Source organism: Sciurus carolinensis, chromosome 4, assembly GCF_902686445.1.
Source record: "Sciurus carolinensis chromosome 4, mSciCar1.2, whole genome shotgun sequence".
In the NCBI taxonomy this organism is placed as follows: domain Eukaryota; kingdom Metazoa; phylum Chordata; class Mammalia; order Rodentia; family Sciuridae; genus Sciurus; species Sciurus carolinensis.
The window spans coordinates 166,498,076-166,565,917 of record NC_062216.1 but is presented as its reverse complement, the minus strand read 5'-3'; the positions used below and the strand labels follow the sequence as shown (position 1 = coordinate 166,565,917).

The following is a 67,842-nucleotide window of genomic DNA, read 5'->3' as shown; positions in this document are numbered from 1 at the left end:
GGGAAAAGCCCCTTGCTACCAGTGTGTCCAGCAGGAGGGGAAGAGCCCCGGGGAGGGAACCCTGCCAGGGAGCCAGCCAGGAGAGACGGCTCTGCTCTCAGCGGGGGACGCGCTGCCCTCCAGACTCAGCCAATGTCCTCTGAGCTTTTAGAGAAACGGCGAGTGACCTCCCAAGTTCAGTCTGTCACCGAGGGTGTGGGCGCCCCCCACGTCCTGCACTCCACCCGGCAACCTGGCCCCCAGGGACGTGGGTCAGGTCAGGGGACGTGTGGTTGTCATGAAGGTAGTGGGGACGACCAGCATCTCCCAGGGTCCCTGGAGGGGCCCAAAGAGGTCCCTACAGAGGGGCCTCAACTCGAAGCCATCCTGTGCACAGGCAGGGGCACGTCTAAGGGCAGCAAAGTGACCCTCGTGCAGAGACTGGGCAACCCTGGGCCCGGTCACATGCTCTGGCTGTCTAACTCAGGAAGCCAGCTGGACGCAACCTGTCCCGTTTCCAGAGGATTCCAATGACTCAGGGTCTCCCGTGGTCCCCTGTAATGGGTCCTCCCCTGTCGCAGTGAGAAGGGCAGGGGAGAGCCCAGGAACACAGGACGCAGGGACGAAGACTCAGCCTGAACAGCAGCAGCGCCCAGGCGCAGCCGGAAGTGCGGGGGACACGCCCCCAGGACAGGTGCGGCGCCCGGTTAACCGCGCCATTGGGAAGCCCCGGGGCCAGCAGCTGGGGAAGGTCGCGTCCAGGGTCCGGCGGCCGGATGCAGACCGTCCCCTCAGCGCCTGCTGGCAGTGGGTACCGTTTGACGTCGCTGTGTTTCTGAAACTCAGCACAGAGGCAGCTGATGTGTCCACAGAGCCCAGCGGCGGGTTTACCGCAAGGTCAGCACGGCCAGGACCGGCTTCCGATGAGGACGCGGCCGTCCTAGGGCCCCCGGTCCCCCCTCGGCCTCTCCCAGGACAGCGGCTTCCAGGGATCAGTCGCGCCCTGGCTGGTGCCTGGGTCTTTCCCTCAGCCACGCACTGCGAGGTCGCTCGGCGCTGGCTTCTGTCTCCACGCTGTGAAACGCACCTCGAGGGACTCTCGGCCCCGTGTGGGTGGACGCTCGGGGTCCCCAGCGTGGCCCTGTGGTGAGGGAGCCGCAGCCCGTCTCCCCAGGCCTTCTGGTGGCCACATGCGCTCTTGCCCATGGGGACAAGTCTGGGGACCGACGTCCTGGGGCACGCAGTCCGCCAGCCACCTAGAAAGTTCCTGCGCGTCCAGGCTGCCTCCGCCACACAGGCCCCTCGGTGGGCGTGTCACTGCGACCGCCGGACGTGTCCGCTTTCCCAGGTGAGGAAAGCGGCCCTGGCAGCCTGTGGGGCGCGGGGTCCCCTGCTCGTCCACTTTCCTCTCGGGTCTCCCTTCCCACCCTGTGGCCTGCCTTTTCCTCCCACGAAGCTCTGTGCTTTGGTGGCCACACCCAGGCCCAGGTGACGGAAGGGGGCTCTTGTGGAGCCACTCAAGCCTGAGAAGGGAGCAGCCTCGCGTCGTGAACTGCGGTGCGGGGTGAATCCCGCAGTGCGGCCTCCAGGGCCTCCTCCTCGTGCCTCTCCTTCTGAGGACGAGCCACCCCCACCCCAGCCAAATTGGATGGAGCAGAGAAGGACTGGCAACCAGGCTAAGAGTGGCCGAAAGGCGCCACTTGGTGGAGAGAAGGAATCAGACGGATCCCAGTACGGAGTTGGGGGTGGGACTCCAGAGAGAAATGGAGAAGATCCCGAAGGTGCTTCCTGTCCTCATGGACAGAATGGTGGGGCACATCCCACGCCATGCGCTCTGTTAGCCGGAACCAGGCTCTGCATCTCCAGCTGCCCCCCGCCACTGCCCAGCCATCAGGGCTCCCTGTTCCTCCAACTAGGCGTTCTGGCCCCAGGACCTTTGCACACGCCCACCCTCTGTGTAGAAAGATGTGTGCCAAGCCATCCCATGCTGGTTTCTTGTCATTTGGGCCCCCTCTCAGTGTCACCTCCCCTGAGGCGTCTTTGCCCCTGAGCCCTCTCACTTGGCTTTGCCCCAGGCAACTCCTGGTTTTGGTATTTCCTTCCTAACACTGGCCACTCTGGAAGGATCTGTTTTTGTTTACTTGTTTGCAGAACGTGAGACAAGAGGCCTGCCCATGTGGGTCCCCCGCTGTGTCCCCAGAGTCCAGCGTGTACCTGACACACAGTGGGTACTGGGTATCACTGCTGGAGGGCCCTCTGGGATCCCGCGGGGCTCCGGCAGCTGTGCAGTGTGCTGGGGGGACATCCAGATGCCGCCTGTCGCTGCCAGTCGCCTGTTGATGCGTCACCGTCATGAAAGTGATGATCACGAGGAGAACTACGGACAGGGGGAGTGGTCAGTGCCCTGGCTGGCTGAGCACCTCCAGGTTCTGAGGCCCTCGAGGCTGGGTTTGGTGGGTCAGGTAGGAGCAGGTGGGGTGGGCGGGGCAGCTGCCGCCTCTGCTCTCCCAGCCGGAGGCACCCTCGGCGGCCTGGGATGAGGCCCAGCCAGCTGGCCGCAGGACTTGGGTTGCCTGAGTCCTGCTGGCCCCAGGTGGTCTCCAGCCCACAGTGAGGCAGCCCAAGGGGACACTTGGGGACAGAATGCTCTGTCTCTGGGCCGGGCAGGGGCCAGGTGAGTGATGTGGCCCTGCACCGGGGGTGAGAGGCTTGATTGCTGAGTGGCCTGGCCTGGCCAGTCGCAGTCAAACAAGCACAGAGCAGGGCCGGCCACCAGAGCAGGTCTGAAGTGACCTGCTGTGTCACCTGAAAGGCCTAGGGGTGACCAGCCACGCCTGAGCTGAGATGGGCACACTGAGGCCCAGAGAGGGTCCTGGTCGGGGCCCAGGGCTCTGGACTCCAGACCAGTGCTCCCTCCTCTGAGCCTTGAACTCTGCTGACACCAGAGCTCCTGGGAGGGTGCGAGGGGCACCTGGTGAGGGGGGCTGGCTGGGGGGGAGGAGACTGCGGCCTGGTGGGAGGGGCCGAAGAAGCATGGCTCCTCCCCCAGAGAGGGAGGGGTGAGGGTGGAGGCTGCAGTCATTAGCATTCCAGGCAGCTCCCATTCCCGATTTTCCAGCCGGGTGCCCCAGCCGGCTCTCCAGGCTCCCGCTGGAGCCTGTCTAATTGACAGGGAGCGCGGGGCTGCGGGGGTGGGGCAGCGTGGGGGGGAGGGGGCGGGGAGGGGAGGCCAGAGGCGGAGGCCGAGCCAGGCGGAGGGCCTGGGGGCAGGGGGAGGGCGGGGAGGTAGGGCGGAAGGTGGGCGCTGGAGGCGCCCGGGGAGAGTGGCTGGAGGACACAGCGGAGGGATTCGGGGAGTCCACGGCCCCCTTGGCTGAAAGAGGAGGCAGTCCCAGAGACCAGCGGGGACGTCCCTGGGGTCACACAGCCCGCCCAGGCAGGAGCGCCTGGAAGAGCCGGCTTTGCTGACTCCCCAGCTGGAGCGAGGGAGATGGGGTGGGGTCCCCCAGGGGCTCCCGGGCGCTGGAGGGTGAGGAGCGCGTGTGGAGGCCCCGGAACCACTCCTGTCTGCCTCCACCGGCCCGTGCGCCTGTCAGAGGGGCCCGAGCAGGAGAAGAGGCGTCCGAGGCCTGAGGGTCCTGCCCTGTGCCCTGTCATGGCAGCCCCCAGCCCTGGGGGCAGTACCAGGGGTGGAGGGGACCCTCGCCCAGGAGGGACCAGCGAGGGAGGGGCTGGGTCGGCCTCGGATCCTCCCACCGCGTTGAGACAGCCTTGGCAGGAGTGTCCACGCTTCCTTGGTCTCTGGAGCCCACTGAGGCCACCATGTCCCCTGCAGCTAGAGCCCACAGGTGGCAGCAGGGGACGTCAAGCCCAGGTGGCAGGTGCGATGACTCCTTTAGTTCACAGGCGTGAACAGCCTCTGGGTACCCACTGGTCCTTGCTGTCACTTGGCCCCTGGGCCTGGTGGGGACCTCACTGTCACCTCGGCTCCTCTTTGGCCTCTCTCTTCTGAGCTGGGGTCCGTGCCTTCCCCTGCAAGGGCCCTGTGGTTGCCGTGGTCCCTGAACCACCTGGTGTCACGCTGCCCTCGGATGCTGGGGCCCCCAGGTGGCCCCCCACCTGTGCCGTCCCTGGGAAGAGCGGCCCCCTGGTGTGTCCTGCGCCCACCCACTGGACTTGGCTGACTCCGCTGCGGGTTCAAATTCACGTTTCAAAAGCCCAGAGCGGAGCCTTAGCCTGGGTGAGCACAGCTGTGCCCAGGAGGGTCTGGGTCAGAGAGTGCCAGTCCTGGTGGTCAGGGTGGGGCACAGAGTGGGCGGGCAGCAGGCTCCACAGGCCCCTGGACGAGCCACGATGCCCAGTCAGGCAGCCCCTGCCAGAGCCCCGTGTGGGTCTGGGCTGGAATGGAGGCTGCAGGTGGGGTGGAGGCCCCCAGGCCTCTGGGAACCTCCAGGCATCCTTGAGAACTAGGCCGGCTGTGGGGGCCCCGCTGCAGCCGCCCCAAACTGGGGCAGGAGCAGAATCTGGGCCAGGCCTGGCTGGTCCCTGGGGCAGCGCCGGCCCATCCCCGCCCACCCCGAGGGAGGAGCCCCGGGCAGGCCGTGGGTCCACTCTGCCCCTGCCCGGCTGGCACGCAGCCCTTGCTGGCTCTGCTCTGGTCTCCAGCTGGGAGGCAGCTAAGTGGAGAGGCTGGATCTGTAGCCTCCCTGCCGCTAGGGCTTGGCCTTTCCCTGTGCAGGCGTGTCTGGCTGATGCCGGGAGCCGGGTCCCAGCGCTGCCCCGGCCACCAGCCCAGCGTAGGCATCTGGGGCTGCCTGGCTGGGCACGGAGCCCGCCCCGCCTCGGGCAGACCCCCTGGTGCTCCTCGGGCACCTGTGATCTCCTCCCCATGCCAGGGTCTGCTGCCCACCCCTGGGGCCGCCTCTGCTCCACCTGGGCACAGACTCGGCTGCCCCGGGCAGGCCCTGACTGACCTCGGGGTCAGCTCCCTTCCGGGGCATCTCTGGAGCGAGGGGCTGCTTCTTCCTCAGGCAGAGCACAGACTGGTGGCCTTTGGAGCAGAGGGCAGAGGGATGCGAGGCCGGGACCCTGGAGCGTCCCCTGGGAGGCTCGTCCTGGAGAAGAGTGGCCCAGGCCTCGGGAAGGTGTGGGCGGGAGCCGGAGCCCTGCTGGGCGGGGCCTCCTCCCCGGCCTTGACAGCCCAGAGCCTCTGCAGGAGCCTGGGGCCCCGCCTCCCCTCCCCGGCTCACGGCTGGCCTCGGAAGCCCGCCACCCCTCCCAGCCTGCAGTGCGGGGCTCTTTGTCCCCCAGCCACTGGCCGCGCCCAGCTGGCGAGCTTGGAGGCCCGTTGGTGCAGTCAGGACGCTCCTGTGCAGGAGACCGCCTTCTGCAGTGCCCCGGGTCCCAGGGCTGCCCAGCAGGGAAGCCCCTGCCCTCCTGCCCAGCTGGAAGGCCACCGCCGTCCTCCTGTGGACACCACCTGTGAGCTTCCGGGCCCAGCGCAGCCCAGAAGCCTGTCCTTGGCCGAGAGGCCTGACATGGAGGGCACCCCGACGGGACCTCCGAGGCAGAGAGTGGCCGGAGCGGGGGTCAGAGCCCCAGGGCCAAGGACCAAGGAACCAAGGGGCCAGAGGGCAGGACTCCCGCTGTCAGGGGAGACCAGAGAAGCAGGTGGGGCTCCCTCCCTGGAGGGGCTGGTCAGCGGAGCAGCGGCAGACGGGCATTGCTGGCTCAGGTGCCCGAGGGCTGGACCCGGAGAGACTCAGGGCCACTCTGGCTCCCAGTGAAGGAGTTTCCAAGGGACTTGGGCTCCCTGCCTTCGCGTGAGAGACGCGCCTTTCCCGGATGACTCTCCATCTTTTCTGTGAAACCTGGAAATCTTCAGATGCAGAAGAATGGGCGGATATTGGCAGTCGAGGCCACCGCTGTGGGCACGCACACGGGCACCGGGCCTGCTGCCTGCCAGCCTCGGCCTCGGGAGCCCCCACCCCTCAGCTCCATTACTCATCTGCCGCCTGGGGGTCCATCAGCTGCTGCGGCGGCAGAAGGGACATCAGTCGCAGGTGTGCTGCCCGCTCGGGGCCACGGTCTTGGACATGAGCCTTGTCCCGCCGGGCAGTGGGAGCCCGTGAAAGGTCCTGGGCGAGGGCTCGCGTCAGTGTTGGGTCAGGGAAGGGCTTTTGGAACAGGAGTAGAAGTCAGCCCCTTCCAGAAGTAAAGAAGGTGGCGTTGTCCCAAAGCTAGACGCACCGGGAATGGAAGGCAGAGCGGAGGGCTGGGGCAGCGGCAGCCCTGGGCCGCCGAGGCTGCTGGAGCTAGGAGCACAGGCGCTCCGCCCAGTGAGGCTGCGTGTGTGGGCGTGTTGTGTACGTGTGAATCTGCGCGTGCCGGTGTGTGGCTGTGCGTGGACACACGTGTACCCGTGTCGCGCGGCTGTGCCTCCCCTGAGCACCGTTTTCTGCTGTCACGGCAGGAGAACAGGCACCGGCCTTGAGTCTCTGCCCAGGCGCAGAGGGAGTCCTCGTTCCAGGGCCTCCCTGGTGGCTGGGTCTCCACACTTGTCCTTAACCGTCATTTCTTCACAATGAAAATCCAAATTGCATCTCCAGGCAGCTCGGAGATCGATTCCTTTCAAAATGGACTTTGGTGGGCGATTCCACCCAGACGCAGGGGCCGGAAGGAGCAGGGGCCCCGGCCGTGCCGAGGGGCAGGCGGCGCTGGTCCGGCCTGGCCTGCACTGGGGCCTCCGCTGCGGCTGCTCCGGAGGGTCTCCCTGCGGCCTCACCTGGCTCCAGCTCCCGGCCCTCGCCCCAGCCTGCTCTGGCGGCGGGACTGGGGACTGGGGAACGTGCCCACCTGTGCCCGTCCTGAGGCCACACGGGCAGGAGAGAGGCCAGATCAGCGTGGGCCCGACGCTGTGCTCCTCCACCTGGGGTCCCCTGGCAGAGCCCCTGGGGGGCTTCCTGGAGGGGGCGGCTTCCGCAGGTGGTGGGGGGAGGAGGGTGGCGGGGGCTGCCGAGGAGGAGCTGAGGGAGAGGGCAGGCCCGGGCGGCTCCTGGCAGGCTGGTGGCGTGGGACCTCAGGGTCTGAGTGCCAGCCGGGGCTGCACCTCCCAGGACCTAACTCGTCCCAGAATCCACAGGAGATGCCGAGGCGTCCCATTTTAGGGACGCAGCAAGGGTGTGGAGCGGGAGCCAGGAGCGGGCAGGAGAGAGTGGAGAGGCCCGGGCACAGGAGAGGAGGCTGTCCGCGAGGCCAGCCTCTGCGGCCCTGGGAGGCCATGCTGAGGAGCCCGGGCCTCCCTGGAGGCTGAGGCACGGGAGGTCTTCTGGAGGGGGTGAGTGGCCATGTGATCACACTGGGCCTCGGTGGGTCACCGTGGGGACAGGGCCTCCCACGAGGACCTTGGCTCCTGGGCTCGCAGGCCGCGGTCCTGGGCACCCTGCCCGGGGCCCGGCCTCCTCCCCGTCTGCCCTCGGCACCGACTTGGCCCCGAGAGCAGCCAGGGCTCCGGGTGGGTGAGGACATGCGTGTGCCAGTGTACGGCGGGCGTGAGGAGCTGGGGTGTGGGGCATGGCGGGCGGCTGAGCGGGCAGGAGGCGCGTGCCCCTCGGTGTCAGGAGGGGCAGTGGAGGGCAGTGCCGTCCCATCAGCCGTGGCAGGACGTGGCCGTGGGCAGGACGTGGCCGTGGGCAGGACGGCAGTGCCCCAAGCCCGTCGCCTGCTGCTGGGCCCCAGCCTCTGTCGATGGGCCCGGGAAGACGGGGAGAACTGGGGAGCAGGGGAGTCGGAGGGGCTGGGGGCACTCGGGGGGCTGGGGCTGGGTTGGGCCAGGGAGGTAAAGAAGGTGGGTGCTGGGTCCTTGGTGCTGGGTGCTGGGTGCTGGGTGCTGGGACCGGGCCAGCTGTGGAGGTCCTGGGCCAGCAGGACAGTGCTGGCAGCTCCCTGGTTCTGCTCACGTCCGGGGAGCCCTGGGGAGGAGCGGGTCACAGCCCCCAGGGACGCTGGCCGAGGTGGACAGAGGAGGCAGGGGCACAGTGGAGCCCGACTGGGAGAGGCGGGCACCTCCTCCCGCCAGCCATGCCCACAGCACACCGAGGAGTGGGTGGCATGGTGCCCGCTTGGTGGCAACAGGCTGAGGGACGGCGGGTGTCACGGAGGCCCTGGTCAGAGTGGGTCAAGAGCCCCGAGGGGCGGGCGGGTGGCAGGAAGACGGCCCGGCCAGCTCCTGGGAGCCGGACCCCACTGCCTGGCTCGGGGCTCCTGGACAGAGGAAGGCGGGCCTGGGGCAGGGCCTCTCCTGTGGCCGTGGCCTCCCCTGGCCTCAGCACCCTGCTGTGGAATGGAGGAGGCTGGCCGGCTGCCGGACTCCCTGGGACTTGAACCCAGCGACCACCTGCGGGCAGTAGGTGCCAGCGTGCAGTCGGGTCCGTGGGGCACCCAGGTGCTCCCTGCTCAGTGCCCGCCTTCCATGGCCCGCTGGGCAGCCAGGTGGCCGTCTTTTCCTCCCCCTCTCTGGTCCCACGCCTTGTCCCCGGCCCTGAAGGCCTGGCGGGGCCACAGGCTGGCCCTGAGGAAGGTCCACTTTCCCTTCCTTGCGCAGGTGACAAATTCGGCTGCCAGTGATCCCCTTGGTGGCTCTGAGGGCCATGGAGGAGCCAGGAGGGGAGGGAGCGGGTGCCAGGAAGGGGCGGCCATGCCCAGCAGAGAGCAGGACAGGGGGCACCTTCCCGGGAGGAGGGGCCTTGGCCAGGCCGCCCTCGGACGCGAGGAGACGGCGCCCCAGGCAGGGGTGCTGCTGGTGAGGGCGAAGGCGAGGGGCCTGGGGTCCCTGAGCAGGGCTGGCCTGCGGAGAGCTCGGCCCCTCCCGGTGTCTGTGCCCCTGGGGTCCTGGTCCCCGTAGCGGGGGAGGCGCTGCCTCAGGGACTCATTCTGCAGATGAGGAAACCCAGGTTCAGAATGGTCAAGATTTGGAGGTTGCCAAGGAAACCAGTTTTTCTGGCTTCTGAACCAGTGCTGGGCACACAGGAGGTGTTGGATGAAGGGACGGGAGTGGGATCCGAGACCCTGGACTCCAGAATCAGGGCTTTCTCTGGGCTGGGGCGATTCTCTGACAAAAACCCCAGAAGTCGAGTCTTCCATCTTGTCCAGAAAGGGAAAGTAATCCGTTCAAGGTCACACAGCACTCAGAGCAGAGTGGCCCTAGTCGAGCTGGGTAGAAGGACAAGCCCTGCCCAGCTGTACGGGGGCCTCTCTGGCCTAGAAGGGCGGGGAGGGAGAGCAGTGTCACGGCGCCCTGTGGCAAAGGGGGTCGTGGGGCTGGAGGGACGAGAGCCCTTGAGCTCCGGACCAGCCCACTTGCCAGCCCACTCGCTGGCGGCAGCCTGGCCCTCCCCGGCTCCCTGCAGCCTCCTGGGCTGCCTCCTCCCACCCCGTCCCACACCCTCAAGGCGGCCCTGCCGCGGGTGTGGACAGTGGGTCTCTCCGCTCCTCCTCAGCATGGCTGTGGCTGTGGCCACCTGCTGCCATCTTGCCTGGGCCGCCTCCTCCTCATGAGTGCCATGGGGTCTGTCCCCAGGGTCCGGTCCTCACAGTCCACCCTGCCCGCAGAGCCCCTGAGCCCCGGCAGGTGCTCCCTGGGCGGCAGGCCTGGGGTGGCAGGGTCGCTGGGCTCTGCCGTCCCGCCCACGCGCCACCTGGCCGCCTTCCAGCTCCCGGCCCCTGCTGCTCCCGAGCTTCCCGGGGCTCAGCGGCCAGTCTCACCAGGGTATCTGGCGTTTCTTGGAGTCGCCTCCGTGGTTCATTCCAGGGCCGATGGAGAGGCCGGCCCAGCATCCGGCCACAAGGGCCCTCAGATGGCTCAGGCCAGGCTGTCCTTCCGGAACAGCACCAGGAGCGGCCGGTCGCTGGACGAGGCACATCTGCCTGCCGGGGCCTTGGGCTCCCTCCCGGGCAGGCGAGAGCTCTGCAGGCCGGTGCCGGTGCAGAGGAGGCCGGGAGGAGGCCGGAGGAGGCCGGAGGAGGCCGGAGGAGGCCGGGGATGACGGCGAGCGGGGCTCCCACCAGGGCCCCAGGCCCCGCCTGCCCTCCGCCTGCCCGAGCTGTCCCGGCTCCAGGCCCCAGAAGGAGGCAGAGGTCCAGGCTGCCCTCTGGCCTTGAGTAGGGAAGTTCACCGCCTCAGCCCCGCCAGCCGCTGGCTTCAGACGCTCTGCAGTGTCCCTTGGCCATCGGGATCCACTTCCCGAGCGAGTTCCCGTCCCAACCCACACCCTGGAGACCCCTCGAGCCTGCCTGGGGGCCAGCACAACCGGACCTTGAGCCAACGGAGGCAGGGCTCTGGGGCTCCTCCCACCGCCATGGCCTTTGTCCCTTCTGTTGTCCACATCCCTGTGAGGGTCACCGTGTGTCCCGCGTCTCTCTGAGGAAGGGGGAGAGACCAGGAGGTCCCCAGCCCGGGCTGAGACCTCGCACACCCATGAGCCCTGGGCTCTGGCCGAGCCTGGGCTGGGAGTCCTGTCGGATGTGGAGGCCTTAGGAGGCCAGCCTCTTCCCAGGTCTCTGCTCCTTTCCGAGGCTGACCCTGCGACCAGGCCCTGAGGGTTGCCTCAGGCTGTGCTGACATCACCCCTCTTGGTAAAGGAGGGGACAGGCTGGCAGCTGGTGACACAGCCCCAGGGGCCGCCCCGGGCGAAGGAGAGCCTGATTGGGGCTGTGGCCTCCGGGTGACCCACACCGCCTGACAGCGGGAGGACCTGCAGCTGAGAAGCTTTTAGGAGCGGGAAGCTCCTTTACGGTGCTGTCAGCGAGAGCTTGGGGACACAGGCAAGCCAGGCGTCTGAGAGGAGAGGGGAGGGGAAGGGAGTGGTTTTCCACCCTCCTTAGGCTAATGCTTACGGCCTTCAGTGATATGGCCCTGAACATGTGTCCTTCTGCATGCAAATCCCGCCTTCACTCAGAGGTCCTTCCAGGCTCACCCAGGAGGCACTGTTGAGTGCTGAGGGCAGCGAGCCAGGACCAGCGTCAGACTCGCCACCAGGGCTGGGCACATGGGTAAATTAGAGGTGGACAGTGAAATGGGCTTGTGTCGCACTAGACACTTCTTCACACGAAGGAAGCAAGCAGGAACGGGAGGAGAGCCCACGCTGGGAGAGGTCTCTGCCGCCCGCATCCAAGAGCATTAGCCCCAGAAACTTACACCAAAAACAAATAACCCAGTCCACAAACAGGCAAGGGAAGGGACTTCACAGAAGAAGAAAATGATCAGTCAACAAACCTATGAAAAAACATTCACATCTGAGCAAATTAAAGCCACGCTGAGATTCCACCTCGCTCCAGTCAGAGTGGCGATTCTCAAAATACAAGGGTCGGGCGGGCAACCCACGCCTGTAGTCCCAGCAGCTTGGGAGGTCGAGGCAGGAGGATCGTGAGTTCAAAGCCGGCCTCAGCAACTTAGCGAGGCCCTCAGCAACTCAGCAAGACCCTGTCCCTACATTTAAAAAGAAAGAGGGGGGTGCTGGGGATGTGACTCAGTGGTGAAGCACCCTGGGTTCTATTCCCAATACCCCCACCAAATAGTACAAGAACCAGTACGTGTTACTTTCCATTGCTGGTGGGACTGCAGATGGGTGCAGCCACTCTGGAAAGCAGTGTGGAGACTCCTCAGAAAACTTGGAGTGGACCCACCATTTGACCCAGCTATTCCACTCCTCAGTTTATACCCAAAGGACTTAAAATCAGCATACTACTGTGACACAGCCACATCGATGTTTATAGCAGCTCAACTCACAATAGCTAAACTATAGGACCAAACTAGACGCCCTTCAACAGAAAAATGGATAAAGAAAATGTGGTACATAAACACAGTGGAATATTACTCAGTCATAAAGAAGAATGAAATTATGGCATTTGCAGGCAAATGAATGAATCACGCCAGGCCTAAAAAACCAAAGGGCAAATGTTCTCTCTGATACGCGGATACTGACTCACAACCGGGGCAGGAAGGACAGACATTCACTGGGTTAGACAGGGAATGGAGGGAGCGTGGGATGAAGCTGACCTCACTTTCCTGAGTTCCCGTGAACACGCCACCAGTGAGACTCCGCACCATGGTCCACAGCGAGCACGGGGCCCAGACGGGAAGGGTGGCACTCCGCGTGTACCAGGTGGCCCATTGTGTTGTGGGCGTGTCTGACAAGAGCAAGGGGTGGGGGAGCCTGGCAGCGCCCGCAGGGAAGGGCCGCTTCCCAAGGCGGGGATCCACGGCAGGTGGCTTCATGGGACCCGCTGGGCAGTCCTGGCGGGAACTGAAGCAGAGCCCCACGCGGCAGAGGGGGAGAAGTCCCTGCCCCTCCCTCCCTAGCCCAGGCGCCCACCAGGGGCCCCGCTGCCGGTCCAGCAGGAGCTGACGGTCGGCGACCCCGAGCCTGGGCTTCCTCATCCGTGAAGGGCGCACGCTGGCCCCGTGGGGTGTGCTGGCCCTCCTCAGCCAAGGTCTGGCCTGCGGCACTTGTTGGTCACTCCTGTGCCCCTCAGTGGTCACGCAGGCCCTGGGCACTGGAGGTGTCCTCGACTGCGGGGGGTGGGGGGCGGGGACTCGGAGCCCCAGCCCCTCCAAGCAGGGGAGCAGGAAGGAGCAGGGGTGTGGGGACAGGACCACACCCCTGTGAGGCGCCGGCAGGCCTAGCGCGAGTCCCAGCCTCTGCCAGGCGTCCTGCTGCCGGGGAGAAGGTGCCCGGCAGGCACTGAGGGTGGCGAGGTGCTGCCTGGCTCCGCAGGAAGCAGGAATGGGGGGCAGGAAGGCGGGAGGGCTGGAGGCCCAGCTGGGGGCCGCGCCCTGGGTCTCACCTTGGGTCGCGCTCAGTGCCCCCGACGCCCCAGGTACTGCATTGGGGTTGAAGTTTGGTTTGGTAAACGTGTCCGTTTTGTTTGCTCCCTGGAATCACTAATGCTTGCACACTTCCATATTGAGAAGGCAAGTGTGTGCGCCTGGAGCCGGCCTCCTCCCGCTCCCGAGGCCTTCCAAGGTCCTTCCCTTCCAAGGTGTCTGCCCGGCAGGCAAGCACGTGCACAGGGAAGCAAATCTGTGGCCATACAGTTCCTCCTTCTTAACCCACTGTAGACAGGCTTCCTCCCCCCAGGTCTTCTGATTTTTTTCCCCTTACATGAATTTATTTTAGACAGGACATTGTTAAAGTTCAGAGAGGCGAAGACACTAGTCAAAAGTCACGCAGCCGGTAAAGAGGTGCCCAGCGACAAGTACAGGAATGTGAGATGCGGGGCGGGGAAGGTGGGGGCAGGATCAGTGTCGGGATAGAGAAGCGGGAGAGGGGAGAGCGCCAGGAACCCGGGCGGGCACTGAGCGCAGGGCAGCGATCCTGGTGCGGCGGAGTCAGCGCCTCCAACCTGCCGGGCGTGCGCCTTCCGGACCCCTGACGCCCACCTGGCCCTCGCTCCCTTCGGGCCCCACGATCACCAGCCCCCGCCTGGCCAGGGACGCGTCCTGCCCTCGCCATCTGGCCTGGGACGTGCTGCCTGAGGAATGGGTTTACGGTGGGGGCAATGAGGCGACGGGAGGGGTGGGAGAGGTGACCTGGGGCCCTCGCCCTGGGAGACTTGGGGACCGCTCGGTGACCCGGCCTGCCTCGCAAGCACGCACGTGCGCACCTTCACTCCTCTGGGCTGGGGCTGGGAGGGGCCGGTCCTTCCCGCCCCGCCCCACTGGTTCCCTAGGCGACCGACGCCGCAGGTGGGGCGGAGGCGGGGCGTCCGAGCTCTGCCCAAACCCCGCGGTGCCCGGCCACCCAGCACCAGGCCCCACGCTCCTGGTCCCTGCGCACCGCTGGGTCCTGGAGCGCGGCCTCCAGGGTCCTCCTTGGGCTGGAAACAGTTCTCTCCTCTGGATTCTGGGGAGAGGCACCTCCCGAACTCTGCCTGGCCCCTCTGAGCCGGATGGAGCAGAACGAGAATCCCCGGGGGGGAGGGCGAATGGACAGAGGGGTTCGGGACACCTTCGCTCCCTTCCTGGACTTGGTAAAAGTTCAGCAAGTGGCCGTGTGGTGGGCGCGCCTGTCATCCCAGCTACTCGGAGGCTGAGGCAGGAGGATCACAAGTTCTAGGCCAGCCTTAGACTTTGCAAAACCCTGTCTCAAAATAAAACCTAAAGGACTGGGAAGGCGGCTCAGTGCTAAGATGCCTCTGGGTCGGGTCTCTCAGGGCCGTGGAAAATGTCAATCCGTGTCTGCTGTTGTCATGCGCTGGAATTCCAGCTGGCAGGCTGAGGACCCTGAAACCATAGGGACCTGGGAGAGACTTCCTGCAAACCCAGCCCCCTCTTGCTACTTAGGGATCGCAAGGTCCACGCTCAGCATTGGGGAGGGGTCTCCGTGGAAGTTCTTGATTCTAACCCTTCCAGTGACCCACCTCTGCATGACAGAGGGTGTCACGGCACCCCCAACATTTTTTTTGAAATGGAGTCTTGCCGTGTTGCCCAGAGTGGGTCTCCTGGGCTCCAGCTGTCCTCCAGTCTCAGCCTCCACAGTAGCTGGGACTGTCGGTGCATGCAGCACCTAGTCTCTGTCTTCACCTGCGCCTCTGAAACAGGACTGTTCAGCATCTGGCCTGCTCTCTGACTCGCTGCGCAACCCCTGAGTTAGACGCCCTCTCTGGGCCCACATCACACCTGTTGGCTGGCGGGCTGTTGGAAACCCCAGCTGCACGTTAGAATCCCGTGGAGAGCCTTTAAAGGTGCCAGTGCCTGGCTCCTCGGACTGGTGTGAGCCAGACCCTCCAAAGGGATCTGCTAAGCGCAGACCAAAGGACCTTCCAGCCATCCGCCCTGGTCCCTCTCCCTGCTCCTGGGACAACCAGGACCCCAAGTCCCAGAGAGGGGAGGTTTCCGGAGCTGGAAGTAACCTGGGTGTCCAGCCTTCTGGTCCCTGTTCTCGCTGGAGCTTTGAGGAGACTGGTGACCATGTGTCGGCCTGAGCTTGTGGGGCTGGTGGGGTGCGGGTGGCGGGGCCCCTGCCTCTGGCCCACAGTCCCTGTGGCCTCGTCTGTCCTATAGTCGGCCCGGGGCTGGGCCCACCTCCCTTTGCTGAGCCCCACCCGAGGGTCTCTTGGGCGCCCCTCAGATGCTGCCGAGGAGAGACGCTGCCAGCCTCCGGGCGGGGGCCCCTCTGCCCGGGGCCTGGAGGGGCTGTTCCGGTTCTGGTGCCTGAAGAGGAATGTTTGGGAGAGGAACAGATCCAAACGTACTTTTCGTTTTGGAAATTCAAGTCCTCAGTTTGAGAGCGTGGCAGCCATGAGTGCTTAATCAGGTGAGGAGGAGCGCAGAGGAAAGTGGCCCTGGCTGGGACGCGGCTGGGCAGCTGACCAGGGGCCCCCGCTTCCTGCTGGGGCACCAGGCCCCTCCCTCCCCTTCCCTGGGCCAGAGGAATCTGACACGCTGACTGGTTTTCTGGAGGAGAGAAGCTGGGGACAGATCCCTGAGAGTAGCTGGAACAGGGCTGCTCGGGTCTGAGTGCCAGTCTTCGTTCTGCAGTTCACCAGCTGTGTGACCTCGAGAGACCCCCTTAGCTCCGGGTGCCTCCACCTGCTCATCTCTCCAGGGGACAGCCCCGCAGGGGACCTGGGCTCTCACTTCTGAATGTGCCTCAGCCAGTCGCTGGCACATAGTAGGTGCCCAGTGATGGAGCGAGGAAGCTGGAATCGGCTAGGGCAGGGCTGAGCTGGGCTCGGGCTGCCCTGCCCGATGCCCCAGAGAGGGTGCCACGGTGGGTCTTCGAGGCAGAGCGAGGTCCCAGCACCTCTCCTTCCTTCTAGAAGTCTCTGCGCCATTCCCGACCAGGTCAGTCCCCAGCGCTGACCCCTTGACCCCCTGGAGCGTCGGGGCCTCTGTGCGAGGTGGGCGCTGGAGTGCTGGGTACACAGCAGGCGCTCAGCACTGAGCACAGCAGTGGCACAGGGTGACAGGCTCTAGCTGGAGACCCTGGGCCGCAGCAGAGCGGCAGGTCACCACAGGCAGGCGGGTTGATGCCACCCCTGCCAGCTGGGCCGGAGGCTGGTGGTCCTTCCGTCAGCCTCTGCGGCCTGGCTTTCTCCCGACCCAGTCGTTAGGAATGGTCCCCTTTGCTCCTCCTGGAAGGTGGACGGCCGGGGGAGCCTCAGCTCTGGGCTGAGAGGACCGGGGCGAGCCCCGTGCTGGCTCTCCCTGCCCCGTGCGGGCTCCTGCAGGGAGGTACCCTGGGGTCTCAGGCTCCCAGCGAGGAGTGGCTGCTGACCTGGGCCCTGGGACTCACGGCCGGGCTCCACTGCGTCCTGGCTGGCACTGCGGGGTGGGGCCGGTGGGAGGCTGCAGCTGGGCGCGGGCGGCCAGGAGGGGAGTGGGCGCAGATCTTGGCTAATGGCCCCTAGTGGGCCTGGAGCGAATGGGAACGGGGAGTGCCAGGCGCAGATCGAGTGGGAAGCAGGCGCGGGCCCAGCGGGCCAGGAACCCCCTCCTGTCCCCAGCCCCTTCTCCAGCCAGGGAGGGTGGCGGGCAGAGGGCGCAGGCAGGGTCTGTGCAGGGCTGTGCCCCTCACTCCTCGGCTGGGCCTGGTGGCTCCTGTAGCCCGTGGGGTTAGCGACGCCTCCTCTCCGTCTGCTCTGCACACTGTGAGCGACGCTGTAAGGAGTGAACCTCTCAACCGTCAGGGGCAAGTGCTGTGGTCACTTACCCCCAAGGGAGTCCCGGGTCTTTGGGGACCCCAGGGCTTGGGGATGTGACTGATGCTCTAGGTTATGCCAGGGCTCCCTCCTCCCCTCCCCTCCCCTCCCCCTCCCTCCTCCCCTCCCCTCCCCCTCCCTCCTCCCCCTCCGCCCCCAGCAGTCCTAGGTGGGAGACCAGCACAGCCAGGCCTGAGTGGGTGGGTAGGTGGCGCTGGCTTAGCCAAGAAGTGCCTGCCTCTGATTCGAGGCTGGTTTCCATGGCGACCGATTGATTGCCCGGAGCGCAGACTCAAGGGGAATCAGCAATGGGCCTTTCTCAGGAGCTGGGCAGCTCGCAGGGCTTGTGCGCAGAGGCCAGGGCAGCAGGCCGCACCTGTGTCCCCCTCAGGGCAGTGGGGCCCTTGGAGACCTGAAGGGCACCTCAGCTCAGCCCAGGAGCCACTGCTGGGCGCCTGCTGTGTGCACATCAGAGCTACCAACAGAGCAGGAGGAGGCCAGCATTCACGAAGCACCTACTATGTGAGAATTATGATAGGACTTTAGTGTGCCCCAGCCAAGCCCCAAGCCTGGGAGCTTAACCACTGGGCTAGGAAGGGTCTCTGGTCTGTGAGGACTGAGCGCGTTTTGCGGGCAGAGCAGCCACCCTGGACGTCCAGAACGTGAGCCCAGGAGCATCAAGCCCTGAGGGTGGAGGAGAGAGTCCCCGCTGAGGAGGGCGGGCTGGGCGGGGACCAGAGAGTCGGGGACCTGGACGGCTTGGGAGGGGAAGTGGGGGCGGGGAAGCCAAAGTCCCTGGCTGGGCACTGGCTGCCCACAAGGGCAGGAGGCCGGTGAGGGGACCCAGGACAGGAGTGCCCTCCCAGGGGCCTGGGCTTGGGTAAGGAGGGCAGCCGGGTCTCTGGCCCACTGGTCCCAGCAGGTCCCTCTGCCTCCTGACCTGCCTGTCCCACACCCTTCCCTCCTACTGCCTGCCTGGGTCTGGACGTGGGCTTCTAGGGTGGACGCTCCCGGGCCAGGTGAAGCCCCCGCCCTCTCTGGCCACAGTGGGCGCAGCGGCTTGGCGTGGGGCAGGGCCTGCCTCCCCCCCTCCCCTGGTGGGGCACCCGGCTCTCCCACTGTCTCGTCCTGCCCTGGCAACTGTCCTGACTCTGCCCAGCCTCGTCTCCAGTGGGCCTCGACCCCCACCCCATCTGTGGCCCTGGCCCTGTCCCGGGCCCCTGCTCTGCCCTCTGCTCCCGCCTGGCCCAGCGCAGTTCCCAGGTGGGCTGGCGTGGGTCCTGCCTCATTGTCATTCTGCCCACGGTGGCCTCGGGTGCTGGCTGCAGGCGCTGTCGGTCGGGGAGAGCGGCGGAGGCCGGGCTGCTCCCTGGACCTCCTGTCTGGCCAGGCTGAAGTGGACCTGCAGGGAGCCAGCGGCACCCCCCACCCCCACGCAGCCCTCCCTCCGGTGTCCCCGTGGAGACGTGCAGGACTCACCCTGGCCCGTTCTCCCTGTCCAGCCCACGGGGTTTGGGGAGCGTGGGAGTAGCTGGCCGGGGCTTGGGTGGCCCTGGTCCCTGAAGCCCTGCGGGAGTTCCCACAGGCACAAAAAGGGTGACCGAGGAGGACGGGGGCTTCAGGAGCGAATGCCTGCAGGCTGGGCTGTTGGGAGTCGGGCCTGGGAGGTTTGAGGTGAGCCTGGGAGGTGACCAGCACCGCTTCACCAGGGCTTGAAGCCTCAGGGTCGCTGGGGGAGGAGGGAGCCATCCTGTCTTCCGTCCTTCCTTCGTGTGTGCGTCCATCGGCTCCGACGCTGCCAGCTCAGAGAGGGGTCGGGCCAACTGCTCAGCACCTGGGAAAACCTGAAATGCCCAGGCCTCAGTTTCTCCTTCTGTAAAGTGGAGCCTCGCAGAGACTCTACCTGCAGGTTGTGGAGAGGCCGCAGCGAGGCCTGCTTGGGGACAGCCCATCTCTGGCTGCCTCGGTTTCCCTCCTCCCCTCTGGTCTCTCAGCCTGATGTCTCGCCTCCCCCTCTGGAGTCACCTTCCTCAGTGCCAGACGACACCCCTGGTGTCTCCCAGCTGCCTGCTGCTAGGATGGTCTTTCTAGAAATCTTAAAAAAAAGAGTCTCCCTGGGGGTGGGGGGGGGCAGAGAGGGGGGCCCTTTGGAGCCCTCGGCTGATTATCATGGAAACCAGGCCCCGCGGCGCAGAGGCAGGGGCGGGATCCAGTATGGCAGGGTCAGCTGCTGGAGGGGCCCCGCCGGGCGGGAGGCAGGAGCAGGACACCGAGGCCCCTTGTTCTCCTGGGCAAGCCTGGCCTCTTCGGGCCCTGGGCACCGTTTGGACGCTGAGCTGCAGCTGGAGGGCCCAGGGTCTCCCTCTGAAGCCTGGATGCCCCTGGGGCTCGTTCCGCGGAGCCCTGGGGACTTGAGGCTGGGAGGGTGGGGTGTTTTCAGCCCCAGCAGAGGAATAGGCTGTGGGGTGCCAGCCACCCTGGAACAGATCCGGGCAGAACACCCAGCCCGGCTGGTCCAGTGCACTTGGCCGTGGGCGGGGCCATTTTAACCCGCCCTTTGGCCTGGGCTTTGTCAATGTCCACTTTACACATGGACATTGGCCCGAGAGGCAGAGTCGTAGAGGAGAGGCGGAGCCGGCTTGACTAAGGCTGGTGGCTCTTCCTGCACCTGTGACTCTCGGGTCTCCAGCTGGTGACGGACCACTTGTCCTTCCGGATCTCCCTCTATCTCTGGCCAGCCCTGCGCATCCCTGGAGGAGGCTCTTGCAGATGGGGAGAGTTGAGGGTGGGGAGGGGGCTGCTGGCAGAACTGAGAGGCCCCCAGTTCCTGACCGTGCCCTGTATGGCGGCCAGAGGGTTTGGGGTGGGTCTTCCCCTCACCACCACCATGGGGCAGGAAATCTCGTCACTCAGAGCCAAACGCTCTGCTTGTTTCCTTCTGGAAAAGAGCCGTAGTCTAAGTGTAAAAGTGCCAGGGCAGGAGAGTTGGAAAGCCAGGTGGATTTGGCTTGCGGGATGCTGCAAAAATGGCCCCTGCAGAAAGACCAGCCGCCCGCCCGCCCGCCCGCCCGCCGACTGCAGCCAACAGAAAGGCCACGGCTCTGTTATCTGCGCTCTGTGAAGCCCAGGCCAGCGGCCCAGCGGCGGAGCAGATGATTCACGCTGCAGAGGAACCGCAACGTGGAACCACTAGGGAAGCAATTCATTCCCACTCAGATGCAGAAGGAGCAGGAGTCTTAATAAATGCAATTCCATTCAAATGAACAAATATTTTAAAACACGAAGTTATTTAATCTACTGTTGAATGATAATCACTGTCTTTAACTGAACTCACCACACGCCGGGCGGTTTTCTCTGAGCTCTGCGGTGATGCGTGCTCACACTCACGCCCGCTCCGTTCACAGGTGAGGGGCCGAGGCTGAGAGGGAAGTCACAGGAGCTGAGCAGGGTCACCTGCCAGGTGACAGGCAGGTTCCATTTAACTTTCAAAGAGTGGTCCTGGGCCTGCAGTGCCCATGGGAACCGGCCAGAAAGGTACATAATTAGTCCACTCTCCACGCTTGCTGAACCCCAGGCTCCGCAGGTGGCTTCCAGCGATCTGTGGTGCACGCTCTCCAGCACCTCGGATGCCCGGCTGAGGACGGCTGCCCGGGCTCCAGGGGGCCTGAAGAGAGCGGGCGTTGCTCACGCGGTGGGTGAGCTGCGTGGCCTGGGGTTTTGAATCACATGTGGGCATCAGGGATTCCGAGCTGAAAAACAGCCAGTAATTGCATCTCTGAGAAACCCGAGCAAGGTTGTGCTCAGAAAGACATTTGAGACAACGGATTTATGGCCATGTAAAGCTGGAAGCAATCTAAGTGCCCAGCAACAGGGGATTGGGGAGAAAAACTCTGACTCACCGATAAGATGACTGCCGTGCGGTTTGGGGAAGAATTTATCACATGGTACAGTGAAAGCGACAGCTTCTGGCTCGCCCAGGACTTTCTCAGTGTTAGCACTACAAGTCCTGATTCCAGGAACCGCCTGGGGGAACAGGGAGTCACCTCGGTGTAATGGGTGACAGTCCTGCACGGTAGGTGCTTCTCTTCTCCCTTCTTGCTGGGCAGGTGGAAGCACAGTACAGTGGCAGCATGGTATTTCCTCTTCCTTTGAAGTTAGGTGACCTTGCGGCCTGCTTTGACCAATGACAGGTGAGTGGAAGTGACTGTCACATCCAGACAGAGCTCCTACCAGCCCATGCCAGGAGGGCACTTCTGCAACCTGGGTCCCTGAGTCACTGTGCGAAGCCGAGACCCACACTGGGCATACAAGACGCAACCCCTGGTTGTGTGTAAGCCACTGGGATCGGGGGGCTGTTTGTCACTGCGGCATTCCCTAACCTGCCCTCTCTGGTCAGAAAATCTATGAGTGCTGGAAGTGTTCTGAAAGGCTTGCCCCCAAGTAGAGGGATTCCCCCTCCCCCTCCCCCTCCTCTCCTTCCCTGCCTTGTCCAGTTTTCTGTAATGGACATGTCTTTGCAGCAAGGCAGGCCCACTCTGGGCTCTTACTATTCAACAAAGACCCCTTGAGGGAGGGAGACAGAAAAGAGCACTAGCCTGGGAGGATCAAAGGCCTAGAAAGGTCAGAGCCAACCCTCAGCTTCCGCCTGTGAGCCTCTGCGCGTTGCTGGGTGCCATCGTGATCAGATGCCACTGCAGCCTGTGACGCTGGGCAAGTCCAAACCCCATGTGCCTGCACGTTCTCCTCTGTGGCCCCTGTGGGGGTGGGGCATGGAGTGTGTTGGATGCACGGTGGCCCCTCTGCGTGTTGGGTGGCCCAGGACCTGCCCCTGAACACCTGCGAGCTTCAGTTTCCTCCTGGGGGAAGGGGAGGGCCAGGGTGTTCTTGGACGGGCTGGAGGTCCCCATGGGGAAGCAGAGGTGGAGAAGGGAGGGGCTGAGCTGTGGAGCCTGCTGCAGACCCAGAGCTCAGCCCTTCCTGGAAGGCAGCCCAGACCTCGAGGCTGGTGACCAAGGCCAATGGCCAGCACTTAGGGTGGGACAGAAGCAGGCGCAGAGTCTCCTGTGGAGGAGGCTGGCACTGGGGTGGGCACAGCTGCTTTTCAGAGACCTCGGGTCTTGGAGGGCCCCTGGTGGCTGGGGTGATCAGGGAGGGCTTCCTGTAGGAGGAGGCCTTTGGCGAGAAGCCTGGACACCCCTCCCTGCGTCAAAAGCCTAGTTGTCACAGCCAGTGAATGTCTGCTGAGGGCACGTGTGGCCTCGGCCTGCCAGGACCTTCTGAGTCCACACCGTGCTGCGGGAAGGATGGGCTCACAGAGCAGGAGAGGCTATTGGAATTGGGCGGGACTGGAACTGGGTTGTTCAGTGTGGATGGCTGCCCTTTGTCCCACACGGGAAGCCCCACCTCCTTGCTGGGCTCTCGGGGATGTGTCCAGCCTCCAGGGTGCCCAGGTGTCCCTGCAGCCTCGGTTTGCTCCTGTTTTCCCAGCATGCCCTCTAAGCCCGCACAGGAACACTGGAGGGTCCCACTTTGGACAAGGAGCTTGTGGCCCCCCACATCTAGATAGGTTCCAGACCCAGTGGCCTTGTTTCCGAGCTGGTCCCTGCCCTCTGGCTCGACCCCGGTGAGCGTGGAGGCTGCTTTCTGGGGCGGGGCCGTTGCAGCTGCTTTGGCGACTGCAGGGCACGAAGGCAGAGGCCCTGGTGTGACCAGTGCTTCAAGATCAGCAGCTCTGGCCGGACATGTTGATGCTAGGCAGGGCAGGTGGGCGTGGGGTTTGGGTCAATCTGGAACATGGGGTCAGCTCAAAACTCACAGAGAAAGCTGGGCACGCTGGCACACGCCTGTGATCCTAGGGGCTGGGGAGGCTGAGGCAGGAGGATCGTGAGTTAAAGCCTGCCTCAACTTAGTGAGGCCCTAAGCAACTCAGCAACACCCTGTTTCTAAATAAAATAAATAAATAAACAAACAAACAAATAAATAAATAAACAAACAAACAGGGCTGGGGATGTGGCTCAGTGGTTAGGTGTCCCTGGGTTCAATCCCGGTACAAAAAAAAAGAGCATTCTCAGAGAAAAGAAAGGAAGACCCCTGAGGTTAAGCATCTCCATTGAGGGCAGAGCAGCAGGAGCCATGTGACCTCCCTCAGGACCTGGCTCCAGCAGCCCCTGTCCTGCCCTCTGAGAGGGGAGAGATGGGCAGGAGGGCTGGCCTGCTCTGCCTCTTTCCCGGTAGCCTCACCTGCTTCCCAGCCTGAGCTGCTGGGACCGTGGCCGCCATGGGGAGCCCTGGCAGCTAGAGCTGCTGCCCACAGCCTTGGGGGAAGCTGAGGTCCCAGAGTGGCGTGTCTGGCCCAGGGCCGCAGGGCGGGTGCCCAGGAAGCTGGGATCCGAACCAGGTCTGCGGGGAGAAGGCAGCAGGCAGGAGAGGCTGGAGGAGGCCGAGGAGGAGGTCGAGGAGGAGGCCGAGGAGGAGGCCGAGGTGCGGGGAGCTTGCTCCACCTGTGCCCTGCCTGGCTGACCCAGGGTGACGTCTCCTCCCCGCTCCCCAAGCCCGCCCTGTACCAGGATGTCGGGGGACTGGAGGCCACGGAGCCGCTGTCCTCTGCTGCCCTCAGGCTGCCCCTGTCCGGCCACCACCTGCCCCTCACTCGCCCCCTTCAGCCCCTGTGCCCTCCTCCCGTGGGGCTCTGTCCCCAGGAGTGGCTTGCAGGGCAGCCCAGACGTCTACGGCGGCGGGTGGCGGTCAGCTTCCCTCTTCTTTCTGTCACTTTTTGCTCAAGAGCAGAGTTTACTCAGGTGGGAAGGAAGAGCGGGACTCTCGCAGGGGAGAGGGCACCTGCTGGCGGGCTGCCACTCACTCCCGCCCCGCCAGGTCTGACCACTGCTCCACGCCTGAGTTCAAGGGTCGCTCACGTCACTCGGGTCACGTACGTCTGTCCCCCTCCTGCCCCAAGGGGAGGGGCCTCGCCCTCTGTGTGGTCTCTGGCCTGCCCGCTCCGAGGCACCCCTGTCCCTCCGAAGCCCGGCACAGGGCCTGGGACCTGGCGCCGGAAGAGCAGGTCCTCCTGGGACCGGCTTGTCCCCCAAAGACGCTCCGGCAGAGGAGGCGTGCTTGGCTTCTGGAAGGAGCCCACCTGGAGGGAGCTGTGCTTCCGGACAAGAGGGGGCAGGGCTGGGCCGGGATGGATCCTCCCTGGTAAACGAGGGTCCGAGAGGGTCGGTCACGCGTCAAGATCACACGGCAATTTGGGGCAAGTCCAGGGCGTGGACCTGGATGCGTCTGGCTCTCCTCCTGCCGCCCTGGGGGAGGCCTGGTGGGGCTGGGGCCTTGCCGGCCAGCGCGGGCTCTCCCGTCACCGGGAAGAGGGGACTGCAGTGCCCTGTGGCAGGAGGCCCGTCTCCATTCTTTGATGCTCACCCTCGGCGAGCCCCTGGGGAAGGCCTGAGTCATCGCTGAGCCGGCAAACACATTTAGCTGCTTTCATCGTCCCTAATAAATCAATTTCTCCAGGCCTCTCACACCTGCTTCCGACTGGGCTGCCTGTCCCCTGACAGCCGGAGGCAGGGCCCCGCTGCCAGCTCGGGTAGCAGGCCTCCATGTGCACGGAGGCTCCCTAGGCGCCTGGCAGCGGTCCCCCGCTTCCCAGAGCCCCCGCCCTGCCCTCCTCCCAGCGCACCGGAGCCGACTCTTCCCCTCTTGCCCCAACGGCCTCCATTCAGCAGTCACGTTGCTGGTCACCCCAGGCCGCGCTTCCCGGGCAGAGCTGGTCCTGGGGGGCGGGGGTCGCAGCATCGTGCACGCAGCTCAGCCCCACCAGGACCCGCCTCCCTCTGCCCTGCGCCCTCTTGGCCCCTGGGGCTTGTGTTTGGCCCAAGGGTGTCCAAGAAATACCTCGCCATGTCCCGCGCCCTCCCGGCCCTTCATGGTGCCTCTTCCGGAAAGCCCTCCTGGGTCTCCTCCCTCGCTGCCCCGTGACTCGCTTGTCCCCCTGGTGGCCTTGCCTGCTTGTCTCTGTGTGGCAGCCTGTGCACACGTGGACTGCCTGTGACGATGTGGTGCAAGCAGGTGACGAGCCCCCCGTGGCTGCCAACACCGTCCTAGGGTCCGGCTGCACGGGGTCCTTCCTAGTTTATAGACGGGGGCTCCGAGCCCAGGGCAGAGGTGGGCCTTGAAGCCAGCCCGGGGTGGTGTCACAGCTGCCCCGGGCCGTGAGTGGCCGTGACAGACGCCTGCTCACCTGCACCTGCTCTCACTGCTCCAGCCACCCCAGGGCACAGACGTCTGCAGTGAGGGCTCGCGTCTCGGACTCGCCGGGACCAACCCCTCAGGGAGCAGAACCACATCCAGACAGGCGGGCGGCTGTTGCGGGGGACCCCAACCAGACAGTGCGAGAGTCGGGGTCTCCCGATTCCAGACAGGCCGGCGGGGCCGTCCAGTGGGAGGGGCCTCATGGGAACGCGTAGCCCTCAAGCCCCAGGAGACCAGGCGCCTCGCAGTTCAGGCCCAGGCCCTGGTCTGCTGGACGGAGCCTGCCTGTCCCTGCCAGGGCTGGGCTTCCAGGCTGGGCGCGCTCATCCACGTGTGGTGGGAGCCCCCTGCTGCCCAGAGCGAGAAGTGGCAGCGGGTCAGGAAGGTGGGCAGAGCCCCACCGGGAGGAGGAGCTGAGGGGCCTGGGCCTGGGCCCCTGAGAGGGCGCCGCGGTCCTCCAGCCCCTGCCCACGCCCCTGCCCTGGCAGCACCTCGCCTGCACCTGCTGGTGCTGAAGCCGAGAGGGCCTTTATCAGCTAACTGCAGCCAACCCCTCAGTTATGAGGCACCTACTGTGTGCCAGGCACTTGGCGTGAGCACAGTCAGACCCATTGGGAGCTCACGGTCCTGCAGGAGGCAGACATGAGGTGAGCTCGCTGCAATTCCAGGTCCGGCTACCAGCAAGCTGGCACCTCCTCGGAGAAGCCTCCCCTGGTGCCCCTCTGCCCAGGCACAGCCCTCTCAGTGCCCCATGCTCCCCTCTGCAACAGCGCAGTCCGCCTGGGCGGGGACTGTGCTCGCACCTGTCACTTCTGTAAGCTTCTGCTTATTCTGAAGGCAAGGGTTTGTCCTGTCGTCTGGGTCCTGGGCTCTGTGTGGGGATCCTGGCACATAGTAGCTGCTCAGTAAGTACAGGCAGAAGGAAGGGGCATGTGCGGGTGAGTCAACCAGCTTAGCTCCTCGAGTCTTCAAGGAGGCCCGTGGGTGACTTCCGGTTGGGAGTGGGTTAAGGTATGGGGGGACCTTGGCATCCTAAACCTCTTGGGGTCTGCCCAGAGCCCTAGGAGTCAGGACCCAGGTGGGGGGACTTGGTTTTGTTCCGCCAGTGCCTGGCACAATACGTGACCCCCAGGTCAGGGCTCTCTGAGGGTCCAGAGGTTGAAGCACAGACCCCGCTTCATGGCGGCTCCTTGAGGGGCCACTGAGGCCGGACCCCAGACACAGGGAGACAGACCATGGACTGTCCCTCAAGGCAGCGGCTCTGCCTGTCTGTGGGTGATGCTGCCCGGGCACCTCAGGACCAGCCCAGTCTGCCCTGCCCAGCCCAGGGGAGCCCAGCCCCTGGGGACTTCTGTCCAGCCCCGTAGCCCCAGTGTCCCGAGGACGAGGTTCCAGGACTATCTCAATGCTCACGTTTCCCTGTTTGGGAAAGGGACAAAGGCAAAGGGTGGGGTCAGGGGTGGCAGAGAATGTCAAGGAGGACAGAGCCTACAGGAACTGGATGATGACTTTATTCTCTCTCCTGAGTGAAATTGGAACAACCTCTCTCCTGGCCCCTTGCCACTGGGAGAAGCGAAGGACCAGAGAGGGGCGGGAATAGACCAAGGTCACACAGCCCACGTGTGCTGGAGGCAGGAGAGGACATTGACCTCAGCCCCCAGGTCGGTGCTCCTTCCAGGCCCCCCTGTGGCCCTGCCCCTGGCCTAATGGGGCAGCAGAGGGTCTGGGCTCAGAGGCCATGGGTCTGTGGAAGTCCTCAAAAGTCCTGCAGACGCCCCCGGGTGCAATTTGGCTATCAGGTGCTCGCCACCTCCAGAGACAGAGTTCTCGCCACCTCCCGGTGGCCTCCCCGCCCTGACCCCTGGGAAGCGCGCCCGTGAGTGGGGGGCTGGAGGAGGAGGGCTGCCTGCCCACCGGCTCCTCTGGGGAGCCTGCCTGCTCTGCTCGCCCGCTGGCCATGGGCTGAGGCAACCCCGCTTCCTACTGCCCTGCCGGGGCCGCTCCCTCCGGGCTCTGCCGTGCCTGAGGGGGTGAGTAGAGCTGAGAGGACCCTGGAACCCTGCTCCCTGGGGACAGAGCTGCCTGCCGCACGGGATGTCGGCCCTGCTCTCAAGGCCTGGGGCGCGGGGACCACTGGGCCACCCCTCAGCACCATGGCCGCGCTGGCTCTGCCTCTCCAAGCATGGACCTGCGTGGGTCACTGGGGCTGGGCCGCCGCCTCCAGGCAGCCCTCCTGGAGACCAAGCCCACAAAGCAGCGTCCTAGCAGCGCAGTCCTGCCGGAGTCCTGTCTGTCCCCGGCTGTCATTTCCTGGTTCCTCTCCCCAGGTCGAACCCCTGGGGCGGAGCTCCTGCTCTCCAGCAGCCAGGACTGTCACCAGCCAGCACACCAGAGCCACCAGCCCGCTGCACGCTGGGCATAGCCAGGACGCGTCCAAACAGTGTGGTTTCCCAGGCACCAGGGAAGGGCCGGGCAGGGCCAGGGCGCAGGGAGTCGGTGATGGAGTCTGGTGAGGTCCGGGCTCCGGGCCGGGCGCTCCTGGCACCTCGGGGGTCCCGCGTGTGGGTCTGAGCTGGGTGTGCTGAGCTCGAGCTGGAGACGGGGTCAGGGTGAGGAGCAGGAGGAGGGGACCGGCCAGTGCAGGAAGCGCCCAAGGTCTCACCGCCCTCCTGAGGGTCGCCAGCAAAGGGCTGGGGGTGAGGGCAGGGCTGCCCGGGAGGGGACGGGCCTGGGCTGCAGCTGGCCTCTCCGCCGTTCTCCCGACCCTACCGCAGTGGGCCTGGGCCAGGGCTGCTGGACCCTGTCCCCTGGGTCCCGCCCACCCTCCCGGCTCTGCCTCCCCTCGACAGTCAACCGGAGGTGAGGGGCGGGTCCGCGACCTGGAAAGGGCGCACTGGGGAGCAGGAGTGTCCAGTACCGCAGGGCACAGCGCCACCTCCCAGGACGATCACTGCTTGCTGGCGATCTTCTTCTTCCGAGCAGAGAGCAGGTCATAGAAGGGGACGCGGGTGATGCTGGCCCTGGAGGGAGAGTAGCAGAGAAGATTCCGGAGCTGTGGGCAGCGGTGCAGGGCTCCCAGGGAGGTGCTGGCTGGCCCTGCTGCCAAGCCTGGGTGGCCCAGAAGACCAGCTGGGAGGGTCCAGCCCCACTGGCCTTGCCCAGCGTCCCACAGGCAGGCCGGTGGGTCAGGAGCAGAGTCCTGGCCCCGAGCGGAGCCAGTGGAGCTGTAGACCCGCTTGCTGGGTCTGGCTCTGCCCTCACGGGCCGTGTGACCCTGGACAAGTTCCTTCCTCTCGGGGCCTCCGTTTTCCCATCTGTGAAGTGGAGATGAGCGTGCTTCTGGCTGGCAGCTCACCGGCCACTTCAAGGTCTGAGTCCCAGGTGACCAGGGACACAGGTGACGGCTCCTGTTCTCTTGGTGGACAGGTCTTGCTAACATCTTCCACAGGCTCAGAGGCAGGCCGGGAGCACTCTTGTCACAGGTGCCCCTTCCCTGCCTCTCTCCTCAGCCAGTGGCCCCGAGGGCTTCTCTCACTGTGACCACAGCATCCTATCCTGGCCCTTCAGAACTGGCCCTGCTGATGGCTCTCCTCACCTGGGCACACCCCTCTCTTTACTAGTCTGTGGCTCCCTAGTGTCCCTAGAAGAAACCAAAGCTGTCACCATGGCGACAGCACCTTGCCACCTGATGCTGCAGTTCCCACTGCTCAGCCCCCACGTGGCTCGGCCTCACCTGGACTCTGGGATGCGGTCCTGGGAGGCCATGCACTGACCCGTCCACATGGGTCCTTCTTGGGAAGCCCGTCCCTCCACCTCCACCAGGGCCGGGGGTGCTGGTGGGGTCACCCCCAAGGGTGGGTGCTGGACAGTGCTCTCCACGCAACACGCTGTCCTCCCACCAAGTCCAAGGCCCCTCCCGTGTCCCAGGGCCTGGCATGGTACCAGGCTCTGCAGGCAATGCCCAGGGACACGGGGGGAGGGATTGGCGGGTGGCAGCAGGAGCCAGGCAGGAGGACCCCCGAGAAGCAGGGCTGCTGGGGGCGACGGGCGGCGGCCGCTCACCGGATGGCCTGGATCCACTGGTCGCGCTCCTCGGCGCTGGCGGCCGAGATCCGGTAGGAGTCGTGCCGGCCTTCCACCACCTTGCCCTCGCCGTCCGTCTTGCAGGCCTTGATCTTCTGGCCCCGGCAGCTGGGGTTGTACAACTCCAGGCAGAACTGGGGGGAGGCCGGGTGAGGGCGGCGGTCCCGGTCCTGCTCCCCGGAGGCTCAGGGGTGGGGCCGGCGCTCCAACAAGCAGCCGGAGACCCCCACAGCGCACCCGCCACCCCCAGCAGCTTCCCGCGTCAGGCGCAGGGACGGGGCTGCCACTACCCGCAGCCATGCGCCAGGTGACCTAAATCACGGTCATTCCTAAAGTCCCCACGTGACAGAGGGGAAACCGAGGCTCAGGAAAGAGCTGGAGGTCACCCGCTGGCCTCGGAGTCAGGCCTGGCGGGCATGAGACCACGCCCTTGCTGACCCTGGCCGGTGCTCTGGTCCCTGGCGCCGGGAGGGAGAGGGAGAGCCCGGCCTCCCGCCCCGTCCTCCCCGCAGCTCTGGCCTGGTCCACCCGCCACTCACCGGCTTCTTGGGGTCTTCCACCTTCTCCACCGAGAGGTTCTCCAGGGGTATGATGCCCCGGGGCTCCTTGTCCTACAGCCCGGGGGACGGAAGGGCAGGCTTGGCAAAGGCATCCTTGAGGCAAGGGCAGGAGTGGGCTTGGAGGTTCCCTAGGCCTGAGGGAAGTGGGCCCATCTCCCAGGACTGCCCAGCGTGGAGGGGACGGGGCAGAAAGGGCTCCGGCTGGGCATCAGGAAACCCAGCTGGACTCTGCCAGGCCCTCCTCACTGGGCGCCTCAGTGTCCCCAGCTGTAAGGTGGGTATGGCAGTGGACTCCGTGACCTCCAAGGGTCCCGTCCCTTACTGGCAGCGTAGTGGGGGTCGGGAGGGGGCGGGTGGGCTGCTGGCTCACAGTGGTGAACTCAAAGTAGTAGAGGCAGTTGTCCGTCAGGATGAACCAGCGCCGTTTCCAGGTCTTCACGCGGCCTCCTGCGAGAGGCCAGGAGTGACCAGGTCAGTCCACTGAAGGGCAGGGCCTTGCATGTGCCTCCCTGGGCCCCACCAGAGAGGGAGAGAGTCCCCGCCCCTCGCCGCCCCTTGTCATCCCTTCCACACAAACCCTCACAGCCCCGCAGCCCGGCCTGCCCACACTGGGATCCCGGGGCCAGGCCTCGGGCACAGGGCTGCCCTGCCCTGCCCTCTCCCTTGGCTCAACCCCTGGCTGCTCCTGCCGGGCACTCGGCCAAGCACTCGAGCTTTAATTTGCCAGCCTGGTTCAGAGGATTCCAGGACTCACTGTGGCCCCACCCGCCTGGGCGCCGGAGCCCAGCTGGACAGGCCCCGCCTCCTGCCCTCAGTCCAGCAGCAGAGCCCAGGTTCAAGCCCCAGAGCCCAGACTCTTCGCCCTTTTGCCGCACGCTAACCCTCTCAAGGGATCACTGTCCCCATTTTACAACTGCAGAAACAGAGGCCCAGAGCCCCGGCTGCTGGCCTCTGGTGGAGGACGGGGCGTGAACCCTGGGCGGGTCAGGGTCTGTGACTCAGAGCTTTCCTGGGCCAGAGCAGATGGCCGGGCTAGGTCAGGAGGACAGACCGGGCTGTGCATGAAGGCCAAGGGCTCGGGTGGGGTCAGGGGTCGGCAGGCTGGCGCAGCGCTCTGCACCCGTCGGGCTCTGGAGGCTGCCCTGGACAGGGCCCTGCTCCCATGTGAAGCCCGGGTTGGGCTGTCCCTGCTGGGGAGGCTCCTGGCAGTGTGTGGAGGCAGAGCAGAGCAGATGGCGGGTGCTGCCGCTCCCCTGCTAGACTCTGCAGCTGCCGCCGCAATCACACCCACACAGCACCCACTGTGGTTCCCCCCGAGTCACATCCTGGGTCACACTTCACACTCCCTCCCCCTCCTCCAGGGACACCCATCCTTCTGCCCCCCCAGATCTGCCATTTGCTGGCTGTGTGACCTCAGGTGGGTGCCTTAACCTTGCTGAACCCTGGCTTCCTCAGAAAGGCTGGGTTATACGGGGACCAAAGCTTTGCCTGCATTTAGTAGGTCCTGAACAAATGGCACCTCCCCAAGACTCCTCTCTCCATCTCCCCAGCAAGGAGAGCGGAACTGTCCATGGATTCCTTTGCCTCCTGATCCCTTCCAGCTCAGCTTCCCCCCAGCAGCCCCCTCATTCTTGGGACAGATGGATAAATGGATGGATAGATGGATGGATGGACAGGTGGGTGGATGAATGGATGGGTGGGTGGATGGCTGGATGGGTAGATGGATGGGTGGATGGGAGGATGGATGGATGAATGGATGGGTGGATGGAAGGATGGATGGATGAATGGGTGGAAGGATGGGTTGGTGGATGGGTGGGTGGATGGATGGATGGGTGGGTGGATGGATGGGTGGATGGATGGAAGGATGGGTGGGTGAGTGGATGAATGGATGGGTGGGTGGATGGATGGATGGGTGGGTGGATGGATGGATGGGTGGGTGGATGGATGGATGGATGGATGGGTGGATGGATGGATGGATGGATGGATGGCTGGATGGGTGGATGGGTGGGTGGATGGATGGATGGGTGGGTGGATGGATGGATGGATGGATGGATAGATGGGTGGATGGGTGGGTGGATGGATGGATGGGTGGGTGGATGGATGGGTGGATGGATGGAAGAATGGGTGGATGGAAGGATAGGTGGATGGGGCAGACAGACTGCCAGACTGGGGGTCAGGAGACCCTGGGCCAAGCTGCCCCCGCCCTCGAGGCTGCATGTGAATGTGTGTGTGCACATCGTCAGCCCTGGGGCCACACGTCAGGGCATGGACCTCCTGGCCTCTCACCCAGCTTGAGCAGCCAGCCCTCGCGGTCGGGGTTGAAGAAGGTGTGGGTGAGGTCGCCTCCATCATCCTCAGGAATGGAGAAGGGCTCCCTCTTGATGCTGTCAAAGAGGTTCTGCGGAGGCAGGGAAGGCCTGGTTGAGTCCACCAAGTCCCGTGCCTGGGTCTGGTCCATGTGACCTCAGCAGGCCACTCCCCTCCCAGGTCCTCTCTTGGTGGCTCATCCCGCCCTTAGGCCCTTCTGGGCAAAACCCCTCTGGGGCCCCAGGCCCATTGTGCCACCCTTCTGCCCTGGGCCTGGCCTTGCCCATGTCCGGGTCGGGTCTGTTCAGTGCTACTGCAAGGTGAGCGAGTGGGTGTCAGGGCCTCATGGACGTGTGTGCACACACTCTGCGCAGGGCCTCATGGACGTGTGTGCACACACTCTGCGCAGGGCCTCATGGACGTGTGTGCACACACTCTGCGCAGGGCCTCATGGACGTGTGTGCACACACTCTGCGCAGGGCCTCATGGACCTGTGTGCACACACTCTGCGCAGGGCCTCATGGACGTGTGCGCACACACACTCCGCGCAGCGGCTGGAGTGGGGCCTCCTGGGGCCACGCCATGGTGCACAGGCCCCTCTTCTGCTCAGGTGCTGTGGTGGAACCTTCCAGATGCACTCTGGGGTGGCAGTAGGGGAGCGCCAGGTGGCAGGCCTGTCTCCCGGCAGCCCTGTCTGGCAGGGGGATCCAGAGGGCTTCCTGGCAGGAAGAGCTCTGGAATCCGGGCGGAGCCACCTTGTCCGCAGTGAGGCCCTGGTCACAGAGGTGAGCGGGGCGGGACCCTGGGCGGGCGGTGCTGCTGCTCCTCCGTCCTGGGTTTTCAATCTCCAGCCCTGAGGCCTCGGGTTCCAGCTGCAGCCTGTCTCAGATCCAAGTGCTTGGAAAGAACATTCCGAACGGTCAGTTTCTGCCTATCAAAGGCAGACAGGATGTTGGCTAAGATGGTTAAGCCACTTCCTTAGTTGCCTCCAGAGCGCTGTTGATGGTTTCCTCGAGATTATAAATGGAAAATTTCACAAGTCTTGTCCGATTCTCCCAAAGTTTTTAGAGATGGTGCTGGTTGGCTGTTTGCTCGGAGGTCCAGAGTGGGGCGCCGGCCAGAAACAGGCTTGCCTGGTCCTAATGGGGCCGGGCTTGGGCACGTCCTCCGGCACAAGCGTGAAGTCCCTGGGCTCAGCCTGGGGGCAGTGCAGTGGCCGTCGGGGACGGCTTCTCTTGGGGGAGCCCCTGCCCCCAGCCCCAGCCTCGCCCAGGATTCCCAGGTGGCGCAGCCGGGGGGCCAGGGCCTGCTGCAGAAGGCGCCCGGCAGAGCTGCCAGCACAGCGGGTACTCGCGAGACCGAGGTGGGGGCACAGGGGGCCTCAGGCTGCACAAAACCACAGGGCCTGCCGCTTCCGCGGCCGCGGCCGATCGGCTCGCATCCACCCACGAGAACGCAGCCTGCTTCGCCCACGGTTCCTGCGCCTCGTAAACAACAGCTCCCGGTCAGCTTCCTCCATCGTCCCCGCAGCACAGGGCCCAGCCACCCGCCCGGCTGCGAGGACGTGCAGACACACTACGCCCCATCGGGGGCTCTGTAGGGCCTCGTCTGCCAGCCCCCCGCCTGGGAACCACCTGTCCTCACCTGGTGGCTCGGAGGGTTGGCAACCCACCCCGGGCTCCAGGCGGGCGATGACTCACGGCTGGCTGATGGGGGCCTGCTGGCCCTGCTACCAGCCGCAGTGACGGGTTCAGGGAGGGTCCTGCCACCCGGGCTGGTGGACAAGCCTTAGTTCTGGACTTGAGTTTCAACAGAGAAGAGGCAGGGACGCCGAGCAAGTCGGAGGCTCAGCGCTGCCTCTCTGGCACAGTTAAGAGGAGAGCCACGGAGGAGGGGTGGTAAGGAACGGAGCCCCCAGCGGGAGCACCAATGTCACTGAGCGCCAGGACCTAGCCACGTCTGAAGCCAACAGTCCGAAGGCAAATTGGTCCCTGATCTTCTTAGTGACGTGGATTGAGATGTCCCCCCCAAGAGGTAACTAGCGGCTGGCAGCCCCGCCGACCCTCTGTCCCCAGAGTTTGCTTTTGCTCCTGCAGAGGGAAGCACTCTGGAGTCTGACCCGGGCTTGGGTTGGGACTCCTCAGAAGCCACAAGACCTTGGGCCCGCTGCCTCTCTGGTGCCCAGTGTCCTGGGCTGACCAGTGGGGATTTGAGAACTCAATGAGACCAGGACGTGCTGAACACCGTGCTGGGCTCATGTCCGCTCTGTGCCGAGCCCTGGACAAGGACCCGGGGGTCAAGGGTTGCCTACGGCAGGGGACACACAGAACTGGGAGACCCTTTGCCGGCCCAGCCTCAGTTTCCCCACCTGTCCCTGGCCCCTCACGGCCCCATTCCTGCATCCCATCTCCCTTCCCTGGCAACTCTCAGGAGCATGGTGACCTTCCAGGTACCTGCTGGGTGCCAGTTTGAGTGCTCCCCAGACAAGGCCGTGAGCCAGTCCTCAGCCCTCGGAGCAGATAGGGAAGCTGAGGTGGCAGGGGCGGGGCAGAGGGGGTCGGTCCCGAGCCACTGAACCCTGCCCCTTCGCCCTGAGCCTCTTAGCACAGTGGGGCCCACGTGGGCGACCAGGGGAAGGGACGCCGCCCACCTGTCCAACCCATGGCCACCACGCAGCTCTCGGAGGCTCTCCCACCCGTGCACCCTGTGTGCCCCGTGGCGACCCCTCTTTAGGCCACATGTGTGTGTAAACTTAACTTCACACACTGAGTCACTTGGAAGTATTCCACGTCCCCTTGGAAGGCCACGCAGGATGCACGCTGCGGGCGAAGCAAACCTGAAGTGGCTTAAAGCCGAGTCCTTGGTTTCAAGCAGGGGAAACCAGGCCTGAGAGGCGAGAAGACCCCCATCCGCGAGGCCACCGCGAAGGCACAGCCAGGCCTGCGCGCTCTGACCAGGCCCAGGGAAGCTTCCGGGTCGGTCGGCCAGCCCCGGCACCCAGGCGCTCGGATGCCTCTGGGGCCACCCTAACGCTGCAGGCCGGTGCTCAGAGGGTCCAGCGCTGCCTGGTGACCTGCCAGAAGGACCGTGTGGGGCCTCAGGCGGCCTGCCGGTGCGCTCGGGTTCAGTGCTGTCCACGTCCCGGGCAGGTCACTGTGAGCAAGCCGCCAGGTAGGCCGTAGTGCGTGCCTGGCACAGGCTCTGCCCTGGCATCTTAAAAAGGTTCCCACCTGCCGGGTTCTGGGACCCAGGCCTTAGGACCCCCTGCCTGGGAGGAGGAGAGGCTTAGACCTGGAGTCATCACCCAAGGCCACCCTGTGGGCAGACGGGGGCACTGGGCCCAGCAGAGCTCTCTCCGGCCAGCGCTCAGGTCCTCGCTCTCTGTCGTGGTCCCTCCGTGACAAGCTTTCTCCTCTGGGGACAAAGGTGGCCAAGGGGCTCGTGCCAGCTGGGAGGGGAGCTGTGCTGGCTCCAGCCCGGGACTGAAGGGCTGTGGCACTGAGTGACCGAGTGCCCGACGGGGCTGCCAGGCCCTCCCTGGGCCGGTTCTGCGTCTCTCCCTCCCGAGTTCGCGAGCCTGGGCCCGTGTTTCTGAGGAGTCCACCCTGGACGCTCGGACCTGCCACCCGTCCTGCCGCAGCACCCGCGCCTCAGCGGCCACCTGGCCGCCCCCCATTCCGGAGCCCGCGCGGCGGCCCCGCCTCGCTTACCCGCAGCTGCTCCTCGGGCAGGTCGCTGCCGTCGTTGACGCCCCGGGTCATGGACACGAAGCGCTCGAAGGGAGGCCTGTCCCGGACGCTGGGGTTGTGCAGGCCCGTGTTGAGCATGATGATGGAGAACGAGAGCACGTAGCAGGCGTCTGCGGGCGGCGGGCACCGGGCTGGCCTGGTCACTCCGGCCTCCGCCCTGACCCTGCGAGGGCCGCTCTGAGCCCGCCGCCCCTGGCGTGGCAGCTGAGGCCTGGCTGGCCTCCCCCGGCCTCCCGGCCTCCCGATGCACACTGTCGCCCCGCCTCCTCCTGCTGCCCACGTGTCCCCTGCCTGCTGGGACACTTATGGTTGGCAGGACGTTTGGGGCTCATCACATGCTGCTCAGTGACCTTGCTGCCCTCCTGGGGCTCCTGGGCCATGTGCTTTATCCCTGTGCTGGAGGCGGGCGGCTGGGGCTTTGAGGCCGCGCTTGCTACTCTGGTTCTGTTGTGGACTATTTGGGCTGCGGGTCCAGAGCCAGGGAAGCCCGGCCAGGTTGTCCTTGGGAAGATCCCAACCCCTGACCTTCGGCTTCTCCACTGTCCATCTTAAGTGGTCCATCTCTGTGTCCTAGCCTGACTGACAGCACTGCCCTGCCACGCAGGAGCTGTGACCCCCTCCATTTCACAGGTGGGGAAACTGAGGCACGAGGAGGTTAAGTTACAAGCCCAAGCTTACGAAATGACGAACCAATGGGGCCGTGATTCACATCTGGCGCTTCGAAAGCTTCCTTCCCATAACCCCTGGAGAACTCCTATCCATCCTTCAGAACCCCATTCAGACCTGACCACCCCTGCGCAGCCAACCTGGACAGGCCACTGACTCCCCCACTGCCACCCGCAGACAGGCGATGCTGCTGCTTTAGCTCCTGGGCCTTCGCTCCCTGCCACCTGTCCCCAGGGCTGTGTCCTGGGGAGCACCCAGCAGGGGTCCTGGCCTGGGGCTGGGGCTCAGCAAGGGCTCCTGAAGGGTCTGGGTGTTGGGGAAAGACTGGGGGAGGGCGGCTCAGTGCCCCCGGCAGACCTGGGCCGGGCAGCGTTGGAGGGGCCCAGGGCCTCGGGTCCCCCCCTCCGCACCTGTGGACTGGAAGACCCCGGGATTACAGAGGCAGTACCGGGCGGCGAAGGTCTCCATCATCCTGTCGATCTTCTGGGCCTCGCCGGGCAGCCGGAAGCTCCAGAGGAACTGCCTGGGCGAGCAAGAGGCCGTGGGCAGCGGGGGCTTTCAGGGACCCGGCGAGCCTGAGCCTCCTGCAGGCCTTGGCTCCTCGTGGGGTAGCTAGCGAGGGACTCTAGGCCCACCGGCAGGTGCAGGAGGGACTGTCGTGCACACCAAGTGGGCGGGAGGGACCCCAGGAAGGCCTGTGCCCTCAGAATGCTCAGCCCACGCGACCTCAGCACCGGCGTGGCCCAGTCTGGGCCTCTAGGGCTCCCTGCTCCGGCCGCCGGGCCTGGGTGACTCTGGCACCCTGGGCAAATGCCTTCCCTGGCTGGGCCTCCCTCTGGGAACCTGTGCTTCCCCCAGCTCTGCAAGTTGGTGATTTCCAGTGTTGGCCTCGGTTCCCTGAGGGCCAGGGCCGGGCCTCCCACAGGCCCGGCACCCAGGGACTGCTCGGCAAAGCCTTGCCCAGGGCAGGCGCGAGTGAGCGAGTCTGGGTGCCTCCTAAGCCACGGCTCTTCTCCTGGAGAGGCGTGGGAGTAGCCGCAGGCCATGCCATCTGGATGGTGAGGCTTCTTCCTTGCAAACTCCTACTCACCCTTCAAAGCCCATATCAAGTGCCCCTTCTCAGGGGCCGATTTTCCAGGCCTTATGGCCGGCGGCAGCGCTTGCTAAGGACTCACTGCGGCCGCCGAGAAGCACTTTCTCCCTCAGTCCTCGCAGCCCTATGAAGCTGCCTCTATTCTCGTGCTCATTTACAGATGAGGAAACGGGGCACAGAGAGGTTGCTTTTCTGCGACTGGCCCCAGGTCACACAGGGCATGAAAGGCAGAGCTGGGATCGCCATGGGCCATCTGGCCTCAGAGTTCGCGCTCATCCCCAGGGGAGCAGAATGGCGGGTCCCCAGGCTGTGATTCCAGGTGGCTGGTCAGACCTTGGTTGCAGTGGCTCTGGCTGTGAGCTGCCGCTCCAGCAGGCTGCCGGGTGGGCCTCCCCTGTCCTCCCCTCCCCTCCCCTCCCCTCCCCTGCCCACCCCACGCTCACCTGAGGGCCTGGACCAGGTCGAGGCCTGCAAACTCGTGACAGTCCACGAAGGCCTGGAGGACCTGCAGGTTGACCGGGTCCCTGGGGGCGGAGGAGCGGTGTGCGCCCGTGCTGCAGCGGCCGGGAGGGGACGGGCCCTCCTCTCCTCCGCTCAGCTGCTCTGCCTGCATCACCCTGTCCCCCTGGTCCCCTCTGGTGGGGCGCACATCCTGGAGGCCAGCAGCACCGCCTCCCCGGAGGGAGCTCTGGCTGCAGGGCTGGCCTGGGCCGGTCAGGTCCTCCACCCCTTCCTGCCTGGGTGACCTGCTCAAGGCCCTGGCCGGGTTCCCTCCGCTGTGCTGCGAGGACAGCCTGGCGTCCCCCAGGCCCCCCTCTTCCCGCTCCCAAGTCAGGGAGAGCCGCCCTCCTCCCCACCCGCACCCCACCTCACTCAAGGGGCGCATGTCCTCTGGGGTGCTTGGGAGAGGGGTCTTGGCTGGATGGCCCGGTTCAACCCTGGTCCCCTGCCGTCCACTCCCATCCCCAGCCAGAGGACGGTCACAGATTTCTCCTCTGCCCAGGACCCTCTATGGATCCCCATCTCCTTTCCTACTACTTCCTTCCTCCTTCTCTGGCTACCTCTGTCTTATCAACCTGCGGCTTCTTGGGCCCACTTCTGCCCCAGGACCTTTGCACTGGCCGATCTCTCTACCTGGAATCTGCGCACAGCCCACACCCCTCCTGTGAGTTTCACTCACCTCCCCTGGGAGCCTTCCTGTCACGCTATTGAAAGCTACTGCCCCAGCCAGGGTCCTCAGCTCCCGGACCTCCCTTCCCTGTGTTCTCCACGGAACTCATCATTTTCTGGCGTATTTTACATGTGTTGGGGTCTGTCGCCCCCGTAGACACTGAAGCCAGGGGTTTGTCTGTGCTGTGAATCCAGGGCTTCCTGGATCACTCGGGGGCTGGAACCCAGGAGGCACTGAGCGACACTATGCTGAATGAATGAAGGAAGACACCCAGCTGCAGGGGATGCCCCCAGCACGAGCGCGTGGGGCTTTCCTAGGGCCTCTCACTGTCCCCGGCCTGCACACACCGGCACGCCCGCGGCCTGGATCCCCGGGGCCCTGCCCCCTTACCTCTCCCCCAGGTAGGTGCCGATGGCCGTCTTGCTGAGGCCCTCGCCCTTGTACAGGAACTGGGCGATGTCCTGGGGCTCGGGGGTCAGCAGCTTGTGCTCCGTGAGGTACTGGATGCCCTGGGGACAGGCGAGGCCCTGTGCAGCCCGGCGGCAGGGCAGGCAGATGGCCGCACCGTGGCTGGCCTGCTCTGGGGGCTGGTCCCTCTGACGGGACTTGCCTTGGGCAGCGGTGTGCGCCCCAGCCACGAGGCGTGCCCAGAGCCAGGGTCCCTGCAGCGAGCCAGGTTCCTGCCGGGGCTCCAGGGTCCCCTTCCGTCCCATGTTCCCTGGTGACCTGCCTCAGCGCGTCTCTGAATCCACACTGAGTTTCAGCGACTCCGCCCTCCATCCCCCAAAACTCATGTTATTTTAAAAACAGCGTTTCCCTTGGCCACATAAGTAACCTGTGGCCATTGTGAAAAAGTTAGAGATAAACAGCCATCACAGGGGAAGGACGCCGCCCAGGTCCCCCACGTGAGGTGGACGCTGCCCTGTCCGTCCATCTGCAGCCCTAAGTCCTGCTTTCCCCGTGTGGCATCACAAGGCCTCTCCTTCCTCACCACCCAGCACTGGGAGCCTGTCACCCTAAGTCCAGGTGTGCCAGGGGTTGTCTGGATTGCTGGGGACCCCTGAGGCCCTCCTCCTGGACAGGAGGCTGCTGGAGGTGGGCCGCGGGCAGGGTGCAGGGACCCCGGGGGACAGGGAGTTGGAGTGTGTGTTGGGGGAGGATGGGGGCAGGGCCTGGGGTCCACGGCAGCCCCCGCGGGGTGGTGTTGGGGAAGAGGAGACTCAGTCACAGCAGTGAGCTTCCCAGGCTCCAGGCTGGCGCCCCCTGCTGGCCGCCCATGCCCACCCCAGGTGTCAGTGCCCAGCTTCCTTTGGTCTCCATCTTCATCCTGTCCCCACTGGAATGGGAGCCCAGCAGCCACCCGGCAGGGCCAGGGTGGGCAGGGGCTGCTCTGAGGCCGTGGGACCAGGTCGAGCCTCAGTGACCTGGGTGACAGAGGGTGAGACCATGGGACGGGCTGTCCCCAAGCCCAGACCTGAGAGGGCGTCGGGGCTGAGCCCCGGGTCCGAGGGCCCCTCTGTCCAGGGGCTGCCGCAGAGGAGGATCAGCCCAGAGCAGGACAGGGTTTGCCCAGTGGCCCTGCCTGGCCCCCAGGGCTGCCAGGGTGGATGGAACCTCCAGCCACAGCTGGCCATGGGGCACTGGACAAGGAGCTGGGACTCAGTTCCTCCTCTGAGAAGGGTCAGTGGGGTGGGGGACCTGCCTACCTTCACGGGGTCCATGTTGAACTTCTTGCGCCCCACGCAGAGCTGCTTCTCCTTCTGGGCCACCCGGCTATGGAGCGAGGCTGTCAGTGTGGCTGTCCCGGACACCGCGGGACCCCCACTCCCGGACCCTCCCCTCCCAGGGGCCCCTCCACCCTCCCAGGGGCCCCTCCACCCTCCCAGGGCCCCCTCCACCCTCCCAGGGGCCCCTCCACCCTCCCAGGGCCCCCTCCACCCTCCCAGGGGCCCCTCCACCCTCCCAAGGGCCCCTCCACCCTCCCAGGGGCCCCTCCACCCTCCCAGGGCCTTGGGCCCCTGGGTCCTGCAGCGGAGCCTCCTGGGAGAGGCGCGAGGGCCTGGCTCCTCCCCAGGGCTGCCAGGCCAGACTCCCCTGAGGGGCAGCTCTGGGCAGCCTGGGTGGCCGGAGGGAGCCGGGGTCCCTGCGGTTGAGCAGAGCGCGGTGGCACGGCCTCACCTCTCCTCCGCGCTCTCGAAGCAGTCGATCTGGGCAAACACGTCTGCGATCTCCTCCTTGAGCTTCTGCGGGCAGGACGGGTGGGCGGGTGTTGGCGCCCGAGGTCAGGCCTGCAGGGCTGGACCCTCCGCAGCAAGCTTCCTGGCCTTCACCTCGCCCCGTCTGCGTCCCTCCTGACACACGCCCTCTCTGCTTTCCTCATCCCACAAAGCCCCGCGCCACACTTGCTCCCTCTGCCTGCACCCCCAAAAGCTCTTGTCTGGGGGTGGGAGGCCCCCGAGCCCACCCCTGCCAACCCGATTTCCAGTCTTGCCACGTCTCCCCTCTGCAGCTGTGGCCACCACTGCCCTCCAGCCAGGACACCTCCAACCCTCCCCAGCTCAAGCTCCTCCCATGGCTCCCTACTGCCTCCTGAGCCCCTGCCTGATGCCCAGGGCCCCTGCTCCCTGGCTGCCCTCCCTTTGCTCTGGCATTTGCCCTAGACTAAGTGCCCACCCTGTGCTAGCTGCTACGGGGCACCTCTGGAGGCCCCGAGTGGCAGAGGAGAACCTCTAGCCTGCCCCTCCGGCCACCTCAGCTGGGCAGATGGGGAGGTGGCCTGGTCCCGCTCCTCCTGCTGGGCAACAGCATGAGCACAGGCAAGTCCCCTGAGAAGCATGCGCCCACCCCTCCAAGACCTGTGGGGCACTGGGGGTGGGGAGGTCCCTGGGATTAGTCCTGGGACTTAGGGCCAGCGTAGGGTCTAGGGGCCTGTCTGAGTCCAGCAGCTCCTGTCCATGTGATCTCAGCTGGACCCGAGTGGCTTTCCCACAAATAAAGTGGGGATTCACGCACTGCGTTAATTGAGCACTTATACACTCTGACTCTCGAGCTGGGGTACGGGGATGGGCAAGGCAGACTGGGGTCACAGGATAGTGGGTTTGGGATGGTGGGTGGTCCCGAGGCCCTGAAGTGCCTGAAAAGTGTTATCAGAGCAGTGGTGCAGAAAACGCCTGGCATGTGGTGGGTGCCCACGAGATGCCAGCTGAGTGACGGTTTTGTGGACTTTGAGTACATGTGTGGGGTGGGCACCGTGGCCGTCTCCAGGGTGGTCAGGGCAGCTGGGGAGGAGGCAGAGGGAGATGCAGGGGAGGAGAAGCCAAGAGGGACGCAGGGAAGAGCCCGGGGCAGCTGGAAGTGCCATGCAAAGGCCCAGAGACAGGTCTGGGCAGCAGAGCCCGGGTGCTGAAGGCTGCTGAGGACCCCATGACCAACCGTCTGAGGAAGAGCCTGGTGGACTGGCAAGCGCAGGGCCCACTGTGGGTGCTCCTCTGGGGAGGGGTGAGGCCTGATGGCCCCTCGGCTGGGATTAGAGCCCCCCGTGATGCAGGCGGGTGCTCCTGCCGTGTCTCCCGCCCTACCCCCATCGCCTGGGCCTGGCCCCTGCCCCTGGGTGGTCCTGGGACTCTGCTGTCCCCCCACCCCCGGCTGGGCTCTCTGATCAGCTGGGTCGGGATCCAGCAGGAGGGGTGGGAGGTGTGTGCTCGCGGGCGTGTGGCCGAGGGCTCAGGTGCGGGCGCGTGCTCCTGAGGGCGCGAGCTCCCGGCGCACCTGGATGTCCTCCATCAGCTGCTCCCGGTGCCATCTGATCCTCTGCAGCTCCTCCGCCTCCCCGCTGCTCAGCTCTGCTGCGTCTGCAGAGAGAGGACCGGATGTGCCCCCACCTCCCTGCAGGGCCTTCCCTGGGCGCTGTCCGGAGGGCCCTCCTGGCCAGCCCTGGGGCTCTTCCACCTTGGACAGAGACTCCAGCGTCTCCTCGCTGTGACTCTCCTCCCCTCCCCTGAGGCTCAGCCCCTGGAAGTTCAAACGCTTTGTTCTTTTGCAAAAGGAGCATCTAGAACCCGGAGGTCAGGACTCAAAAGCCTAAGCCAGTGCAGGCCACCTGGGCTGCCCCCGCTGGCCTGGACCCGGCCACGTGTCTGCTTTTGCATTTGCACTGACAGAAAGCGACTTTCCACTTTCCTGCCGTTGACCAGAGTGCAGCCACGTGGCCGCACCTAGCAGCAAAGGAGGCTGGGAAATTCACCCTCGGTGGGGCGGCCCTGATGTCACTGTGACGCAAAGGGGAGGACTGGAGTTGGGGGACAGTTTATGGTCCCTGCTCTAGATCCTGAGGCTCAGAGAGCTGAGGTGGCCCGGCCTGGGTCCGCGAGGGACAGGCTGCTGCCCCAGGCTGGGACTCGGGCTGGGCCGACTGTGCTCGCTAGTCTTCACCCGGATGTGAACCAAATGAGCCGCGGTGCTGGCAGGTCCCTGAGGCACCATGACCATCCCCACTGAGCTCTCCGTCGGGATCTCCCGGGACTTCCTGTCATTTAGGGAGAAAAGTCCTCACCCTGGCCTGGGGGCTCCTTGGGGTCCCCAGTTCCTCCAGTTGGGCTTCCTGTCCAGCCTGCCGGCCCCTCTCCACCCGCAAGTGTCCACACTTGGTCCTGCCTCCCGCTCCTGTCCCGGTGGCTCCTCCTCTCTGGGATGCCTTCCTCCTAGTCCCATCCTTAGAAAGTGCCTGGTCCCATTTCTCAAAGGCTTTCCAAGGACAGGCGTGAACTCAGAGAACACGTGAACTCTCCGCACCCACTGCCTTGACTGAGCAGCCATCTTGGACTCTCCACAGGGAGCCGAGCAAGAAGGAGCCTGAGACCTGAGTCTCCAAGCCACCGTGTGGAGCAGAGTGGCCACATGCACTGTGGCCAGAGGACACTACGTTTTGAGAAAGCTTCGGTTGCTGTTATTCAGGTCTTTGTTACAGCAGCTAAACCTGAGCCTGACTAACCAGCACCCTCCCCGTGACACGTGAGCACAGTGCTCACCTGAGGGTGGCCCAACACCCACAGGTATCCCACACATAGGACGGCCCAGCTCTGCTCAGTGGCCCCGCTGTCCTCCTGGAGCAAGCCATCCATCCCCCTGCTGTGAGCCTGCCGATGGCTCACCGCCAGGCCCCCCGGAAACTAGCCAGCTCAGCCCAGAGACGTGCCTGCCGGGCGGCCCCCTGCACTAGAAGCCCCGCCCCGCCCTCGTTTCTGGACTTGACCCCATTTTTGGGCCCTCACCTATTGCCTGACGGAGCACCTGGGTACCCGGGAAGACGCGTCCTGCAACACCGAGGCAAAGCCACGTGGTGACAATTTCCTGGTTCTTTGTAGAAAACCCCTGTCACCATGTGCCCCATGCAGGGGGGAAACGGGATCTCCAGATATTGAGGATTGTTGGCCACGGGACCCAGGTTGACAGGGGAACTTGGGACGGAAGTGTCACCTGGGCCCCATCAGAGTGGGGCCCACAGAGGCCAGATCGTGAGCAGGGCTCTGGCTGGGTCCAGACCGCCAGGGTCCCCTTGGTTCACGGCCACCTTCCTGGGCTACAGACGTGGAATTGGAGTGGATGAACTTGGTGCTTGACCCCACATTGGACTGTGGGCCAGGTCATCGTGGGAGGCTCACGGAGCTGACCGCCCAGCTAAGAGTGAGGACAGTGGGACATCGTGCCCTGCAGGGTAGGGCTGGGTGGGGACCACTCCCCAGGTGACCCTGGGGATCACACCCCTAGTGGGCCGCAGCAGCCCCCAGCAGCTACCCGAGGAAGACGTACGTCTGCACTGCCAGGCCAGACGTGGGCTCTTGTCCGCAGCCCCTGGACGGGGCTCGGATCCCGTCTGCAGGTACGTTCCTGTCCTCTCTGGGGACCGAGGAGTGGGAACCGGGCGGCCCAGACTCCACCCGGGATCAGACCGACTCCTGCCCTGCTCAGAGCTGAGTCTGAGGGATCTGGCCTCCGCATGGTGACAGCGGTTCACTGGACAGATGAGCCAGGGGAGGACAGGGTGCAGAGGCCCTGGGAGTCCCAGGGCTTGGGAGTGCTGGCCGCGTCCCTGGAGCTTCGGGGGCCCTGCCCCTGTGACCGCGGGCCGTGAGCAGAGGCCGTGGGAGGCCAGCAAAGCGCCGTGGGCAGCACCTGGCCACCCACTGCTGGGTGGACAGGGCTTGAGGGGAGGACGGGCAGCTTTCAGGGGCAGACGGTCACCAGGACAAGGGAAGCCTGGGCGGGGGGACTCAGGAGTGCAGGCGGGTGCCGGGGGCACCGTGTGGGGTCTCCATGCAGGACATTCTCTGTCCCCAAACCTCCACGCGGGACAGGCACAAAAGCACCTCCCGACACAGTGACTCAGCCGGGACCTGGGCCAGCCTCCGCCAGGCCACCCCTGCGGGGACACGGGTGTGTGAGCCAAGGAACCCCGACGCCCCTGGAGGCTCCAGGACCCGCCCCCCAGGACCCCCAGCACTGTCCCTCTGCAGGTCTAACCACTGAGCTGACCCTCAGCCATGTTCCTCAGAAGACCGAGCAGCAATGAGGTGGCTAGCGGTGCCCCTGGACCCTCTGCAAAGGCCAGCCACCCCGACCGGACCCACCAGCGACCTGGTCCCATCCGCGGGTGCCACTCTGCCTGCAGACCTCGGGCAGCACCACGTCCAAGGGCTGCCAGAGGACACCGCGTGGCGTCCCCGTGGAGCGCAAGGGGCCCTCTGTAGTAAAGGCGGCACGGGGGGCCTGAGGCCCTGCGACCCGCGTCCTCACACACGTCGCCACCGGAAGGCGCGGTCCCGATAGACGGAGGTGTAGCAGGGCCCTGCTGGGCCGGGTGCCGCCCACCCGGGCCGGGACGCCACACGGGGCGGTCTCCACTGCGCCAGGGCAGGAGGGGACCCGCTCACCCGCCACACCTCCTGGTGACCCCCGGGGAGCTTCAGGTTGTCCCTGCATCTCTGGAGGCCTGGAGGTCCTGTTCCCAGGGGTCGGCGGGCACAAACACGGGTCTCCACCATGCCAGCAGCCCTGCGCACAGTGCCTCTTGGTCCTCGAGACTCTAGCAGGGATTCTTCAGTTTAAGGCACGGAGGCTCAGAAAGGTGACGTGACCTGCTTGGGTCACACAGCCAGGGGGTGGCAGCCGGGATCTGAGTCCCAGGTCACTGACGCCCAGGGCTCTGCTCAGGGCGCGGGTTCTCAGGGACACGCAGGCACGGAGGGAGTGAGGGTGTCCGCATGAGAGGGGTGTGGCGGATGGACGCTTCCCAGGCCGGGCGGCTCCGGCTGACCCCTCCTGGGCTCTCACCTCGGCTCCTGGGCCAGGATTCACGTCCTCGGTTCCAGCTGCTCCTGAGCTTCAAGCCCACGCCCCCTGCACACTGGCCGTTGCTCTTGTACCCAAAGCTGACCTCCTGGCCTCCCCGCCTGGGCTCCTCCAGGTCCCGAGTGCTGTTTGGAGCCCCGCTTGCTCCCAGGAGCCCTGGACGCAGCTCCCGCCTGTCCTGCCCGTCCTCCTTCCATGTCCGCCTCCCCTGCTGTGTCCCCTCAGGCTGCCTGCTGGGCTCCCAGGCCTCCCTGTGTCCCTCTGCTGTGCACCCAGTGTCCAGGGCGTCCCTGAGGACGGAGGCCCTAGCCTTCCTTGCTCTGCTGGGTCCTCGCCAGGCCCTCCGCAGCGGGGCCTCCCTGGACAGCGCTCGGGCCTCCTCCCCGCTGCCTGCCCTCTCCTGTCCACACGCTGTTCCCTGTGCCGGACGCCTCCTCCTCTCTGCCGCCAGCTCCTGCCCACTCTCCAGTCTCCTCCCAGGCGTCCTCCTGTGCCCTGCTGGGCACCGTCCCCTCTTCCTCCTTCTTACTCCCCCCTGTGCTTCTCATGAGCGAGTCATGCCCTTGGTTAAGGAAAGGTGCGCTTGCTGAACACCTACTGTGTGCTGGGCCCTGCGTGCTGCCTGCTGTCCGTCCGCTATCTTCCTGCATCAGCGACTCTGGGAGGAGGTTTCTGATCTCACCATATAGGGGAGGCACCCGGGGCTCAGAGAGGTAAAGCGAGCGGCCCAAGGCAACACAGCTGGAAGGGGCGGGACCGGGACTCACACCCAGGCCGTCTGGGGCTCCGGGGCCACAGCTCTGTGGTCGCTGTCCAGGCTTCTCCATGCGAATCACCAGACGCCCACGAGACGCCCACCCTGTGTTCTGAGCGGAACGCCGACTGTGGCCCCATGTGTGAGGAGGTCGCTGAGGCTGAGTGACGCCCGCAGGGACACCTCCCTGCTGCCGCGTCAGCGTGGCGGAACTGGGGCCACCGAGTCCTGCCCAGCGGGCGGCAGCCGGCCCAACGCCTGACCCCCGGGGGCCTGCCCAGGGGCCCCTGGCTCTGCCCGGGGACCAGGGCCTGCGACCCGTCACCTGCCTGTTGGAACTGGAGTGTCCTCCCCACCCCCAGCGAGGCCACCTGTGACCCTGAGGCTGGCGTGGCTGGAGGTGGCTGCGTCCTGTGACCCTGAGGCTGGCGTGGCTGGAGGTGGCGGCGTTCGTGCTGCGCACATCTCAGGGCCCCAGTCCCGCTGGGCTTCCCGAGCCTCCCCAGCCCGAGTGGCCGCCTGTGCCGCCTGCGCCCTGGGCCAGCTGTGTGCCCGGCGCCTGCCCCGCTCCTGCTCCCCCACTTCCCCCTGGGCCTTCCTCTTTCCCTCTGTATTTTTAGAAATCTCCGTGCCTGCAGCCCGGCTTCCAGGACAGCTGGACCTACTTCCCCTTTCCCGGGAGGAGAGGCCGTCCTGGCCAGGCAGGAGGCCTGGTGGGTGTCTCGCCCCGGGCCACGCGGGTCCAGCGGGCAGGCCCTCTGCAGCACTGTGGGTCTCTGGTCAGCTCGGGTACAGCCCCGGGGACCTTGGCTACCATGCCATCCGTGACAAGCCGCAGGAGCCCAGAGGCCGGCCAGGGCGGGAAGTGGAGTCCACCTGCCTGCCTGGGACGCCCCGTCCACCCCCCTCCGCAGGTCAGGCCAGACCGCGAGATGACGCCCGCCACCTGGGACCCAGGCAGGTGGCGAGGTGACTCCCTGGCCCCCACCTCTCCAGGAAGCCTTCCCGGGGACACAGTGGCCTCCGGGCTCCAGGTCTGTGTCCAGCTGGGCGTCTGGCTCAGAATCCCCCACATCTGCCTCCCCTGTGTCCACCACCCCGAGACCCACAGCAGCTCTCCAGAGGGAGGCCCGGGGCAGGGACCCTGCTGTCCCCAGCACCCCCGCGCCCAGGAGGACTGTTTATAGAACGAATGAAAGAAAAGAAGCCCACCCGCCAGAGCCCAGTCTCCTACCAGCTGCCTGCCCGGACCCTCCCACCCTGTCCTCCCCAGGGCCCCAGGCAAGGCCGAGGCCGGCCTCCCGCCACCCCTCCCGCCCTCCGCAGCGCCCAGGCCAGCGGGCGCCTCTCGCCTCCGGTTCTTGCTCCGGTGCTCACGGCGGACATGACCTTGAGCAAGCCAGGTCACCTCCACAAACCTCGCTGTCCTTATCTGCATCCTGGGGACAACTGTCCCTGTGACCTCAGAGTGTTAGGACCCAAAAGTAATGACGCTGTGCAGGATGGGCAGTGTGGGGTCACAGCTGACCCTCCACGTCTGCCAGTGACCTTGAGTCCGGCCCTGCTCCTGCCGGCTCTCCTCTCGCCCTCCAGTTGTCCCCTAAGCTGTGGTCACAGCCTGCGCAGGATGGGAGCTGGCGGCCCCCAAAGCCCACAGGAGCAGAGGAGGCGGGAGGAGGCAGGGAGCACAGGGGGCAGAGGAGGTGCCGGCCTCCGCCAGGTCCGGCCTCTGCCTCCTGGAGGCTGTCTCCTCTCCCGGCCTCTGTCCTGAGAGGATGGGGTCTGCGGACATGCAGGCCGGAGCCCAGGCCTCACCTGGGTGCCGCTGTGGGGTTGGCCGCTCCTGCTGGGTTTCATCTGCAGCACAGGCGCTGCAGCTGGAGGAGGTGAGGTCGCCCACACCCGGTGCCGGTCGCGCCTGCGGCAGTGCCGGGCTCCAGGCGGGCCTCGGCCCTTTCCTCAGTGCCAGCCCTGAACCTCGGCCGGGGCCCTTCTGCAGCCCGGAAGGTTCTTTCCCCTGAAGCCCGCAGGCCGCCGCCCCTGCCCTGGTCTCTGGCCCAGCGGCGTCCCTCTTGGGGCCTGTCCCCTCTCCCCTCTTCCTCATCCTGCTGTGCCTCTGGCCCTCTGGGTGCCACCAAGGGCCACGGGCCACCATGTTCCATTTGTCATCTGCGACCCTGAAGCAGAAGCCCAGGGGAGGGACGGGCTGCCCTGCTCGCGGATGCCCGCCCAGCCCCTGGTGGACCCTCAGTGAGCCCAGAAGGCCCTGTGTGTTTCCCACGGTGTGATGGCCGTCACTGCCGCCCCAGGCCCGTGAGCCAGCGCCTCCCGGTCCCGCAGCGGAGGGCGCGGAGCCCCAGTGCTGCCGGCGCCTACCTGGGCGGCACAGCTCCATCCTGAAGCCCGGGAGGGGCTGCTCCCTGTGCTCACCGGCCGCAGGCAGGCGCTCGCTCTGAGGGAGGCCGGAGGGCCCGGCAGGATGTGTCACCTGGCCCCTCCCTGCGGCCGCCCCGCCCTGTGTGGGGAGGAAGTGGCGGGTCTGTGCAGGCGCCTGACGCAGCAGCACTTCCTAAAATCAGTTTCTGGCAGCAGGGCCTTTGCATCTGGGGTGTGAGTAGGGAAGGGACAGCAGGAAGCAGAGAGGGGAGGGGACAAAGAGGCCAGACTCCCCGGGGTGCACACTGAGCGCCAGGACAGGACCTTCTCCCCAGCACAGTCCTGGCCAAGCCCAGTTAGGTTCCGCTCACAAAGCTCCCACTCCAGAAAAGACACGCTAATTCAGTACCAGGAAGGGCTTCTTGCTTCCTTCAGAGACATGTTTGGCTTTTTCCTGTCCAGTTTCCCCTTTCCCTCAGGCTGCTAGGAAGCTCACATCAATTCTGCTGCTCTGTGAGAGTGTATGGACTTCTGGCCACTTGACTCCCAGCTCTGCCCCTGGGGACCCGTGTGAGGTCCGGCTAGTCTGCAGCGAGCCTCGTCTTGCTGAGCTGGATGAGGGGAACGAGCACGCTCGCCTCAGGGGTGTGGAAGCGATGGCCGGAGGCGTGCGTGTGGGATGCTTGGATGTAGTCGTTGCTCCAGAAACACTTGCTCCCTTTGGCTTTAATTTTCTCCTTTGGTTCAAATTCACAGTTTTATTGCTTGTGCCTTTTCTGGCAGGTTGATTGAGGTCCTTTATGGAAAAAGGTGTGTTGTCAAGAAATGTCTATCCACAGACACTCGTCCGTGCCCCGGGGCCCCTGCTGGTCGGTTCATCTGTTTCTCCATCCCGTGGAGGCCTGTGGGGACCAGGCCACTTTTGTGTCCCAGCATCTGATAAAACGTGGGGGAGAGTGAGTGCTCAGGGTGGGAGGGGAAGGTCCGAGAAGGTGGAGCGGGGCCGGAGCCGCCACGGGGCTACCCTGGGCACCAGGCTGCCGCTGCTGCTCGGTCGAGGGGCGGGCGCTGCCTCGCCTCCCGGGAATCTGAGTTGGCCTTCGGTTTTCTCTCCAGGTGGAGACAGGCCCAGCGTCCAAGTGCCACCTGGTTGTGGCCCTGAGCCACTGAGCCAAGCCATCCTAACTTGCCCACCCACAGAATCGTGAGAAACAATGAACCCTTGTTTCTCAGACTTTGTTTTTAACTGACACGTCAGCGTGCATGTTCATGGAGCCGTGTGAGATTTGAATCCTTGACCCAGCGCACGGAGATGACGGCAGAATAATGGGCACATCCCGCACCTCAAACACTCAGCTCTTCTTTGCGCTGGGAACATTGAGGAACCTCCCTACTTGCTGAGAGTTTTGCTGTTTAAGTCACCAGTGGGCGGCTGTTTTGTTACACAGCAAAGGCTCACTGATACAAAGGAAGTCCCAAAGAGAACGGAGGCTCAGGCCCGGGCGGGCATGACCAGGATAGAGGCCGAGTGGGCGGCCGTTCAGGCCCAGAAGCCGGGCTGTCAGCTCCCAGCCAGGCGAACCCCAGGCCTCGAGCTGCATTCCTCCCGGGTTCTGTACAACTCGAGGTCATTTTTCGGGAAAACTGTTGAAATGATCTCGCTGGTAAACTAGGTTTTTCTCAGGACATTTGATTCTGAGGCACCAGCGACCATTTCAAAAGGAGAAACAGAGGAAGGTGCATCCCCAGAAGGACAGAGCCGCTGAGCGCTGTCCCGGCGAGGCGGCCCCTGGAGTATCCACTGGCCACTTCCTAGTGGACAAGGGCTCACTGGCACGGCCTGCTTGTGTAAACAGCAGGACTCGTGCTGGACACCGGCTCTGCTCCTGCCCTCCTGGGATCGCTCGGAGGCCCAGCCTGGTTAGCTCGGGCTCCCCAGGCAGCTTGGGGACTGTCCCAGATCACAGCCGTGAGTGCGACCGAATGCGCAGGAGTCCTCCTCGTGAAGCCCGCAGCCCGGGACGGTCTCGGGCACCCCGATGCCCCTGGCTGACCCAGTGGACGTGCCACTTCTGCTCTGTCTGGAGGGCCAGTCAGTGTCTGGGTAGCGTCACGATCTCACTCCTGAGACTCACTTGGACGCCTCCTCTGAGAAGCCCCCCAGGCTGCACCTCCACCCCTGCGACTCTGGTCAAGTGGAACAGCTGGTGTGGCCAGTCTCGGAGCTGGTACGCCGTGGGCGGCTGAGTTTGCAGACTCAACACGGAGCGCCCTGGGGACTGGATTCAAACCCGAGTGGGCACCAGCTCACTGGGCGATCGTCCTTCTTTCCCTCTGAGTCTCTCTTTTTAAAACCGTCTGTGAAATTGAGGCATTCATTGTTGGGTTGTTTACCTGAAACAAAACCCAAGGAATAATGGGTTTAAAAAATCAGAGGTTTATTTTTCTCTTATGAGGAAAAATCGTGAGGTATTGGTCATGGACCCAGGTTCCTTCTAACTTTCTTCTTTTATTTTCAATTCTCACCATGGCCCAAAGTGGCTGCCTGATCTCCAGCTCTTATGCCTAAATACCAGGCAGGAAGAAGGATGAAGGCAGGAAGGGTCTCCTTTAAAGCCTTTCTCTCCAGAGGTCAGTCTGTCCTAAAGGGAGGCTGTTTCCCATCTGTGTAGTAGGCTGAAGGTTCACAATCGCTTTTGGGATAACCCATGGCAATTTCCAAACAGGGAGTTGGGAGTCCCAAAACAGCCACCACCGCCAAGTAAAGGCCAGGCACCATGCTAAGCGCCCATCATCTCACTTAATCCCTCCACAAACCAACGAGGTATGTTACCACAACCCCTGCATTGTAATTGTGGAGAAGGAGTTCAGAGAGGTTAAGTCACCTGCTCAAGGCCACACAGTCGGGAAGAGGCAAAGCTCAGATTCCAGCCCTGAGCTGTCTGGCTTCCAATCTCCACTCTGAACTAGTACAGGCGTCACTTTGAACATTTAGGAAGAAGTTCGTGGCCTGCCCGCCTCTCCACCTGCTCATCCCCAAGGGTGAGAGGAAAGTCCAGCACTGACTTGAATCAGCAAAACCTTACGGGTGACACTTCCTGTGTGTCCCAAGGCTCAGAATTCCTCACCCTGAATGCAGCTGGCTCCAGGGCAAGGGGGGGGGGCTTAGGGGCGTCTAATGCAAGGACCCAGGGGACAGGTGGGGAAACCGAGGCTGGGGGGGGGAGCAGACTGCCCCCAGGGCTCAGGCATCCGCCAACACCCACGCAGGACTGCTCTGGGCCATGTACCGTCCATGGCTTCAGCAGGGGATCAAGTCCCCACCCCAGTGGGCACCTGGTTTGCAGGTGACCCGGGGAGGCGGCAGGCAGTGGGCAGAGCCGGCATGGTCTCTGAGGTCCCGCCCTCCATAGTTTTCTTATTTCTTCTCTAGGACTTGGAGCTGGAGGCAGCCTTGGGGAGGCCAGCAGGGTGGTGCCTCCCTGCATCTTGGGACTGCTGGCAGAGACCCAGTGTGGGTGGCGCCGGGGCACTGGAGCCTCCAGGCGGCTGATCCCCCGTCACTCCTCCACGTCTGGCCCTTAGACGTGGGGGAACCGCAGCTCAGGCGGCCGGGGAGCGCTGGGGAGCGCGGGAACGCAGTACCAGCCTCTTGGGACGCACCTTCACTTCTAGGTGTGGCCCCTGCCGAGAGGCTCCTCCCAGCCCAGGCGCCCAGCACCGGTAGGGAGGTCTGCCCGCTGGCCAGGGACCCGACAAGAAGGACGCCGGGTGGTGGGTCAGTGTGAGTCACTAAGGGAACAATGATGCGGCTGACTCGGGCACCTGCCTCGGTTGTCAGTAAATGTGACTCAGGCCGGTTTACGCCAGAACTTACTGGCTCTGTCCTGAGAGTGAGCTTGGTTTTGGCCTCGGGACTCTAGGTTCCAGAGGCGCAAATGTCCTGTTTATTCTTTCTCTCTGCTCCAGGCTTACAGCAGGTCACCCTGGGCTTTAGGGTCGTGTCTTCCTCCGGCACCAGCAGAAAAGAAACAAGAAAACCTAGCGGAAAGGCTGTGATGGGCAGGCCTGGGTCATGTGCCCATCCCTGGGGCCATCCTTACGCCATGATTGGCAGACCTGGGTCACGTGCCCATCCCTGGGGCCATCCTTACGCCATGATTGGCAGGTCTGGGTCACTTGCCCAGGTCCATTTCCAGAAGGGAGGCGAGAGGGGATGTCCAGCCCCATCAGAACCACAAGGACATTTCTCAAAAATAGATCATATCTTAGGCCACGGTATTAACAAGTGCAAAAAAATTGAAATAATTTTTTGCAGCTCATAATGGAATGAACTAGAAATCAACAGAGCGAGAAAGGACAGAAACTGTAGGAACACGTGGAGTTGTTCAATCCACTCATGAACCATCAGTGGGTCACTGATGACATAAGGGGAAAACTAAGCAATTCCTCGAACTAGAAGAAGAAAATGGGAACACGACTTGGCAGACTCCGTGGGGCAAGAGGGGAAGTTTGAAGTTAGGGGTTCCTGGGCGCAAAACCAGATAAACACCTACGAGGTCTCTCAAGGTCTCAGAAAAACAAGAACAAACTGAACCCCAAACCGTAGGAGGAGAGAAGTAGTACAGATCAGAGCTGAAGTGAATGAAAAAGAAACCCAAAGTTCCGTAAAACTAAGTCGGTTCTCTGAAGAGATTAGATTGATAAACCCTGAGTGAAACAAAAAAATGAGAGAAGACCAAAATTAATAAAACCAGAAAGAAAAAGAGACTGTTACATCAGCTACACCAGAAATCCAGAGGATCACTGAGGACGATTTTGAACGTTGGAAAATCTAGAAGAAATGGATAAATCTCTAGACACAAATGATCTACCAAGATTAAACCAAAAGGGCATTAAACCTGAACAGCTTGTTGACAAGCAGTGAGACCGAAGCAGTAATAAAAAAAAAAAAAAAAGCCTACCATTGAAGAAAAGCCCAGGGCCAGGTGGATTCGCTGCAGAATTCTAGGGGACCTTGGAAGAAGCGACACACTCGCTCCTCCTCGCACCATTGCGTAGCACGGAGAGGGCGGGGAACAGCTCCATTCTGCGAAGCCAGTACCACCTTGACACCAGAGCCGGATAAGGAAGAGGAAATTACAGGCCGATGTCCGTGGTGAACAGTTATGGCTTGAATGTGAGGTGTCCCCCAGAGGTTCACAGGTAAGACAGCGCAAGGAACGACCGGGTTGGGAGAGTCTCGATCCATCAGTGAGTGAACCCCAGACAGGGATTAGCTGAGCGGTAACTGGAGTGGTGGGTGTGGCTGGAGGTGGGCACGGGGGCGTGGCTTGGGGTACATATTTGTATCTGGCGAGTGGAGTCTCTGCTTCCTGATCACCCTGTGAGCTGCCTCCCTCTGCCACACTCTTCCGCCATGATGTCCTGCCTTTCCTCAAGCCCCAAGGAATGGAGCCGGCCTTCTGTGGACTAAGACCTCTGAAACCATGAGCTTTCTAATAAACTTTCCCTCCTGTATAAATGTGCTGGTTAGATCCTTTACTCACGGCAGTGAAAAAGCTGGCTAAAACATGAACACAGACTCAAAAGTTCTTAATAAAATACTTCAAAACATAAAAAAGAGACCACACACCATGATCAAGTTGGTTTCATGCCAGGGATCCACGGTTGGCTCAACACCTGCAAATCAATAAATGAAATACACCACATCGACAGACACGAGGATAAAAACCACACGGTCATCTCAATAGATGCAGAAGAATCTTTGATAAAATGCAACATTGCTTCATGATAAAAGCTCCAAAGGAAGGAGCTCACCTTGGCGTAATATAAACTGTAACAAAAAAAACCCATAGGCGACATCCTACTGAATGGGGAAAAACTGAAAGTATTTCCTTTAAAATCAGGAATGAGACAAGGCTGTCCACACTCACCACTTGTATTCAGTAGAGTACCTGAAAGTTTAGCCAGAGCAATTAGACAAGAAAAGGAAATAAAAGGGATATAAATAAGAAAAGAAGCCAAATTATCCCTTTTTGCAGATGATATGCTCCTATAGTTAGAATACCCTAAGATCCTTGTGTAAAGATCCTTTACACAAATTAAAGTAGCAGGATATAAAACCAACATACAAGAATGGATAGCTTTTCTACACACTGATAACAAACCTGCTGAGAAAGAAATCAGGAAAACAATTTCATTCACCATAGCTTTAAAAAAATACCCAGGAAGAAACCTTACCAAGGAGGTGAGAGACTTCTACAATGAAAATCACAGAACATTATAAAAAGAAATTGAAGAAGACTCTAGAAGATGGAAAGATCTCCCATGTTCATGGATGGACAGAATTAACATTGTTCAAATGCCATGTTACTGAAGGCAACCTGTGTCGGGACTAACGACACGTTAACTAACTCAGGCTGCCTCCTTACTCCCTGGTGAGTGAGCAAGATCAAGGCTCAGAGGCGGTTTCAAAGGTTAATGACGATAAACTGGGTCACCATCAGGGATTGGTTAACAGTTCCGTGAATGTGATCAGCTCGTGCTTGCCATATAGTCCTATGGGACTCTCGCCTGTGTGAACCCTGGTGCCTTGCTGACCTTTAAGCTGATTGGTTCCCGCCTAGCCCCCACCCTACATAAAAGCGGTGTGACCTCCTCAATAAACGAGCTCCTGCTGTGACTGGTCTCCCTGGCGTGTCTGATTGTCCTCTGCCCGGAGGGCTGGGTGCAGGCAGTCAGTCGGCCCTACCTATCCTGGTCTGGCCTTGTTGGGGAGTGCTCCCTTCCCTTGTCACTGGTTGAGAAGAGCAAGGGGGCTAAAGACCCCGACATCTGGTGCCCAACGTGGGGCCCCTCAAGGCTGATCCACAGCCAAAGTGAAGAGGCAGCTTCGAAACCGAAAGTACCGGCAGATCAGGCCAAGTGAGTTCCGAGGTAAGGCATCCCTGAAAAGATGGGGCAAACACACACCACACATGGCGACCCTGCGCTCTTAGCTCTTAGACTCATGCTGAAGAGTAGGGGCCTTGAGTGGTCTGATACACAGGCGGAAAAAGCCTGGGACACCTTCACTCGGGTGACCCCTTGGCTTCCTGCTGCTAATCTCTTTGACTGGTCCACATGGGATTGTGTAGAACAACTTGTTAAGAAGAGGGAAATCAGTTTAGGGGAGGGTCCCCCATTGGGAGTCTGCCCTACATTATCCGCCCTTAAGGCCTGCTTCTCTCCAGGACCTCCCAAAGGGAGGGAGCCTAAAGGGAGCCTAAAGAACCGTCGGTTCCTCCCGTTGCATCTCCTTCCAGAAACTTGCCACATAGTAAACAACGTTGGGAGACCTTTAATGAGGAGCCAATCCATCTCCGTACGCTCCTTCCGAGGTTGAGGAACCACGAGGGCAGCCAGCCTCTACACATAGCGAGGGCCCACTTCCGCCCCGGGGAGGCTCATTGCCGCCATCTTGTATTCTGGGGCCACATCAGACTCCAATGAAAGCCCTCGCCCTCCTCCTTCCAGATGGTGGGAAATCTTCCCGGTGGCCATTTTATGATACTGGGCAAGAACTCACAGTCTCTAACCTCCCCCCTCCCTGTATGGCCTTCCCAGTAAATGTTAAAATGTTAGTTTGGGAAGGAATGACTACCGATCACAGATTGGCCTGTGCAGGGATGAAAGATCGCTCCATGGGAAGGTGGATTGTGGCTACCAAAGATGTTGGCACACAGCTTCCTCAAGCGAGCGGGCAGATGGAAAGGGATTCCTTATCTTCAAGTCTCTTTCTTGTGCTTCTATGCTCTTCCTGCAAACTTGAATGCCTCCTTCTTCGCCCCCTCTTAATCCCTCCTTCTTCTCCAACTTCAACTCAGCCATTTCTGCTTTCATTCCCCAGCCCAGCCCACCTAGTCCTCCTGCCATGAGGTCCCACATACGCCAGTGTGGAGGGAGTAACCAGCCCAACCATCAGTGGCATGTCCTAGTAAGGAGTATGATATAGTAGCCCCAGTCCCCACAAGTAATGGGAGATAATTGTTTCACAATTTTCTGAGTCCAAATCTGAATTGAACCAGGAAAAAGGGTTAAAATGCACTAGGCATCAAGTTTCTGTTGGAACATTTTAGCCCCTTTCAGATCCAGATCTCAGTCAAGGCTTACATTGAAATGTAAATGGAGGAAGCCAGAAGACTCAGTAGGAGACCGGTCTCAAACCCAAGAAAAAAAAAAAAAGCAAAAAGAGTCTTACCTGAACTCCAGCAAAAGTAAATTTTATGGTGCTTTACTAAAGTAATTAAAGGCCGTATCATTTTTCCAGGACTCTTGTTTTTTTTGAATTCTACATTTTTTTTTTAGCTCATGACTTGTTGAATCAGTTCTATTTTTTTATTCAACTAGAGTTTTTGAACATCTGTTACATTGCAATGGAGATTCACCTATAAAGTTACAAGGCCTTTGATTTTGTGTTATTTGTATGTCATGCTGTCTGATGTCATGTTTTGTCTGTATCAAAACTGAGTACTCCTAAAATTAAAACTTAAAAATGGATTCAGATACTTTTAATTCACGTGATTTAAAAAGGTTCAATTTAAATTGGGTAAAGTAATAAAAGTAAAATGCCTTCAAAAATAATTCACAAATCTCTAGGTGGTCAAACTAATAAAATATTGATGTTAATAAAATGTCTAATATCAATTGTTTCTAGGACTTTTCTTCAACAGGAAAGAGATGGCAAATACTGTTCAGGACACTTGTCTAACCTCTCTCTCTTTTTTTTAAGAAAATAAGTGAATTAGAGTTAACATGTATGGGATTACTCAAATGTGTTTTTAGAGACATCTGATGAATTTACAAAGTTAAAATGCTAATTGTTAAATAACATCGAGTACTCTTAACTCCTTAAATTCCATGGGGTAACATACTTAAACATTATTGGTGTTTTCATAGGTTGGTAAATAAAAAGGGTTTACAATTATTTGTGTCCTCACTAAACAAAAAATAAGTTTACTAAGAGTTATGTCCTAATGTGCAATTCTATATACAAAAGGTCCCAAAAGTTTCAACTGTGTTTCAATTAGAGTACTATAAATAACAAAATATTTAATCTTATTAAAATAGAGTAATTTATCTAAATTCAGAGATTTTATAAGAGTTGTATCAGAATGTGAACAAAAAGGGGTCAACAAATAGGAAAGAGAAAATAAAAGGTTCTGGGTATGGAAATATATTTAGTAAAAGGAAATGTTTCTGGGTAAGAAAGTGCTTGTGTGACAAAATACATGAGGGTCTAAGTAAGTGCTAAGAAAGTCTATGCAAGTAAAGGGCAAATTTCAACAAGTTTGCATGTAACTAAGTTGGTTGTATGTATGTGAAACAGTTAAAGCTATTTAAGGTTTTTCCTAAGGTGAAATACTAATGTTCTAATATAAACCAAAGTTTAATCTATATGGTAAAATGACAAGGATTTCTTAGAAACACTAATTTACTCTTAACTTTTTGTCTATTAAGTTTTATTCTTTAGAACAATTAGTCTTAAAAATTGGGGTTTATACAATTATGATTAAATAACTGTTAAAGTATTGTACTATGTTACAGAGTCTAAATTTTTCTTTAAAAACTAAATTTGGTAAGATAAGTGTCAAGGTAATTGTGAAATGGTCACTCTTTGTATATTAAATGTGTTCATATTTTCCAGGTATACAAGTTTGTAAAACAGGAAATTTATCAAGCTGCTATTCTTCAAATTAAACTTGTCTGTAATGGTAATTTTAAACTTATAAAGAGTAAATTTTATTGGGGATTTATTCCTATCATTTAATGTTCTATTATAGGACCTGTCATCAATAGGGTATATGTAAAATTTGTTAAATGTATTTCTAAAAGTTACTTAGAGGACAGTTGAAAGCTCAGCTTTTCTTTAATGCTTACATACATATATAAATGTTGCTGACATAACTCTTTAGATCTGCATTTCCATCAGAGAACAGAGTTCCATCTGATCTCAGCTTAATCTTCAAAATCTGTGTTTATAAACCTTTATTTTCTAATACTCCTTTGCCCCTCACTGAAAAGCCCCACGTTACCTGAGAAAAGACTCTGCCTCACAACCCTGCTACACATTAGAATGGCTCCAAAGTAAGTCAGACTTTAACTCATTTAAAGTTGTGTTCAAAAGTTTGATGTTTGTTGTAAAGATTATTGTGATCTCAAATGGGAACTCAGCCAAAATTCAAGATAGCTATTGCACAAACTGAATGTTTTACTGTTGGTGATTCCATTTTGTATTTTCCTTGTAAACTCTGTTGCCTGATCAATATTTTGTAGAAGTACTGCTTCAAGAGCGAACACCATAAATTAACTTGGAATAGTAAGCCATCACCTATAGGACAGATAATGTAAGCCCCAATTAGATAAAAGGGGGTAAATAACTGTTATGTCATAGACATTGAAGCTAAAGCCCAGTACTCTTACTTTATGACTGGTGAGACTGACTTGCTGGATGGTTAATATCAAACTTAGAGATTGAGATTAAATACAGAGGTCAAGAAAAGTCCATGTGGGTCTTTCCCTCAAAGTCAGCCTGAACCCAGGGAACAAGAGGACTTCTCTAAGGAGGTTTGCAACTCTGGGTCACACAACCTCCTGAGCAAGGAGATTGATGAGGCCACTAGAGGAAAAGCCACTCAGTGCACCTGCTGCAGAGGAGGGTCAAGGAAAAAGGGAGACATCCCTGGTGTTTTCAAGAGAAGCCACCTCATCGAGGAGACCTTGCCTAACCAATGGCACTAATGGAGCTAAGAAGCTGCTCTTAAGTTCCCTATGAGTGACCCCTATGGGAACTCAGCTGACTCTTCAACAGACAGGAACAGACAGGAACAGGTCACTTTGACCAACTTGATCTTAAACACCTAACAAAACAGTTAAGACCAAAATATAGCCATTCTTGGGCATTTAAAAGAAATAATACTTAAATGTAACTTAAGATGTACACTTGCATTAGCCCATTGGAGTAAAGACTAAAAGCCACAAAAGAGAGATTCTTAGGCAAATGTGCCTGATAAATATCAAGAGAAACTGCCAGAGTCAGAGGTTTTAGTCAGTTTAAAGCCTACAGACACAAGTAGGCTTAATCTATGTTTGCTAGTAACAGAAGTATAGAGATCTCTACTAAATGTTGTGTTTACATTCCTGATAACCTGGACAATGTTAAAGTTCCCAAATAAAGGCCTTGTCCTCTCCAGCCTCTGCTAGGCCTTGTTATGGGAACAACTTCTCAGTTCTTCCACCCCCTGGTGAGGAATCATTGACTTCTGTCAATATGCATTGGCATGTTCCAGATTCTGCAACATTTATATTGTATCAATCTCATTTCAGTACGCATGTCTTTTTGTTCTTCTCTCATAGAAGCACCCACCCCCCATGCCTTTACAACCTGCGCTTCCCCAACCAGACTTCCCCAACCTGGGACCCCTCGATTGACCCGATTTTTAAAAAGGAACTCCAAACTTGCCCCTCTCTGCCACCTTCCAGCTTCAAAGCAGCCAGAACGATTGGCGTCCCCCTTTCCTTACAGCAGTTAGGAGTTCCTAAAGCAAAAGGGGGGGAATGAAGCCAGAATTGGGGACAGGCAGTTAGTGTAGAAATAGGGGATGGGGTCAAATTGAGGAAATGAAGCCATGAAGCCATCTGCCTCTGGAAGTTGGAGACTGCCCCTGGGAGAATGGAATGTCAAGGATCTCCAGAGCCCATTGATTACCAAATTTACCTGCCCTTATCAAGGACTGCAAGCTTGGAGCTGCTAATTAATACCTCCTGGGCCCTTACCTGCCTGAATCACCTTGGCCCTCCCCCTGCCCACGGCTTCTCACTTAATGCAAAACCAGGCCTAGTCACGTAGGCAGGAAGAAGAGACAAGGGGGGAGAGAACTGGAGAACAAAAGGGACCTTAACCTATAAAAGATGTAGGGTGCACTCACTTCTTGGGACTTTAGAACATCAGCCATGGCCCCCTTCTTCCTGCCGGGAGAAGTCTGTATTATTACCTTTCTCTCCCTTAAGCCCTGCTCCTCCTGAGGGGCCTGCCTGAAGCGCTAAGGTGGTAGTCAATGACGGGTAAGCTCCTCAGAGGAGGACAACCTAAGACAGGCACACCTTCGAGTAAGGCGGACCCCCAAACTGCTAGGGTGATGGTCCATGACGGGTAAGACCCTCCCAGGGGCAACCTAAGACAGACACACCCTTAATATAAAACAAAAAAGGGGGATGTGTTGGGACTAATGACACGTTAACTAACTCAGGCTCACTCCTTACTCCCTGGCGAGGGAGCAAGATCAAGGCTCAGAGGCGGTTTCAAAGGTTCATGATGATAAACCAGGCCACCGTCAGGGATTGGTTAACAACCGTTCCGTGAACGTGATCAGCTCCTGCTTGCCATATAGTCCTATGGGACTCTCGCCTGTGTGAACCCCCCTGCCTTGCTGACCTTTAAGCTGATTGGTTCCCGACTAGCCCCCACCCTACATAAAAGCGGTGTGACCTCCTCAATAAACGAGCTCCTGCTGTGACTGGTCTCCCTGACGCGTCTGATTGTCCTCTGCCTGGAGGGCTGGGAGCGGGCGGTCAGTCGGCCCTACCTATCCTGGTCTGGCCTTGTTGAGGAGTGTCCCCTTCCCTTGTCGCTGGTTGAGAAGAGCAAGGGGGCTTAACGCCCCGACAAACCTGTAGATTAAAGGTAATTCCCATCAAAACACCAACGGCATTCTTCACTGAACTCAAACAACAACACACAGAGGCCTAAATTCTCATGAAAGCAAAAAAGACCCCGAGTAGTCAAAGCAATCCTGAGCAAGAAGAGCGAAGCTGGAGGTCTCACAGTGCCTGATCTCAGAACATTCTAGAGAGTTGGAGCAACGGGGGCAGCTTGGCAAAGGAATAGACAAGAGGCCAGTGGAGTGGAATCAGGAACAGACACAGACTCACACTCCGCTTCTCCACAAAGGTGCCCAAAACATGTCAGAGAAAAGAGCCTCTCAGCAAGCCCTGCTGGGAAAACCGCGCAGCCAGTGATTGTATGAAAAACGTTTGACTCTCTTCAGCTGACGGGGAAATGCAGATCAAAACTGCATGGACCTGGGTTCAATCCCCAGCACCGCAAAAAAACAACAACAACAACAAAAAAAACTGCATGGAGAGTCCATCTCACCTTAGGCAGAATGGTTAGCATCAATAATGCAGAAAATAAGAAATGCTGGTGGGGATGTGGGGGAAAAGGGCCCTGCACACTGTTGGTGGGCATGTAAATTGCAGAGCCACTACGGAGATCAGCATGGAGCTTCCTCAAAAAGCTACCACTAGACCCACCATGTGGTCCAGCTGCACCACTCCTCGTACCTACCCAAGGAATTAAAGTCTGCACACTAAAGAGATCCTTGCACGATCCATAACAGCCAAGTTATGGAACCGCCCGCCGAAGGGCACAGTGGAGCCTGCACACACCGTGGAGTAGTATGCAGCCACAAAGAACTAAATCAAGTCATTTGCAGGAAAATGGATGGAAGCAGAGACCACGGTGCTAGGTGCTACACAAGATAAGTCAGACTCAGAATGACTTACTATGTTTCCATCTCATGTGAAATTTAGGGGGAAAGGGATGACATAAAAGTAACAGGGAGACTATTAGAGAAGAGGAAGAGGCCTGGGGGAGGAGACAAGGAGAGGAAGGAAGGAGAGATAGGATCAGGGCATGTCGTTAGCATGTATCAATATGCCACAGCGGAACAGTTATTCTGTAAAATTAAGATGCACTAAAAACAGGAGGAGAGGGGAGGAGGAAGAAGAGAGGGGAGGAGGGGGAGAGGGAGAGGAGGGGGAGGGGGAGTCCTCTTTCAAAGAAGGAAGCCAGGCACACCTGTAATCCTGGAGACTCGGGAACCTGGGAGGCTGAAGCAGGAGGACCATGAGCTGGAGGCTGGCCTGGGCAGCTCCACGAGACCGTCTCCAAATAAAGAATAGAAAGGGCTGAGATGTGGCTCAGTGGTAGAGCACCCCTGGGTTCAATCCCCAGTGCCAGAAAAATTATCCATGAAGAAATAAGGAAACCTGGGCGGGTGGACATGGCAGGCATCCATTCCTGCTTCTTTTTTTTTTTTTTAATTCAGATGATCTTGACTATACTGATTAACAAAGAAATTACCCTCAACATAGAACCAGGATGTGTATTCACATATAACTGTGTGTGTGTGTGTGTGTCCCAGACTCTGAGCCAGGCTGCCTGGCTTCAAATCCCACCCATTTTCTCACCATGGTCTTGGGCAATAGACCTCACCTCCCAGAGCCTCGATTTCCTTCTCTGTGAAGTGGGCACAATAGAGTGCACACCTCTTACCACTGGTGAGAGGACCGAATAAGTTAAACGATACCAAGCACGTCTGTGTGTGCCTGGTGCGTAGTGGGGTTTCAGTGAATGTTAGCTATGGTGGGTGCCTGGAGCAGGGGTGGCCGGGCTGAGTCCCCCTTGGGTCAGGCAGCAAGTGAATGAAGGAAGCAGGCTCACCTAGGGATGCAACAGGGAGTGGTGGAGACTATGGCAAGATAGAGAGGCTTGTCCCAGAAGAAGCTGGCCCTGGTCCACAGCTCTAGCTCAGTGCCACCAGCAAGGGACAGGCGAGGATGGGCGGGTTTCTCTGTTTTACAAGGGTAGCTGGATTTGCCAACTCTTGTGTGATACCAACGACCGATTCATTTTACAGAACTGTGAGGAAGCTAGCTGAACTGGAGGCCAGCTGCGGGGGTTGGAGGGGCCTCCTGGCTGGCCCTGTGCTGCATCTGATGAGGGACAGGCCACCAGGGAGCATTTGAAGTGGTTGGAACCTTCTCCATATTTCCTATGGATTTTGATTTTTTCCAACATGGCCAAGGAGAGAGGGTGGGGCTGCGGACTGGGGCGGGAGCCTGAGACCAGGAGGTGGGAGGACAGCAGATGAAAGTGGCGGGTGTCTGCAGCAGGAGGTCAGCCTGCGGGTTAACAGGGAGCGGCCTTGATCTTGACCCTGCGCAGGGCGCAGCAGGCCGGAGGCCAACGCTGATCCACCCGCTGCAGCGTGTGGCCTGGGCTGAGTCTTTACTCTCGGCCTCCCAGTCTGCAAAGGGAAGGCCCCGGCGCCTCCTCGCTCCCGCGCCTCCTCGCCGCAGCCACGGCCCGCCGCCCGCCGCCCTCCGCAGCCTGGGGACCCGCCCGCGCTCGCATCACCGCGCTCCACCCAAGCGTGGGACTCGGGTGTGGAATCGCGAGCGGAGGCGAAGTTGTAGGTGACAGTCATCATTTCACACCGAGTAGCGGGCCAAGAATTCTGAGCGTAAATCCTGTGCCCAGCCGGTTGCTGGGGACAGAAAGCCCGCAGCTGCCTCCGGGCTGGCGACGAGCGGGACGGGGAGCTCCGGCCGCGGAGTGCGCCTGCGGCATCGCGCGGCCCAGGCGGGGGCGTTGGTCCGGGGAGGGAAAGAACTCTCCGGAAGGTCCAGCGGGAGTGTGGGCCGGGGGAGGCGGCAGGAGCCGACGGGCTGCCCCCGACCTGGCTCCGGCCTCCGCCGCCGCCCTCCCGCCCCTGCCCAGCTGCTGCCTGACTCCACTTCCCCTTTGCAGCGCGGGCAGCCGAGTTCCTGGAACGGCCCTGCCGCGGTGGACGGGAGGGGCGCTGGGACGTGGCCAGCGCCCTGCCCAGCACGTGTGGAGGGCGCCCGCCACCCTCCCCAGCTCCGCGAGCCGCGCCCGTGGGCCCCAGTGCTGTGTCCTGGGCTGGGATGGACTGAGCCCCAGACCAGGCATCGCCCCTCCCTCAGGGTCTCGAGCGGCTGCTGCAGTTCCGGGCGTCTCGCACTGACACGCTGGCGCCCAGCTGCGCACCCTCGTCCCATTTGGCCAGAGTGGGTCCCTGCCTCCACCAGCGCTGTGGCACCCGCACCTGGAGGTGCCCCCGCACCAGCGGCTGCCTGCGTGTTGGAACGCCTGTCCCTCCTGGGGCGGGGCCTGGAACCCTTATTTTGAACGTGGTCCAGATGCTTGGGACAAGAGTAAGGGAGGTGTCTTCTCTCTGTGATGACCTCAGGACACTCTCTGGGCCCCAGGCTGGGCTTCGATCTTCAGGCAGCAGCTTCTGCTGCTGTGGAGGGCACGACAACTCCCACCAGAGCCCCGCCTAGCGTGCCCTTTGGAACCTCTCCTCACCCGGACAGCTGGCTTCCCCTTTTCCAGGAAGAACTCAGTTTCTTGCCGTTTCCCTTTTTGCTCCAGCTGCCAGGAAGCTCAGGCACATCCCAAGCTGAGCTGCAGTGACCCGTCATTTGGTGCCTTTCCCTCCTCCCTTCTCCTTGGTTCTGATCTTCCACTTCCATGTTCCTCGGTTTTGGTGGATCTGGGAGACGGTCGGGGAGATGCAGCTTCTTGATAAATAAAGAAGCCGGGAGGGAGGAGAAGAATCTCAGGGCGCAGTGGACAGGGGAGAGCAGACGTGGACTCGGGCACCAACCTGCTGTGGGTCCTTGGGCCACGTGCCTCACTGATTCCTCCGACCTCCTGGCCCAACCTCCTGCATGCCCGGAAGTGCTCATTCTCAGTCACTCGACACGTCTGTGGAGTGCCCACCTGTTCTGTGACGTCCCAGACCACCTGAACTGTCTTAGCGGATTTAAACGATTTTAATTTGGGGCACAGGAGCTGGACCCAGGGCCTCGAGCGTGCTCTTGCACCTCTCTATTTTATTTTGAGACGGGGCTGGCTCAGTTGCCCAGGCTGGACACCCACTTGCAGTCCTCCTGCCTCGGCCTCCCGGTTAACTGGGCGCGCACCCGACTTCGTTTATTTTGCTTGGGAGTCTGCAGCCCCGGCTCCACCTGGTGACAGCCGGGCTGCTGAGAGCTGAACATCTCGGGGTGGTGACCCACGGTGGGAGCTCGGGACACCTCTCTCTGGCTCTGCTTGTCTCTCTCCCTGGTCCCTGTGGCGGGGTGGCTCGGGGCAGCCAGGAGCTTCGGAAGCCGGGGTGCAGGTCCCGAGAGCCAGGTGCACCCGGTTGGCCTTTCAAGGGTGAGGACCCTGGACGTCTACAGCGTCCCTCCCACGCGCTCACAGGCCCATTCTGACCCAACTGAGGGACACGGGCCCTGGCTCTCGGAGGAGGGGCAGGGTCACACCACAAGAAGAACCTCGGAGCCCGCAACCTTGGAAGACTCCGCCTGCCACTCAGTCTTATGCTCAGCCATGTCCCCGCCCTGGGGACATGGGACAGCGGTGCCGGGGATGTTTGGGTTCCCCTGGGGCCTGTCATGGCCTCTTATTGCTCGAGGCTCCCGTCCCTGCGCTGATGCCCCATGTCCCCAGCACTCTCTGTCCCTGTGCCAGGCGCTCAGGAGCCCACGGCTGCTTCCTCCTGGCCTGGGTCAGGCATGGCCAGGCACAGCCAGCACCTCGCAGGGGCACCAGGGCTCCTGACGGCCTCCTGGCCCCACGGGGTCCGTGAAGGACGCGGAGGGCAGGGCAGGGCGGGGCTCGGCCGTGTGCTGGTGGGCGCAGTCCCCTCCTGAGAAAGGGATGCCCCTCAGTTCCCTGGACAGCGAGGCCCTCCAAGGCCCCAGGCCGGGCGGGCCCCGCGCTCCTGCTCCTCCCGGGCCTGTCTCCTTACCGTGACCACCAGAATGACCACGACTGATCCCATGAGGGACGTGTCTTTGTTCTGGTTCAACAAGGGGCCTCTTATCACGTTTTGAGGGGGTTGATGAGGGAGGAAGAAGAACCACCCAAACCCATGAGGGCCGCGGGCAGGCAGCCCTGGCTGGGCCACCAGGGGCCCGAGGCCTGGACCCAGTCCTCCTCCCAGGGCCCGGGGCTCCCCCAGCTCCCCCAGCTCCCCCAGCTCACCAGCGCCCCCCGTGGTTGCTGAGGGTATGGCACTCAGCCACAGCTCTGGGGCTCCCCGTGCACCCCAGGGCCGCACCCAGGCTCCGGGGCTGGGCTCCAGCAGGGGCCCGGGCTGGACGCTGGGAAGGGCGTGTAGCCACTGCCTCTTCCTGTCCCCCCCCACGGTCTCCCTGCTGACTGGCCCTTGCTGGCCTCAGGGTGTGAGCGAGGCTGAGCCTCAGAGAACTTCTGTAAGTCACCCAGGGTCACACAGCCAGGTCACGGTGGGGGGCTGGGAGCCAGGAACCAAGGCTCAGAAACAATGCCAAGGGCCTGGTTGGGTTACAAGCAGGCAGCCTGCTCAGGAAGCTGTTCCTGTTGATGACCAGGGACACTGTGGCTCAGACTCCGGCGGCAGCAGAAGACCCGGGGTGTAGTGGACGTTGGCGAGAGGTGACTAGGTGGTGACCAAGCCTCAGGAACGCCGAGGGTGAACAGGAGCGGCACCCAGGATGGCCGAGGTCCCCACCAGGAAGACGGAGGGTGAAGCAGGGGTCCTACAGACTGGGGCTAAGTTCAGCGGAGGGCAGATTATATCCGACTGCAGAGTCCCTGCCGCGCTCTCCGTGGCGGGGCGGGGCCTGCGGCTTGCTCTGATCCAGAGACGGCAGCGGAAGTGATGCTGTGCAGGCTGGGACCCACCCTTAGCCAGCCCGGCCATTCCCACCAGCTGTGGGGACGCGTCCTCCTGGGTCCCAGGTGCCCACGTTGTGAGATGCTCAAGTCACATGAGAGGCCGCAGGTCGGCACTGGGGACGCAGCCCCCTTCGGCTCTCAGCTACGTAAGTGACCCCCCCGGATGCTCCAGCCCTGCTGAGCCCCGGACGTGAATAGCTCAGCCGGCACCACAGGGAGCAGAAAA

At 61.8% G+C, this 67,842-nt stretch overlaps 2 protein-coding genes across 2 annotated transcripts; both read right to left on the bottom strand.

Annotated features, from left to right (window-relative positions):
• Nucleotides 1-8,670: 8,670 nt before the first annotated feature.
• Nucleotides 8,671-24,166, bottom strand: LOC124982973 (translation initiation factor IF-2-like). The gene is made up of 5 exons (XM_047549812.1): nucleotides 24,100-24,166; nucleotides 23,595-23,874; nucleotides 22,921-23,079; nucleotides 9,742-10,269; nucleotides 8,671-9,237 (listed from the first exon to the last, which is right to left on the bottom strand). The coding sequence occupies exons 1-5, from the start codon at nucleotides 24,164-24,166 to the stop codon at nucleotides 9,165-9,167; spliced, it is 1,107 nt and encodes a 368-aa protein (XP_047405768.1). The 3' UTR covers nucleotides 8,671-9,164.
• Nucleotides 24,167-26,425: 2,259 nt separating this feature from the next.
• Nucleotides 26,426-49,169, bottom strand: Cyth4 (cytohesin 4). The gene is made up of 13 exons (XM_047550600.1): nucleotides 49,037-49,169; nucleotides 42,328-42,410; nucleotides 40,738-40,802; nucleotides 40,266-40,332; nucleotides 38,950-39,068; nucleotides 37,832-37,912; nucleotides 36,706-36,818; nucleotides 35,591-35,739; nucleotides 31,860-31,971; nucleotides 29,944-30,020; nucleotides 29,553-29,624; nucleotides 28,993-29,147; nucleotides 26,426-27,950 (listed from the first exon to the last, which is right to left on the bottom strand). Exons 1-13 carry the CDS (start codon nucleotides 49,053-49,055, stop codon nucleotides 27,878-27,880), a joined length of 1,185 nt encoding a protein of 394 aa, XP_047406556.1. The 5' UTR covers nucleotides 49,056-49,169; the 3' UTR covers nucleotides 26,426-27,877.
• Between the last annotated feature and the right edge of the window lie 18,673 nt (nucleotides 49,170-67,842).

Excerpts from the sequence above, each read along its gene's own strand:
- Cyth4 (XM_047550600.1), bottom strand. Across the intron at positions 40,333-40,737 it reads TTCGAGAGCGCGGAGGAGAG|CCGGGTGGCCCAGAAGGAGA; the intron begins GTGAGGCCGTGC and ends CTCGCTCCATAG. Across the intron at positions 31,972-35,590 it reads TGCCCGAGGAGCAGCTGCGG|AACCTCTTTGACAGCATCAA; the intron begins GTAAGCGAGGCG and ends CTGCCTCCGCAG.
- LOC124982973 (XM_047549812.1), bottom strand. The coding sequence starts at position 24,166 with ATGAAAGCAGCTAAATGTGTTTGCCGGCTCAGCGATGACTCAGGCCTT. Across the intron at positions 23,875-24,099 it reads TCCCCAGGGGCTCGCCGAGG|GGAGGATCCATCCCGGCCCA; the intron begins GTGAGCATCAAA and ends CTCGTTTACCAG. Across the intron at positions 23,080-23,594 it reads ACGTACGTGACCCGAGTGAC|ACCTGGTTCGGATCCCAGCT; the intron begins GTGAGCGACCCT and ends TTCTCCCCGCAG.